We start from the raw sequence: 72,089 nt of genomic DNA, 5'->3' as shown, positions 1-72,089 counted from the left end.
TTGTAGTTGGGAAGGGGAGGGTAACGTCTCCTGGCTAGCAACAAAGATGTACACACTGAAATGTAAACTACTGTTCCTACTAATACCTGACTTTGGATATGGCTGATGCGAAAGGTAAATACAGGCTGGTTACCTGGAATGTGAGAGGGTTAGGGGCGATACAGAAGAGACATAGGGTTCATGCCTTTCTGATTCGACTGCAAGCACACATAGTGTTCCTGCAGGAGTCACACCTGACACAGGCTGAAGCGCACACACTACGGAAAAAGTGGAGAGGCACCATCTATTCCACTACATACTCTGCCTTCTCCAGAGGAGCCACGATCTGGGTGAGATATGGTACCCCTTTTGTGGAATTGGAAAGAAGGGTAGACGAACAGGGGCGGTACGTATTGATCAAGGGCACACTAGATGGTATAATGGTGGTGTTGGGCAGTATATACGCCCCGAACTTCGACCAGGACAGGTTTCTAACAACCGTCGGTCGGGCCTTGGCAGACTGGGTAGACGTTCCCTGGATTTTGGGGGATGACTGGAACATGGTATTGGACGTGGAACTGGACAGATCACACCCTCCCCTACAAGCGACAGGGGTGCATAAACTGACTGACTCCTTTAGGTCATAGATACAGGGGTGGGGAATGGCAGACGTATGGCGCGCGCTGCACCCAGAACACAAAGAATACTCATACTACTCCCCACTACATAACCTGCATACCAGACTAGACAGATTCATATGCACCACCCCTACATTGACTAAGTGCATATCCTCAGACTACCTTGCAAAAACCTTTTCAGACCATAGACCGCAAACACTAGACCTGTATTGGGGTAGGGTGCCCTCACCTGTCCCAACCTGGCGGCTCAACCCCTCCCTGCTTGACGACGGCCCGTTCCGCTCACACCTTGATGACACATTATCCAATTACTTCAGGGAAAATTGGGACTCTACGTCCTCGAACTTAGTGGTGTGGGATGCTATGAAGGCCGTGATACGAGGGGCTGCGATTGGTAGACTGGTAGGAGCCAGACAAGAAATTCACGGGAAACTCTGTGACGTAGAGAATCACCTGAAGGAGCTTGAGACTGAGGTGGGACGGGACCCAGAGCGCAAAGGCAACCTACAGCTATGTAACATAGAACATGCAGAATTGCTAGAGACCTTACGGGTCATTGATTATGGGGAGTACTTGAGGCGACAGCAGGCGGAAGTGGATAGATCCGGCACGTTGCTTGCCAGGCTGATCCGAGATGCCCCAGACACCCCAGTCATTACATGCGTCCGGGATGCAACAGGCAGAGAAGTCCACACGCAACTAGAAATCAACAACGTGTTCAAGTCCCATCTGGAGGGACTTTATGCTCCCCCCCCTGAAACGGATAGTGATGAAGTAACTGACTTCTTGGCAGATCTGCCGATCCCGACCCTGGCCCCAGAGACCCAGACGGCCCTAGCCGGACCCGTAACACAACAGGAAATAAAAATAGCTATCCGCTCACTTAATCGGGGAAAGCCTCCGGGCATGGACGGACTGCCTGGGGAGTTTTACCACGTCTACTCCGAGACACTGACACCCGTGCTGGAGAAAATTTATAAAACAGCTTATGAAATCGGCCACCTGCCAGTCATGACTATGCAGGCATTGGTAATATCCATTCCGAAGCCCGGCAGGGACACCCTGGATGTGGGCAACTATAGACCCCTCTCCATGCTCTCCTCGGGGTATGAAATCCTCAGTAAAATCATCGCTTTGCGTATACAGGCCCATCTCCCTGGCCTGATTCATACTGATCAATGTGGCTTCCTCCCGGAGAGAAGCACTTCCCAGAATACGCAGAGACTCCACGCTCTCATGTCGGCCACCCCACAAGACCTGCCACACGCTGGCTGCATAGCCCTAGATCTCAGGCAGGCGTTTGACTCCCTGGCATGGGATTTTATGTTTGAAGCTCTGCGTCATTTCGGATTCCCGGATGCCCTGATCAAATGGATTCGCCTGCTATATACGAACCCGACGGCTAGGGCACGCACGGGCAGATATACCTCAGATAGCTATGTTGTCCACAGGGGCACCCGACAGGGATGCCCGCTGTCGCCACTGTTGTTTGTGCTTACACTAGAACCCCTGGCGATTGCACTCCGATATAGGGCGGCGGAGTCGGGAATAGTAATTGGGGATAGCCATAACCTGCTCTCTATATACGCCGACGATATCCTGGTGTTCCTCCGTAGTTTGCAGGATGACCACTCACAACTAGCGGCCATCTTTGACCGACTCGAGAAAATATCTGGCCTGGCCATAAACCCGAGAAAATCACTGGGTTTCTATTTTCAGAACGGGCAGAGACCCACCCAAATACAGTTCGGAACTCACGAGATCCAGGTAGCACCGACCACGTTTAAATACCTTGGTATTAACGTATTTCGCAGCCCGGAAGACCAGATTGATGGTAATATACGGAAAGCAGGCAATGGCCTTAGAGGCAGCGTGAACTTTTGGACATCCCTGCCCCTCTCTGTAATGGTCCGAGGGGCGGTATCAAAAATAGTTCTACACCCTAGGATTCTGTATCATTTCGTAAATTTACCAGTATTAATCCCGAGACGCATTTTTGCCACACTAAATACACTATTAATAAACCTTATATGGGGGTCAGGAAGGCGGCGGATGAGCCTTAAGAAATTACAACTAAACACCAGACAGGGAGGCCTGGGGGTACCTGACCTACAAAGCTACTACTACGCAAGCCAACTTCAATGGCTGTCACGGTGGGTGGCGGGCAGGAACCTACACGAGATTGCTCTCACGGCAGACCAATTGGAACGTGGAGTTCTTCACTCCCTTTTATTGCCTACGGCTAAGATCCCCAGAGACTGCCACCCCCTATTGCATGTAGCCTTGAAATGCTGGCAAAAGGCGCTGTCGTATACGGCGGGAACCACTCCTTACGCAGACAACATCCCCCTCCTGGGACTCCCGACGCCACATGGGACCCTGACGCGACGCAGACTACAACCTTGGTTGGCGGCCGGGGTTGATAGAGTGGGAGACCTGTTTGGGGACAAAATTCTACTTGATCATGCCTCTTTCGCACAATACACGGGTGCCCCACAACGTTTATATCTCCTGCACGCCTCGGTGACCCAATATGTCAGACGCACCTGGGCCCCACAAAGCACTAAGCCTGAACAGCATGAATTAGTTCATCTCCTTCATTACATGGGGACGGGCGGACATCTAGTGAAGTGGCTATACGTAGGTATCAGGGAACATGCAGCTTTGCCCCTCGTCGCACTTAGGGAAACTTGGGCTACAGACACAGGGGAGACCATCTCAGACGGGGATTGGAAGATTATCCTGGGTCATCACAGGAGGGTGTCCAGAAATGTTAAATTCAAATTTATACAAGCCATGGTTCTACATAGGGCGTATCTCACCCCCCAAAGGCTCCATAGGATGTTCCCTGCCACCCCCACACTTGCCCTAGATGTCAGGAAGATGAGGCACACATTCTCAATATGCTGTGGACATGCCCGAGAATCCGCAACTACTGGGAGACGATTAGACATATATTGTACACTATAACGGCCCTGCAGATCCCTGCGGGGGCACTACCCTGCCTGATAGGACACAGGAAGAGGCCTAAGAATTGTAAGGCGCAACTGAAATTTCAGGATTTAGCCCTCTTGTTAGCCATCAGAGTGATCACCATGAGATGGAAATCGCCCAGACCCCCGAACGCAGAAACATGGCGATCAGATCTGCTGAAATGGGGAAAGGCGGAAGCTGCCGCGCTGCGCAGGGAAGAGGAGAAGGGCCTACGCAGGTATCCAGTTGCGCAGGAATGGGCACGAATGCTGTTAGACCTAGACGATGTATACCTAGAAATGTCGCACTGAGGTACCTGTGGATTGTATGCCAGATGTACGGATTGCCTACAAACATGGGTGATTAGACTACTGTAAGGGTTAACTAGGTCTGAGGACAGTATTTCTCTGGAGAAGCTATAAGCCAATATATCCAAACTTACAGTGAGTGCGGAGGATGCAGCTGGAAGACGGGGTGGGAGAGGGAGGGAGTTCGGGGATCGTTCACATACAGGCGTTATTGCGAATTGTACACTAATGGTAACTGATGTAACAGAAAATTACTTGAAAATTATGAGATAAGATGAGAACTACGTGCATGATAGATAATATGCCACAGTTACGTTACAGAAAACGGAAAAGACTGGTATACTGTAAATGGAATAATTGTACCATGTAATATCTGATACAGTCACGAATAAACAGTTTTAAAAAAAAAAAAAAAAAATTGTGATCACTGCAGATGAGGAAGCCACAGAATAGAATCATGGTGGGTGCAGTGCGAAATAGTGACTTGTGTATTTTTAGTGTTGAATTCCCAGCATATAATATAATGCACTGTGAATATGTCAACCATTATTTTAAACCTTATACACAGTATAAGATAGACTGCCACACAATGAGCAAAGTGATTTAGGTTTGACATGAAGTACTTTCAGCATATATATTGGGTGATGCATGGACTGTACCTAGTGTAAAAAAAATGATAACTGTCCATAAAAAGCATATACTCCATAGCTCAACTAAAACACTCCTACAATACCTCTAAAAAAGAAAAATCTTTGACACCATGAAGATTCAAGTGGCTGTAGTGACAAGCATGGCTTAGAAACAACAATTCTAACGTGATACCACATAACACATCTTCTCATAATGAATAAACAACGTAAAAGTTATATACCTTAATAATAAATAACGTAAAAAGATAAACATGAAGTTATAAAACAAAAGAATAGAAAGCAAAAGTTTGTATGGTCAGCACAGCTTATAGTCATTTAGATATGAAGGCAGTTTGATCAGCCTACCTGACTATGTGTAAATGCAACCACCATTGTCTTCAAAATTGATAACTCACCATCCTGCACCTTACGCCTAAAGTCTACTTGATCTGTCATTGTTCAATGAGTATGCTTCATAATTCTTCTTCTTATTACTAGAAGAACAACTCACTTTATCAGCATTTCCATGTTCATTGATAGTACATATGATATTGTTAACCAATTATTTGATTGTCATTTATATTATCTTATATTATATTATAACAGTCACGTTCGTACATTTGCAGTACAGAATGCACACAGCTCTACGTTAGTGAATAACATTGTTTGTAAAAAATACAAAACATCCCTGAATACATCAAATGGTTTTTATAGTCACAATTTAGCTCCTGGTAGCTGTGATTTGACCGCATTTACCGCGATCGCCAAACAGAAGTGCTTTACACGTTTGCCATGGGCTATAAGAACAGTCCCGGGGCCTTTGCTGCGCAGGTTGTGTCTCTATTACACAACATTGACCCTGATGCATTCTCATACGTCAATGATATTTATTTGATGGATAACGAATTGATCCCGCATCTAGTGCAAATGGATCGCATAATTCTCTCTTTTGCTGACTTGGGATACAAATTAAATTTTGTCAAGTCTCACATCGCTGTTTGGTGGTTCTCTTTATGGGCTATGAGCTCAATAATGTAGGTCGGGGTTGGCCCCCCACTTTCTGGAGAAGTGTGCAGAATTGCAACCTCCGTCAACATTGAAAAAATTAGTCTTTGCTGGGATTTTTGAATTTCGGGAGGACTTATATTCCTGAATACGCCCAGCGTATCAAACTACTTTATGCATTGATACAACCCTCTTTTTCGTCTGCCGGCTGGCTTCTGGAACGTACCTCGATTCTTCGGTCTTTGCAGTCTGATCTGCTTGTGACCAACTTCTTGTTAACACTTGATAATTCTACGAACTTGGTCATACAAATTGTGCCAGGGATGGTAGGTTTCGCTTATTTGACATTCAATTAAGGTGACACAGTACCAATTGCATACAAATCGCATCTGTACAGAGCAGCGGAAATGCGGTTTTCCACAGTTGAAACATTTTTGACAGCAGTCCAGATGGTGATTCTGAAAGAACGCTCTCTGGTGCAGGGTAAACACATTCTGGTCTCGGACTCTGGAAGCAGTGACTAAGGCGAGTGTACCAAATTCTAGAGCTTTGCAGGCCCGTTGGATTTAATGGGCGAGTTCTTTGACAGATGTCACTTTTCTTTTTGATCCCTCATTGCAGACACAGGAGTTTTTACAATACGAACATGTTCATCCTCCACCATTGACACTACTTCCTTTGGATCAGTACAGACGTATCATCTACACCGACGGGTCTGCACAACCGGACGTCGGGTCAAAGAATGATTGTTCAGTGGCTTGCGCTATTGTGGCTGGCTCAATTCTAAATGTTGAATTTAATTCTTCTGTAGTCCATACGCAGGCACTTGGAGACTGTACAGCACAATTGGCAGAGCTGCTTGCATTGATTTTAGCTCTAGAATTTGCGGATCCAGATGTGAACACTCTTGTTGTGTGCGATTCTTACTACTGTAGGCATGCTTTCAAAGACAATTTATTCTTTTGGTCTCAGAATAATTATCGAGACTCTAAAGGTAGTGCAATAAAGCATAAGATGCTTTGGGTCAGGGCGGCGGAACTTAGGGAACGTTTGCAGCTCACACAGATTATTCATACTCTTGGCCATCAGCGTGTGGGAATACATGCTGTTGCTAATTCTTTGGCTGATGAGGCAGCCAAATCTGCAGTAGCCACATGTTCAGTTGCAGCAGTTACTAGGTCCATAATTTAAATTGAAAATGATATTCTTGCAGCAATAGCTGCTACGGGAGTGGGACAGACTTCCCACAAGGTTTACCTTCCAAGTATTCTTATCATTTGTTACCTGAGCAAGTCCCATCTGCTACGATCCCATGGGTTAGAGATCGGCTGATTCCCAACGTGGACCAAAGACTTCCATTGTTCATAGCCGCACATGAATGCATGGCTACTGCACATGCCAGAGTTTCTGTGACTGTTTCTATTTTACAGCAACGTAATTGGTGGCATGGTTTATATAAACAAAACCGTAATTATGTGCTGTCTTGTGACATTTGTCAACAGATTAAACCATCTACGGTTGCACGCCCACCACATACACAGCCTTACATTTTAAATCAACTGTTTAATTGTATTTATCTTGATCACTGCAGTCCTTTGACTTCCAACATTGCATATAAACATATTTTGGTTGCAGTGGATTCATGCTCTAGATTCTTTGGGTTTGGCCAAACGTAGCGCTGACGCTCAAAATGTCATTCGAGATTCGCATGTCTTTGTCAGGACGTTTGCCTGTGGCACCTTCCATTCTGATCAAGGTCCAGCATTTGCCTCTAAGGTGTACAAGGACACAATTAGGACTTAGGGGGTGCTGGTGCAGTTTTCGTCTCCATACAGGCCTGAGGGCAATTCTATAGTGGAATGAATGAACCGTGACTTAAAGCAATCTTTGACAGCTAGAGTCTTAGGTACTGGCAGGGGTTGGCTGACTCATTTGGATGGGGTTAAACGTGCACTAAATAATCTCCCAAGAAGATCTCTGGGTGGGCGGACCTCATAAAAAATGCTCTTTGGCATTAAAATGTTTGTGCCAGACCTTGATGGGCTAGAGCTTGTGGCAAATGCTGCAACCTTTGACGTAGATAACCATTCTACTATGTTGCAGGAACTACAAATTACCCATGACAAACTGGATAAAGATCATTCACCCTCGTCCACTGATGCGGCAATGCTGATTCCTGTCACAGGCTGGCTTCCTAAAGTTTGTGATCAGGTATGAGAAAAGCTGGAGAACAAAAAAGAATTTGGTCCCTCTTATCATGCGCCTGTCCCTGTTCTTGGATTGAAGGGTACCCGCATAGTGATTTTGCCTCCTTTGCCTAGTCGCAAGAAAAACATATTTATATATTCAATAGACAATGTCAATCTACACCATATGGCCAATACTGAATTGTGTGACTCCCAGCATTCCAAGCCAAGCTGTTTTGCTGAATCTGATGGCTCCAGCTTCTTTAACTAGTATCCGCATTGTGGGGGGGGGGGCTGGAAACTTCTATCGACTTCTCGCCTGTTGTCCCTTCAACTTACTCCATGGCAGACGTCAAGTATGATTCTCCCCCTATTGAAATCCTCGTTGACGTACCTGACTGTAACATACATCCTTTAACTGATGCTGCACAGCCTCCGATGTTGCGCTTGGAAGCTAGCGGTTATTACATGGGTCATACAAGTTTCTCATATGATTCATCATCTTCGTCCTTATCTATGACCACACAACCAATACAAACCAGCCTGTTCATCACCTTGTTCAAAAAGACTTACCTGGTCTCTCCATTGACATACAACTGGCTGGTGCTCATCCTTATCTTCCTTTTCATGTGGATTGGGTTTGTGACAGTGTTCTTTTTGTCATCAAAGTTCACTATTTGCCAGACACGCTGCTGTAAAGTCGGTCGATGGAATTCTGTCACCTCACACATCATCCCATATCATGAAATGTGATCAAGCCCGTGTGAACATTTTGGCCTTTCTTGTTGCTGATGGCATCGTTTGGGATAGAGTTGCATTCAATATACTTGGTCCGACAGAGGTCCTGAACATTTCATATGTGTTCCGGGTTTCACTAGGAGATGTGGTATCTCAGACCATACACAAAGACGACTGGAATGTTCAGGCAGTACATTCTTTGTTTTCCGATTTAAATTATTATGCTGCTTTTAATGCTGAAGATTTATATTTGAATTTGGCCAATTATGCGGATTTGTTCTGTTACCAGCATTATGGCCATCATTTCCTGCATAAAACAAACATGTTAAGACCTAGTTTTAATTATACCCAGTGGGAACATTGTCCGGCTCCTTTAAAGGGGAGTTCTAATACTCTACGGAGTAAGTTCACCTACTTTTCAGATTACAATACATCTAATCCCAAGTCCTATTACATTAAGTTAAAATTGCCTTCTCAATCTAAATATATGTTGACCCACACTAAATTGATTTATTTTAATGTCTTTAGGACGGATTTGGCCTTACATGGTTACGAACACTGGAAAAATACCATTGATCTAAAATCCATTTGGTATACAAAAAAGTGGCAGGTCCAAAGTACTGAAGCTCTGCATCATGCATGTCTGATTCTGAGTCAAATTTTATTTTTAAATGACACGGTGCAGCAGACTACTTGTTTTGGCTTGGCTAAAGCCAAAAATGTGACTGTTCTTTCCATTCCTTCACTGGCTGAATACGATATGTGATGTAAACACACCAATCATACGATTGATGTAATGCTTGCCCTGCTCAAAAATGGCAGTATAAATGTTTCTGACGCAGACCCTTTGGGTTGGTTGTTGTGGCCAACAAGTTCATATGTATGTCAACTGTGTTTTTTCAATACAACCACAGATTTTACACAAAGTAGACCTGATCCACGTTTTCCACATTCTCATTCTGTTAACACGTATTCGGTGGGTAAATTGTGTCGGCAATGGTTGGGACACTCAACTTTGTCGTCAGTAAAACATCTGTCCCTCTTGTCGAGTGAAATCAATTTGGCTGATTTTATTTTAGGTCTTAAATCAGCTAAATCAAATCGATTTATTTATGAAGCATATAATGAGTTATGGAAACTATCGCAGATGGAATCTGTGGTACGTCTACACCAAATTGACCACAGTAATTTGGAAAACGTTCTTGCAGTAGTCGACAATAGAATTAATACATGTCTTCCCATATTTACACCTTGGATAATATTGTCCCATCTGTTATTGATATTGTTCACAATGATGTATCTGTGTTGTACCATGGTCAGAAACAATTAGGCTCTGTAATGCAATTTGCATGGACGTTACAAACGCTTAAAATGTGAAAAGTTCCATGGGATTATTTACATGCTCCTGCACTGTTTTTACCGTTTAATTTGACTGATAGACAAAGGTTTATGTCTATGAAAGATGCAACTTACACCATGTTACATATAGAACAATTAGAACAGTTACCTTTTTCGGTAGCTGAGACTGATTCAGCTGTGTGGCTAATACATGGAGTTATTTCATTATCCTTCTCGGTTGGCTGTTTTGAGCCCCTGGGAAGTGCTTTGTTCATGAATTGTGGTCTTTACCTTTCACCTACCGATGTCAACGCGCGGACAAGGAGGTCTTTCTAACAGGGGAGGATTGCGATTCCACGGTAGGACATTCCCTAGTTTGCGAACATGTTAAATTGCACGGCTCTTGTATAACGTGTCAGGCCTAATCTGGCTTGTTTTTAAAGGGTACGCCTGTTCCAGCAATTTTCCCGCCCTCATGTTGCTTTCAAATGACAGTTATCTTATTTTGAATCACCACGACCCAGGATGCTTGTTTCCGGTCCAAGGAGGACCTGGCTTGGCAGTTCGGTCTGGACTCTTCCCATGAGGCACAGGGTCAAGACTGATTTGCATAAACTGGGGTGGCATGGTGAGCGAAAGAACAATGGATTTTACCCAGATCTCTTGACTGGAGGTGAATGTCTGATTTATTCAGCATTCCTTCCATCATTTGTTTGCGTAGCACTTTTCACCCTAAGTGAGATGGGTATGCCCAGACCTGGGTCCCTTGCTCACTGTGTCACTAAATTCAACCACGAAAAAAAGAACAAGATAACCCTACTCATTAAGGAACCAGGGTGATTAAGTATTTTAAGAAAGACAACGGTTCCTGTGGAATTGTATACTTAATAGTGATTTGAAAGGCAATGTGAAATCACATTAGCCAGGGGTTATAAGTAATGTCAGAGAGAAAGAAACACACCAACACTGACTATTTAGTTCAATAGTTGTATTAAGTGATCAATTGTAGAAAAATACTCAAATATATACACATAAAACAGGATTTTCACAGTTGTGGAGGGTGTCCCAAGTGAAATATGAACCTAAACAATATATGTGATGTTGTGTAACAATATTTAGAAGGTTTCCAAGACATTTGTTTTAGGAAAGCAACCAATTCTCATTTTTTTACAAATATATAGCCCCTAAACAATCATAGAGTACAATTTCAACGTTTCGCTTTCTTTATTGTCGACGGCGTTTCAACCCTATTCTGTGTGTAGGGTCTCTTCAGGACCTATAATATTAGGGACATCTGAACGTGGAATTGCTGAGCTATTAGTGGGGTGTGTGCAACCCGTGCTGTAGTGAAAGGAAAAGTACTAACTAGGAAACCCAGCCGGGTTCCCTAGTGAGGGTGTGGGCCTAGCAATCCAATTTTTAAAGTAGCGCAATGGCTACTCTCTGTGCTTCGTCAATTTTGTAAGACATCAGCAGTTGCTGGTTTTCTTCATTGGATCGGTCCTGCTGTTCTACTTTAAACTAAGGAAACAAATCCTAACTGATGCAGAGTAATTTTGCCAGGGAGCACCCGCATTCGTATAAAGAAAATCAGCAACTGCTGATGTCTTACAAAATTGGCGAAGCACAGGGAGCAGCCATTGCGCTACTTTACTCCTGGGAAAACCCGTCTTGACAGTTCGGCCTGGACACTTCCCATGAGGCACAGGGTCAAGACTGATTTGCATATGGTTTCAAATTTTGGATACTAACAGGCTATAGAGCGCTCCACAATGATTATCGGGGTATTTTTACTAGAGAATATCAAAGAGTGGTGCATCTAGAGGGAGGGTGTGTATCCACCACCCACAACTCCTGCTGACACAGAAACAAAATTGTATACTACCCCCTGAGCACACAAATATTAATGTTCTATTTTTTTCCTTTTTTATCTTGCAAACAAGTCTGTGGCAAGAGTCACTATATGTATGTCTGAATAAGCAAAGTCCACTCCTTCTGCAGTTATAATTTCTTCAAATCTCCAAAATGTATTCCAATCTGGCTTCTCTGTATAGATGGTACATCAGCCAACACGTGTTTCGTCGTGCATTAATACATCACATTGACTTCCTCAGGGCTGCAACCAAATAAACATAGCCCAGAATTATAATATGTACTCTGTATAACATATAAAGAAGGGAAAATATAGTACCCTTCACCCCCAATGTCGTGCTCATTCCATTAAGTGTGTAGGCACATCCCGTGAGAAAAAAAGAAAATTAGTACCTCTATTAGGATTCCAAAGTTGCACTCCAGATTCTGTGAATACCTTATAGCCCAGTACAGGTAAACATGGAGATTTAGTTAATAAGGAATATTCACCTCAAAGTTCCTCAATTTATCCAAGACAATAACTTCCACGTATTGCTACCAGTACTTCAATCTAAATAACAAAATGAGTGCAAACAAAGTCACCAAACTCTACGTATACACTCTAAATCTCACATTATCCTTACCAGTTCCTCCCAGGTGTCGTCACCACTCAAAAATTCGTTCCCCACCCCAATATATACATTTCTCTGATATGTCTCATATTGAATATATTCGCCAATAACTCATTGATGTACAATTCTATATTCAGTATATCTTCATAAATACCCTTGCTATTACCTGACTGCAATAGTATGTATACACTACACCAGTAACTGTTTAAGTACTGGGTTCGATAGAACTCACCCTTTATATCAAGTTTCATAGGCTCAATGATCCTGTTTACTCAAAATCTGGCGCCTCTTAGGTCCTTCCTACAGAGACAAAAAATATTGTATGTTCCCCTATACTCTGTATTCACCTATAGTACACAATGCACTTCATCTACTTGCTCACCTCATCTCTAAACTCCTTATGGGCTTGTTCTTCCTTAATTGCGATTAGTCCAAAATGTATAATTCTAAGGAAATACATAACATCATATTCCTTGTATAATTACTCATTGCTTAGAGCGATACGTGCTACAACTCACCCACAACAAATATCTTCAACTTAGGCCGGAGGACTATATTCTCCCCGTATCTCTGTAATGACAGACGAGTAGAATCACCACCTTTCCAATTTTATCGTACATCACATAATATCTCCATCGGTTTACTATCTTACCCGATCCGTACTAGTGTATCATTTCGTCCTCCGCCAACCTTGCCTTCTCCCAATAAAGCGATGCGTGCTACAACTCACTCACAACGTGTATGATCAACATAGACTGGAGGACTATATTCTCCCCGTATCTCTGTAATGACAGGGGAGTAGAATCACCACCTTTCCAACTTATCGTACATCACATAATATTTCTATCGGCTTTCTGTCTTACCCGATCCTTAATAGTGTATCGTCTCGTCCTCCGCTAGACTTGACTTCTCCTAATAGATAGCATAAGGGGGACACTTTAGAGTCAAAATTTACATTTGGGGACTATTATTCTAAATTCGGAGACAAAGCTACATCTGCACATTAACATACCTATTGACCAGCAGCAACTATCCTCACTGTTCCACGGCGTCCTGGGTCAGCGCCATATTGAAATGTCTTTTTATCTCACTCTAAGACTGGGCGAAATCTTGTAGTATGTTAGTACTTCCGTAAATATCACAAGTACTCCCTTTATATTAAATACTACATACCCATGTACATCTATTGTTTGGTAAACTAGGTACTTCCTCGTATCCGAAAAATCGCAATTGTAACCTCATTTCGATAATCTTTCACTCTCCCAATTATTTATTCACATTCCAAAATACAATCGCTATTTTAAGACATGTCCGTAACCTCTCCCCAAAATATTCACAATGATTATGTTTTTGCCTCTAAAACGTGATATCCACATCATCGGTCGCCATTATCGAACGTATCACGGGATGTGCCTACACACTTAATGGAATGAGCTCGACATTGGGTGTGAAGGGTACTATATTTTCCCTTCCTTATATGTTATACAGAGTACATATTATAATTCTGGGCTATGTTTATTTGGTTGCAGCCCTGAGGAAGTCAATGTGATGTATTAATGCACGACAAAAAAAGTGTTGGCTGATGTACCATCTATACAGAGAAGCCAGATTGGAATAAATCATGGAGATTTGAAGAAATTATAACTGCAGAAGGAGTGATTTGCATATGGCTTGGTCTAAACTGGGGTGGCATGGAGAACAAAATAACAATGGATTTAACCCAGATCTCTGGACTGGGGGTAAATGTATGATTTATTCAGCATTCCGTCCAACATTTGTTTGCGTAGTGGCTTACGGGCCGGCATCCCGTTTATAGTAACGGTTTTGCAACTTGTTACTTGTTGCAGCAATATCCTTTTTCCACCCCTGCATGGGATTGTAGATAGTTTGATTTGGCCTACTATTCCAACTTTTAAAACAGATTTCAATAAACTAAGCAGACTCAAAGCGCTATTGGTTCAACAAGAAGCGGCTCTCACATCAGCACGAGAGACCTTCGAATTGCAGGTGGCGACAGCTGCAAGTGAGATACACTTCACCTTAAGTGGGTTTGTTATGCCCAGATGTGGGTCCCTTGCTCACTGAGCCACTGGGTTAAAGCTAGCCTGACTGATGAAAGGTAATACCCAGAACCCGGTCCCAGGATGCTTGTTTCCGGTCCAGGGAGGACCTGACTTGGCAGTTCGGTCTGGACTCTTCCCATGAGGCACAGGGTCAAGACTGATTTGCATATGGCTGGGTCTAAACTGGGGTGGCATTGTGAGCAAAAGAACAATGGATTTAACCCAGATCTCTTGACTGGGATTGAATGTATGATTTATTTAGCATTCCGTCCATCATTTGTTTGCGTAGTGGCTTCCGTTTATAGTAACGGTTTTGCAACTTGTTACTTGCTGCAGCAAGATCCTTTTTCCACCCCTGCATGGGATTGTAGATAGTTCGCTTTGGCCTACCATTCCAACTTTTAAAACAGATTTCAATAAACTAAGCAGAGTCAAAGTGCTATTGGTTCAACAAGATGCGTCTCTCACATCAGCACGAGAGACCTTCGAATTGCAGGTGGCGAGAGCTGCAAGTGAGATACACTTATGACTAAACACCAATCTACCACTTCATTTTGGAGAATTAATACACGAAATATTTAATGCGTCTGACACAAGGCCTTGCTCATTTTTTTAGGCTTGTGGGATCCAGCCTTGTGTCTTCTTTTCAGATGATTTTTGAAGTGCACGTTCAGAGGATTCACACTGATCCTCTTGCTGGCGTGTGGCGTGCTGGTACTATGCTCCTGTTACGCAATGGCTGCCCATCTTGTGGTACTGCACAGACTCTGCCAATTGCAACTGTACCTTGACCGAATGCAACACCTTTTTGGATGTTTGCCATTGGTGACGCTTGGTGTGAGTTATGGACTTACTTTTCACTTCGCCTATCTCACTGGTGTGCAACCGGTGTTCTATTGCCGACAGTGCCCTTTCTGTTGGGCCTTGGATTTATGCCTCACCAATGCATCCGACACTGACCCGGATTATGATCTGTTAATGGGTCCATTACCGGCCCATGACCAGGCCTGTTCTGGCAACGGCCGCTTGATGCTGTACTTGGAGTGTTGGCAGAATGGAATACCTGTGAGGGTGCACAACACCTCTTGCAACGGAGTTTCATCTAGTATCACGCAAGTTGCCCGGATATGATCTTGGAAGCATCGGATCATGGGGAGCACGTGTGTTCCTTCAATCTGCTGAACTGGATAGCATCCCTCTTTGCTATGAATGACAGGGATGACCTTTTAGAACAAATTGCATTCCTCGGTTCATGTAATCTGAGGAATTTTCCAGACTCGCCTTAAAACATTTTTGACTTGATTTCTTGCCTTTTCACAATGGGCTTTTTTTTAAGCACTTGTTGACTGTGCTGAGCTTTGCAGTCTGTTTTTCTATATACTACGACCTGGTGAGGGTGTCACATGGCCAATAGGGACACTGTCGGCATCGCTAAGTCAGCATTAGCCCAGCAACCATGATTCTGCTTTTGCGCACATTACTACATGGCTTTATTTTTGCAAGACTCTGTTTATGCCTTTCACATGAGAACTGCCTGCTTTGTTCGTTCTCTGCCTGTTCCTGGAATTTGGTCTGAACGCTGAGCAAGGTCGATAAACAAGGCCCCTTGTTAATCTGTTCTGGTCAGTCCCTAGCAGCTAAACAAAACATGCTAACACAGCTGCTGCTGAAACGCATGCTTTGATATTATGGGGATGCATGTTTAGGTAACACACACTTGGAGAGGCAGCTTTCCAGGGAGAAGAGCCATGCAGTTCCTATGAAGTAGATATACCATCTAAGCAATTGCACACTAATGCTGAGCTCCTACCGCCTTCCTCCTGCGTGACATATGGTCTCCCCCCCAAAAGTACCTCTTGGAACAAACGGACACGGATGACGCAGAGGCAGTACCACGACTAGACGGAGCCCACACACGGGATGGGTTTTGACCTCTAAAGCACCTAACTGTGTCTGGAATGTAGAGCTCACAATGGTCGCATAAGTGGGGCTATGGACAGTTCACACACAGAGCTAAATGTATTTCGAAGCTAAATGAGCGGTTAACTTGTATTGTCGAACTGCTAAGTGGTAATGTTTTGCTTTTTAAGTTTTGCATTTTATGCTCAAAACTAAATAAAGAAATTTTTAAAAAAGATATACCATCTAGGCACTAAGGTATGGGGCATGCTGACAAAGCCCAGAGATCTTCTATTATATAATAAAGCTTCTTCTCACCAAGGGAAGTGTGGGTAGGCCTAGGCCTTATAGTGCTTTATCGACTGTCTTTATATTATGACATCTCCCTTTATGATATATGGCCTTACTGCAATGCTAACTGTAGTGGTATTATGCATTTTGCTGCTGGTTGTGGCTCGTGTACTGCCTTTTAGAGCACAATAGTTAAAATAAACATTTGAAACTATAATTGTGTGGACATGTACGAGTGAGCTAGCGAAAAGATGGGTCTTGTTACCGCGATTCCTGAGAGATCCGAATGTTGTATTCTAGCGTGTCTAATCATTTGCTTCTTCACGAGTGCGTAGAAGAGCGAGTGAGACACTATAGCTAGTCGGTCATGGGAAGGCTTAGCCCCTATACACGAGGTCCCATATTCCTGTGCATAGTACTGTGTGTGTGCAGAATCCCTGCAACAGTACCAAAATACCTCTAAATACATGTAAAATATCCACAGAAGTTACAATACATGCACTTCCTTTACATTCATCAAATTTCTTTTCAACCGTCAAAGGCTATCTTGACAATCGTCTCATACATTTAGTCTGCCAGTAATGTCTTCAATTTCAAATGTATATTCTTGTAATTTAGAAATCAAACGGACACAATGCGCAGATCCCATTCTGAGCCATGTTCACCAATCGCATATATAAGGGGTTTATTATCAGTGTTCAGAATAAAATGAGTGCCTAAAATATAAGCCTTGTTTTTTCTACTGACCAACACCATGCAACTGCCTCCTTTTCTACAGTGCTTTTTTTTTTTTAATCATTTAACATTATGGAAGCAAATGCAATGGTTTGTTCAGTTTGTTTCTTCCCCACTTGCATTTTGACATGATGCTGCACCCGCATCAACAGTTACTGTACTTTCATGGCCTTGAAAAAATATCTTTAGTTCAATTGACTTGCCTCCAATATTGACATTACAAAATATAGCACGTCTTTATTTGCAAATTACACTAACAGGTGTTATTTTTTCTCCTTCATTTGAACTTGCTAATACTTAGCATGACTCCAAGGATCTTTCAATTTCTTTAGCAATATTTTTTTCTAGCATGGAATTCCTTTAACATAAGTTCTCTTGAACCTTCTTCAAATAAAGAATATACACCTCATGTACAAAAATTGCTCTTGTTTAGGCTTCACTTCAGGAAGACGATCAAACCCTTTCTTTCAGCTCTTAAAGTATTGAATAATAGTGCACATTTTTGGTCAATGTGTATGGCATCTATGGTCATAAAGAAACTCAAATGGCTGAAACAATTGCTTCCATCTTACTGGAGGTTTATCCAGGTGGCTTACAAATGGCACTGGAGCAGATATGCCATGTGAGGATGCTGTGCTGTTTTCATAGAATAGGTAAAACTCCAAGAAAAAAAATCTATTACTCAGTAGCTGTCACCACCGAGTAGTTACCGTTAAGACAAAGTTACCACAGGAAATAGATGGTTTAGTTTGCTAATAACTTTGAAAGCATTTGCAAATCTTTCACAAAACTTTCCAAACAAAAAGTTCATCCACCTCAGATCATTCCTTAAACGTTTTGAGAGTGATCCGTCAAGCTGAGACCCAGGTGCCTAGTGTGAAGAGGGGTGTTTGGGGTATTACCCCTCCCAATCAACGCATTTTCTAATAAATAGTTGGGTACATGTGCTTTCAGTCGGCTATTGTGGGATGTCAGATTTCAGCAGGATGTTTTACATACACAGACAAACGCACTCTCGCCGTCTCTATTTTGAAAGTCCACAAACTATTTATTTTATAAAATATTCTTTTTTCTCTTAGTACTCACACCAATCCATATTTCTCTCCCTCTCCACTGCCCCTTAGGCACATCTCATGCACCCTGCTTATCGTGTAATGTACCTAAACATTATATTCCAACCCGATTGTCAGAAAATCTGAAGTTCACACCCCCCAATTTTACTGACCAAGCTATGCCCCTGCTGGGAACTAGAAAAAAGGGTAGTTCCAAAATGTAATTCCCCAGGTATTTTAAATAAGGATTTTTGAACAGTGCTACAGCCAAAACAGCTATAGAGTTACTCCAAAATGTGGCAGAAAGCTAGACCTTAGTGTACTTCTGTGGAGTAAAAATTAAGGTTAAAAATACTTGTATATCCCGACCTTTGTTTCAAAATTCAAGCCATTTCACTGGCTGATGGGGCTGTCTCGGAGCGAGTGCTATGATTGGCTGGCTATGACATCAACATTTGTGTTGCAGTGACCACTACAGGACTCCTGAACCTGGTCCCCAGCCCTGAATAAAGTTTAAAGAATGTACAGAAGTGAATTTAGGAAAAATAAATAATGACAATTTAAAAATCTATTTTGAGAAGATTAAAAAAAATGATTTTTGAACTTAAATCACCGAGTGGTACTGCACAACAGAGCCGGCTGCTGAGCTAGGGTTCAAAAATCCACAGCTAGGCACATTGCAACAACAAAAAAAGGACAGTTTTCACTAGAAAAATGTGATGTGTCCATGTTGCGTTTTGGGCTATTTCCTGTCACGAGCACTAGGCCTACCCACATAAGTGATGTACCATTTTTATTGGGAGACTGAGAAATGCCTGGTGGGTGGAAGTTTGTGGCTCCCTGCAGATTCCAGAACTTTCCCTCAAAGAAATGAGGAAAATGAGTGTTTTACATAGTTTGATGTTTGCAAGGGATTCTGAGTAACAGAACCAGCTGAGGCACACAAGACACTCCATCCTGGATTTTCCTGGGCGTCTAGTTTTCAAAAATGTATAGGTTTACTAAGTTTCCCTAGGTGCCGGCAGCACTAGAGCACAAAATACAGCTAGACATTGTAAAAAAGGGTCAGTTTTCACAAGAAGAATGTGAATGTCCATGTTGCGTTTCAGGCTGTTTCCTGCCACAGGCACTAGGCCTACCCACACAAATGAGGTACAATTTTTACCAGGAGACTTAAGGGAACACAGAACTGTAGACAACTGTTATTACCTATTGAATGTCTATGCATTTCTGCCTTCCAAATGTAAGACAGTGATAAAAAGGTCACTTTGAAAAATGTCTTATAATTCAGTCTAGTATGGGTACCCACAATTTCAGAGAAGTGCAAATAACTACTGCTTAAAAACTATTCTGTTCCCATATTGGAAAAACATGTGTCCTAGATACCTATTTTCCCTTTACATTTTAACAAATAAATTGCCATATACTCAGTACACAATGAAAACCCATTGCAAAGCTCACCTATTGGCTCTGGGTTCCTCAGGTCCTTGATAAACCTACAAGTCCTATATATCACCGCAACCAGAAGGGTCTAGCAGACTTAACTGTATACAGAGTTAAAAAATCTGCCATAGTTTGAAGTTACAAGTGAAAAGGTTAGCACAAACTGCTGTTTCTTTCAACTCCATGTTTTATATTTTTTTAGTTTCTATAGGAAACCCTTGAAGGATCTACACAAATGCACCCTTGCTAAATGCAGAATTGTGTCTACTTTTAGGAAATGTATAGTTTTTCCAGGATCCATTATTGCTCACACCTATTTATACCACTAACTGGAAGGAGAGAAAGCACAAAATAGGCTATGTCCCAGTAAAATGCCAAAACTCTAGAAAATGTTGGTTTTCTGACAAGTTTGCCTGTCGCTGGGAAGATGGTGATTTACGCACCACAAACCCTTTGGTACCCTTTGTTGGGGGGGGGGGGGGCAGACACCCATGCAGCACTGTTCCCACCCAAATAAATATTGCTCAATTTTGGCTAATTTCTGGGTACCCTCCACGGGAATCCACAAACTCTGTGTACCTTTAAAATCCTCAGGCTGTTGGAAGAAAAGGATGCAAACTTGGTGTGGATACTTTCTGGACAAAGAGTTCCAGGAACCTAAGCACGAACTGCCCCAAATAGCCTAAAAAAAAAAATTAAAAAAAAAGACTTTGCACTGGGGCCTAGCAGGGACAGGGTTAGGATGCCAGAAAAGGCCTCTTGTACCTTGTGTCCCTGCAGTTTGACCTGGCAGTCAACCTTCTGATCCTTGGAGTCCACTTTGTCCTGGAAAGACTAAAGAGCAGGTCCAATGCTCCAGGGATTTACTCCGGTCTCAGACAATAGGTTCGGTCCTCTTATCTTCCATAGGTGTAGGAGTGTTTTGAAGTGTAGGCTTGGAGGGCTCACATGTCTAACAGTCACAAGCCAGTGGGTGGGAATGACTCCTAAGGACACCCAACCAATGGGGTAAGAGTGTCCAGTGTTATCCCTACACAGTTTGGGCATTTGCAAGTTGGCCAAAGTCTTCAGACACTAAACTTTGCACGGAGGGGAGTGTGTGGTACACAGAGTACTATGGTAATCCTAGTATCCTCCCACATCTAACACTAAAATGCAGTTTTAAACAGTCCCTATACCACCAAAAACTCAGAAGTCTGGTAGAACAAAAGCAGAGTTCCCAGCAACCAGATAGTGGATAAACACAAAGTGTTTTGGGGTTCTGTTTCCCTTCTTTGAAGTACACTTCAAATGCAATACAGAAAAAACAGGATCCGATTCAGATGCCAACAGGCCCACATGATGGCAGACAGATGAGAAACCAAGTGAGCAGGCCTGTGTAAGCTACATCTGCTTGAGACAAGGTAGGCCATGGTAATGTTAAGTCATTGGGGACAGCTGCCAGTCCATTCTATTAAGGGCTCATTCCCCCTTTTCTTTTTGGCCATCCTGGGAGCAAGTTAACCGCTCACACACCTATTGACAGGGTACTTGCAGCGGTTGGGGAAGAAAAATGCTGATTTGAGCGTCCAGTGACTTCAGGCGGGGCAAAGGTAACTTTCTAAAATAAAGTGGTTTCACCATTGAATTGTATTTGATAATTAATATAGTTTAAATATTTTTCTAGCTAGTACCATTGCAGATACATTACTATTTAAGTATTAGTCTTTATATCCCAGTGATTTCCTATGGCACAACCAACCAAACTACAGTAAGGGGCTAGTTAGGGTAAGGCCATGTTTAACATTAAACTTTAGCACATCCTTTTCATATACCATGTAGCCTGCCTTATGGGGTATATGGCCTACTTAGGGGTGACTTAGGTTTATTATAAACGGTTATTTTGAAAGGTCAAATTGGCAGTTAAAACCTTCATGCGAGCAGTTCAGTTTATATGGTCACTGTAGTGCAGAGATTCTTAACCTGTGGTCTAGGGCCCCCTGGTGATCTTTGAAGTAGCTTGGCACTTATTGAATAAGGAAATGGACAATAGGACATGTAGAATGGACGATGCCTGCCTGGTTTAGTAGAGGACTCGGTCATAGATGGTGCCGTTGCCTCCAAGTCCCCCATCAAGTTGAAGAGGCACAAAATATGCTAGTTTGTGGCTGAAATTTTAAAACCGGAGTATATCCATTGAGGACAAGGATTTCTGCAATTCCAACTGCAATAGCAGCTATTAACTTGCCTATCCTGATAAGTGTAGAGAAACAGTCATCCTAGGAAGACAGGTCCATAGATTCCGTAGGTTATTTGGAAACACACTAATGGTAGCATATTTAAGAACCAGTCCTTGATTAAGACCAGGAACAATATTTAAGAACCAGTCCTTGATTAAGACCAGGAACAATCTTACCAGCAAGATTTACCCTGAAAACGATGGCAACCTAGTGAAAATGGCACCAGCCTAGATACAAGTCTTAAATTATTCGAGCTTGGCACTGCACCAACTATACATAGTTATAAAAACTAATACAAATTAGTGGTTTCGATATCAACCCCCCTTACACCAGGAAATTGTTCTCGTTTGTTGGTTGGCGCTTTGCTTGTAATTCTGGGTTTTCAGTTAATCGCCAAAGTGATTTGCTTTGGCAGGTATGGTTTGTCAGGCTATGGCAGGGAAGAATAGGATAGTGGGCCACAGGAGCTTCTGCCTGAACCCCTAAACATGGTATGCCATTGGTTGGGTTTGCATGTGGTGGCTCAAGTTGCTGTAGCCCTCTCAATATGCATCAGCCAGGACAGGATGATCTGCTCATCTTCAGGACCAGAGTGTACCAAGTTTTTACTCGCTTTAATAGCCAGACAAAAACAGGGAGTGGTTTCCTGGGTTAATGTCTGGGGTAGATTAGCATCAGGTGAAGCAGAAGGCCATTTCTTTTCTTCTGATAGCCACAGCCAGATAATCCTTGGTGGCGAAAAACAAACATGTAATGCTTTTTTTATTAAAACGCAATTAAGTTGGCCAAAGTGTCCGATGACTATACTCCAATGGACCCCTATACCTTCAGGCAGTCTGATTATGGGTCAGTGGCAGAGCTAACACTGTCAGAAAACAGTTTCCCAGACTCTGAATCAAGTGGACAGACCAAGGATTTGGAAGACAATCTTTGGTCACGTTTGTAGCTGAACATTCTGCCCAACAAACTAAATCTGGCTCATTGTGTCCCCCAATGATTATTAGTTTAGTGAGGTGTTGCTCAACATTAAAGTGGCTTAAGACTTAACTCACCTTCTGCAGGCCTTCTTGTACTTTATTATTCAATTATGGTCCATCTCGGCATCCCACACTCATTCCCTTTAACTTCAGGTTTGCTCCAGTTTCTTACTTTACTGTTTATACAGCACACCCACTAGGTGTGGCTCGCGAAGCCCAGGCACCCAAACACCTGCATATCCAAGCACGGTCGAACAATTCATTTCACATGCATTTGCATGCATGAGGTGGCACATGCTAATCTCAAAGTTACATGGGTGAGACTGGAGGACTTGTGAAGTTCAATCAGCCCTCCATCAGTTACGATTAGCTATGCACACAGTCATTCTATCAGAACATTAGGTGTGCCATCCACTTGCAACCCAAATACTTTCATTTTCACCCAGAAGGATACATGAAAGATTCGAGACAGTATGCTGCTTGAAGTGTTTATTACTATAAATACACAATACATGGTGACACAGTATGAAGTGGTCTAGAACTAATTAGGATTTCTAATACCGTAGCACTTACTACAAAAGCATGTTCACCAGAAATTCATGCGCGATACAAAAAGTGCTCAATAAAGACCAGTAACTGGCAAGATCCGGTGAATTACCTTCAAGGTAAATACAATTATGGTCATACCAGTGCTCTGCAAGCTTTTATACATTTACCCTTGCATGTCCAACTTATCCATCACGATTAGATGATCCATGCTGCACAGCTGGCAGATAACTTGGCATAAATAGTATACAGTGAGTGCTGCAGTGCACATGGTACAAACTAATTTTTGCATGCATGTTGGCTGTTAGTCTCCTCCTTCTCCTTTTCCCTCCGTATGATGAGTGCCACCCAACTGGGGATAAAAGGGACCCACCAACCAGTTGAGTGGCATGTTGTTCACAACATAGTCCACCATATTATCCATTGAACCCTTAATTTTGTCCAATTGTCCTCTAGTGGTCGCAAGAGCGTTGTCGGAGATTTCTCTGACAGAGGAGGCCAAGTGGAAGTTCTGGTACAATTCGCCAGCCATTGTACACATGTGGTGAGCCTGTTCCTGGATGTTATGTGGCAGGCCGTGTATACTGGACACTAGAGTGATGCAGGTGGTCTGAAGATGTTTTGTAAGGTTGCGGGCAATCGCCAGGGTACGAGACTCAACATCCTGGGGAAAGAAAAAGATTGTAAGTACTTGAACTGACAAGGCTACACGGTATTAGGTTTACAGACTGTACAAGCTGCGTATACTAGCATCAGTTTGATCACAGGAATCCAGTCACAGCAGCTTCATGAGGGATGCCACTGAAGTCTTGCAGGGTTCTGCACAGATTCAGTTCAATGCACACGGCTGTAGCAAGCATCGACAAATTTAAGGTATAAATAGCACTACATTTCCCGCACAACAAGTTCTTAAACATTAAGGCAGTAATCTGGAAAAATCTGTAGATCAGACAAGTGCAGATTTACCTCTGTGCCATTACACTCCTCGCCAACATTTTGGCCTGTGCTTTTGCTCCATTCCAACCAAGACTGGTAAAGCTTTTCTTGGGCATCATGCAGCTTCTGGTTGGCATTATCCATATTTTTCCGTGCATATTCCATCTAAAGAAGAAAGTGCGTTGATGCCTTGTGTTACAGTTCAGTAGTTAACAGTAAGAAAGTAACTAGAGTGCAGCTTACCACTGCAGTAGCATTAAGAAATCCCCTTACAACACATTTGCATGTCCAGTATGGTCCATTTTGAATGCCATTTGTCTAACAGGTCAGATTAAAAGGAAACGGCAGGCAATGAATGCAGTAAATGTTTAATGCACATTTCATACCCCACTGAGATGGAGCAGAAGTGGTATAAAAAAAATTGTAATAAGGATATGGACTTTCAGCTCAACACTAGACACGTTTAGAGGGATACACGCAGTTGCAATGCTTCTTACCAGGGCAACTGTACGGTGGAGGTGAGAAATGGCTTCCTGGCTCCTGGATTTTGCATCACTCAACCGGGTTATGGCTTGCGGATAGGCACGCTTCCGAACTTTGCTCGACAAGGAACCTATTCGAATATAGTAGTTTGGCTTCTGAGCCCCATCTTCAAAGCCTTGCACACATGCAGCTTCTGCAGCTGCAAACAGAAAACAAACTATTAGTTACTTAAGTTAGGACCACAACCTGCCAACGCGATACACAATAAACCACACTAATGCATACAGGGAAGTGAATGGGAATAATGTCCCGCAAACGCAGTACCGATTACAAGTGGTAAGAAAAGTCATTTACCCAGCTCCTGTGTGTGAAGAAAGTGCTGTACGATTGGGGAACGGAAAGCATGAGCTCCCTAGCCCCTTATAAAAGACTAACTTTAGCTTCCCCACGTTATGTCTCGTGTTAGAAGGGTTATTTGCCTGTTGGATAATTAAGTGGCGACATTTAGACATGAAAATGTGCTGCCAAATGAGCAAGACAAATTTAGTATCCTGCCGTGAAGGATAAGGTACACAGCTTTTGTATTCATTTTTATATTTGGAAATAATCCAAACGAAAACCATTCATACTGCAAAACAAACTCAGTTTTGTGCATTGCACCCCCAACGAATTCTACATTATTTTACAAATGTTCCGATAATGAAAGTCTGGCAGCCATGAAAGGCCTCAAACGTTAACCAAGACAGGCATAGGAGCCCTTTGTTGCAGCACCCCGCCCCCCCCAAACAAAGTAGCACCTGCAAGTTACACGACAGGTCTCTGCAATAACCAAATGAAACCACCACCTCATCCTACTAGGCTAGGAAGATAGACAAATGTAGGTTTATATGGGGAAACGGCCATTACAACGCGGCCGTTTCCACGAATACATTAACCACGCATGCATTACTATTATGAAACTTATAATGCGCTCGGCTTACCCAGGGGCATCCCGGCGCAACAGACCACAAAAAAGGAGAAGACTCAGCTAACACTACCGAGGAAACAGATGAGTCTTAAGCAACTTCCTAAATGATAGGATCTGGGGTTCTGAGCGGATCTTAAGGGGCAGAGAGTTCCAAAGGGAGGCTACCTGCACAGAAAAACGCCTGCCCCCCGACCGGGCTCTTCTTACTCTCGCTGACTGCAAAAGATGTTTTTGCTCAGAGCGCAACAGACGAGAGGGTTTATAGGGACGGGCCATATTTGCAAGAATGGAAGGGCCTTTACCGTGTAAAATTTTATGAGCTGTACAAAGCGCTTTAAATTTCACCCGCTCCTTCACGGGGAGCCAGTGGAGCGCTTTAAGGGCCGGAGCAGCAGACTGCCTTCTAGGGACATCCATAAGGACTCTCGCAGCTGCATTTTGCACCTGTTGGAGGATTTTGAGAGTAGCTTCCGGAGCACCGAGAAACAGCACATTCCCATAATCGAGCCTGGATAGAATTAGGCCACGAATCAACAACTTCCTTGATGGAGCAGGAAGCAGAGGTAACACCTTACGGGCTGATTTCAACAAACCAAAACAGACCCCTGCGGTCTTCTTGGCATGAGTCCGAAAGGACAGATCGTCATCCAACCATATTCCCAAGGATTTGATCTCCTTCTTGGGGGATGGTGGGTCGCCAAGAGACCGGGGCCAGCAACTCGCAATGATGGAAGGATTGGAGTTGCCCAGGAGCATCAGCTCGGTCTTACCTCCATTGAGCTTTAAATCAGAGATGGACATCCACCGATAAACATTGGCGAGGCAGTCATGTAATACCTCCGGGTGCGACGCCAATTGCGTGAGGCCCACCACCAGCTGAGTATCATCAGCATAGCTGATGATCTTCACCCCCGAAGGGGCGACCACTCTTTCAAGTGGAGTCATATAAATATTAAATAAGGTAGGGCTCAGCGATGAGCCCTGCGGGACTCCACATTGAAGAGGGATTGGGGCAGATTGCTCTGACCCTTCCCAGACCTGGTAGAAACGATCCGCAAGAAAGGAACCCAGCCATTTCAAAGCTGTCCCCGAGACACCTGCCTCTGACAGCCGTTGGAGGAGCACCTGATGGTTCACGGTGTCAAAAGCAGCACTCAAGTCCAGGAGGATCACTGCCACTGACCCCCCTGTGTCGAGAGTGCTTCTTGCCTCCTCCACTACTGCCAACAAGGCAGTGTCTGTTCCATGGCCGGGGCGGAAACCAGTCTGGGAATCTCCTAGCAGGTGGTTAGCTTCAAGATGGTGCGAGAGCTGACGATTGACTAGCTTCTCAGCAATTTTTGAAAAACCAGGAAGGAGAGAAATTGGCCTAAAATTGGTCAAATCAGATGGATCCAATCCTGGTTTTTTCAGTATGGCTTTCACCACAGCCTTTTTCCATCTCTGTGGCACTATGCCCTGAGCAAGTGAGAGGTTTATGAGATCAGTCAAAGGAGTTGACAGGATGTTAACCACGGGCTTAAGGTGTTTCATCGGGACTGGATCGCTCGGAGAGCCACTCTTCATCTCCAGCAGGACCTTTGTAACCTCATCTTCCGAGAAGGGGCCAAAGGATATAAACTCAGTCGGGCAGTTTAAAGAACCAATGACTGATTCCTGAATGAGAGGGATAGAGGGTAAGGAGGATAATACTCTCTATTTTAGAGTAAAAAAATTTTGCCAAATCCTCACATTGTTCTTTAGGGTCATCGTGAAGCACTGGGGGGGTGGGTGCTTTCAGAAGTTCTTTAAAGATTTTAAACGACTCGCCGGAGGAGTTACTTGCCCTCGCGATCCTCTCGCTAAAGAAAGCCCTTTTAGCGTCCTTCAGTGCCCTTTTATATTTCCTCAGCTCCTTCCTATAAAAGGCCCGACTTTCCTCAGTCTGCTCTCTCCTCCAAGCACGTTCAAACCTTTTACAGGAAGTTCTGATACACCTGAGTTTGAGGGTGTACCAGGGAGCAGAACCAATTCTTCTCTCCCTGACAGGCCTCCTTTTATTCGGGATCAGCAAATCCAAGGAGTTAGTTAGCCAATTGACTACAAGCTGATCTGTGATGCTGGGGTCATCTACAGGATGGGGACAAGTTCTGGCTAGCTCTTCCGCCCACCTGTCTACCGGAAGCTTCGACCAGAGACGGTCCACAGTATGTTGCCTAAGTGGAGGATCTCTCCGGTTCCCAGGCAGCCAGCTAAACGGAATGAAATGGTGGTCAGTCCAAGGGAGAGCCAACGTCTGGAGGGCCTGCAAGTTCGCCGAATTAGCGAAGACCACATCCAGCTGATGACCTCTATTATGAGTCGCTCCCACATTGACAAGATGTAGGTCAAGTGCACCAAGCGAACTTATAAGATCCCTTGACACCACATCATTGGGGTCGTCAAAATGAAAATTGAAGTCCCCAAGAGTGAGAAAATTGGACGAAGCCGCAGCAAGTGGAATAACAGTTTCCATAAAGGAATCCACGAAGTTCCCTGGGGTAGCGGGAGGCCGGTACACCAAAATGCCAGAGATATAGACAGTCGAAGAGATGCCAAGAGTGAAATGACAACTCTCCGCGTTATTAATGCCGCAATCTGCGGCTTTGCATACCAATGTGTCTCTGTAGATAATGGCCACTCCGCCCCCTCTTCCATCCGGCCTATCAAGGTGAAACATGAGGTATCCCGGGGGAAGAGCATTAACAATGTCGGGGTCGGAACCAGTGGACAGCCACGTCTCCGTAAGAAATAAAGCATCCAAACTATAATCCAAAAGGAGACAATGGATTTCCGTGGAGTGACAGGGAAGTGATCTGCAATTAAGCAGAGCCATCATAAAAGAGTCGGAATCCTTAACCGTATTATGTGGGCGACAGCCAGAACAGGGTTTGAATACAGCACCCTCCGCCCAATAATAGTAGCAACTAGGATGTCTTGGCACGCGTAATGCGAGAAGCGAGTCCCGTGAGTACCTGTAAGAAGGGATCCGTGTGTTCGGAGAGTTGAGCAGAGTGGTATGCCCAAGGCCCGTCTGGGCCCGGACGGGCACAGACGGGCTTGACTCTGGCGACAATCCGGTGATGACGCTGCGTGATGACGCTGCGCGTCAGCATGGCTGCCTTTATGTTCGCCGAGCGCGTGCACACTGGAGCACTAACCGCGCCGCCTACACTGTCCCCCCCTCCCAATATGGCCACCAGTCAAGACAGTGGACAGGGACCCGCTAAAACGCGGTGAGTATTACAAAATTATAGTGGGGGTGAGGTGACAGCAGTGTGGGTCTGCGAGTGGCCCAATTTAAAAACGAGGGAAAACGAGAAACAAAAAAATCAAAGTAAATGAAAAAACGGGATATTTAAAACGCAATAGATGCTTCAGCGCATGCGTGGTTAACACGATAGCCTTTACCACGCATACCTTTACTACGAGGTGTGTAGTAAAGGCATATGTGGTAAAGGTTCAAAATAAACATGGGGGGCTTGGGGTCTTCCCCCAAATAAAAACCTCACCTGAAATAGTTGTCGTTTAAGAGGAAACGGAAAGAAACTTCCGTTTCTTCTTAAGGACGTACGACGTTCACCACGCATGAATTAGAGGAAAAAGTTATGCGTTGATAAACCATTCCGTTGTAACGCATGCGTGGTAAAGGCATGCGTTGCAACGGAATTCGTTGTAAGAACATATAACCGTTTATATGTAGTTCAGAAGACACCAACGTGGTCCTAAACCGCAAGACTCCAAAGACGCATGTAAACAAAATATCTATGTGCACACATGAACCGGCACTTTGTAAACACAATGCAGCTTATGTACAGCTCAACAAAATCCCACCACAAAAGATCTTGGCTTAGTGCTACTGTTTCAAAGCAATAGTGCGCCTAGTGGTGTAATGTAGACACTTTTGAGGGGGAAGAAAAGACGGGTATGGGTTACACATTCCAAAGACTATTTTGCAGAGGAAGCCAACACAGCTGGTTATGCTGCTGGGTGGCACCATAGGAGCTTCAGATTAAGGAAACTCCATGCAGCACACTAAACTGAACACTGGGATTTCTACAGGATAGGGATGAAGGTGGACTGATAGAAATCCATGGATTGGTCTGCCAAGGAACGAGTCTGAAGGGGTCAAGAATATTTACATTCTTTGGCTCGAGGCACTTTGTGGCTTTTCATGGGCAGAAAAGTCTCAAAAGACAAACTAGGGGATCTGAGAACAAGCTTGAATAATCTAGGCTTTAAGAGCCAGTAGAATCTTGTCTGCCAGTTGCCAAAAATTGTTCAGGCCAGTACAAGAATAGGATGTGGACTTATGGTGGGAAAGAGCAAGTTGAAGTCTAAGATTAGGCCTAGTAGGGAGTGTATAAACTGAGCATAATGGGAAGACCAGTGGACATTGTGTGCCAACTGAAGGTTTGTCAGAAATTGGCTGCGGATAAAATGACACTTCAAACCCCGACCAGCTGTGGCAACGCAAGGACTAGGCAAGGGCACCCTGAGAGCTAAGAGATAAACATGTGATGGCAAAGTGAGCAGCAGCCAGCATCAAGGTCCCATAGCCATCAGTTTCCCTGCACAGTAGGCCCTTAGAGAGTCCCTTCGCTACTACAAACTGGACAGAACACAAGATGTTTAAGATACCAGCAATAAAAAACAAACTTCAAATATAGAAAGCCATACGGCAGACTAATTAAACGAGTCCTCAGATGCACTCACCCAACTCTTCCTCGGTCAGTGGGAGATACTGGTCTATTAGAGTCTCTGATTTGGAAAGTGCCGAGTCCACACCATTATTCACAATTTGCACCACATGGCTGCCCAGCACTGTGTTAATACTGCCATGTACAACAGACTTCGTCAATTCAACACTCTCATGAACAGCTCCTTTGGTCTTGTCGACCACACCAGTGATTGTATGAGCCACAGTATCTTTGGCACCCGTTACTGTAATGGATAAGGCTTCTTTGGCACCAACCATCATATCGGAGGCTTTAGACACAAGCTAATGAAAAGAGAACATAAATCTTTATATTTCATTCACTGTATAGTTTAAGCGTAAAATAAATTGCCCGATAAGGCAAATGTTCAATTACAGAAGTATTTACAATAAGGACCAAGAAAAGCTGCACAGCGTGAAGTTTAGAATTAGTAGCAGCAAATTACAGGAATAACAAACTACAGAACCAAATAAAGGGTATGCACAGTCAGTATTGCTAACCATAGATAAAAAAAATCATGCATCTATTATTGAAACTATTACCTTGTCTGACGGCTGATACAATATTGGGAGCTTCTCTTCTATCTTATCAAGACCCATACATGCATAGTCATTCGCAACTGAAACTGAAAAAAAATTGAATATTAAGTCTCATACAGTTTAAACCATTCTGTTTGTAGAGTTTCAATGAGCAATTTACATGCAGCGGCCAGCCTCTACTCAAAATTACTAAGATTGAGGGTGCGACGTGACTAATTGCATGTCTAGGTAGACAGTTTTGATCTCACGGCCATAAGCTTTCGATTTAGAGTAACCATACTATCACTCAAATTTCTGAGGGATAGATTCACTTTTCTTTGTATATACACACACAACAGTATACAAACAAATACCAAACAGTTGTAAACATAGGTAGATGCAGTGCAGTTTACAGTTGCATGATAAGTTTTCTGGCAACATATTGCAGTGGTCATATGGTATGTGACAGCCAAGACCAGTTATCAATAAGACCCAGCCCATAATCGTGCCTCCAGGTACCCAATACTTCATAGCATTATCAGAGTAGCCTCGGCTATTCTAGGTACCTCCCTGGCCATATAAATATCCAACCCCTTTCTCCACCCTTTTAGGGTAGACCTCCTGAGGCAACCACCCCCTCCCAATGCACTGCAATATCCCCCTTACTCTACCACCAGTCCCTAATGCTAAACAGGAGCTTGGCCCAGGGACAGTCACATGTTGTACACCTAAGAGGACATTCAGGCTCAAGTGGGTTACCAAACACCAGGGTTTTTTTGCAATTAGTGTGCCACTTTGTCCCAGTGTGGCTGGATTACTGGGCAAACACATTGTGTGTGGGGGGGGGGGGTGGAGGGGGAGAAGAGCGAGTACATCTCACGCAGTCCAGAGACGTCGCTCTTCCCATCGCATGTAGTCGCACCCCGTCATTAAAAACCCTGTGTTGTATTCTGAGCTGTATTAGCCTCAACCTAGATTTAATTGTTACTGACTGTTGGTGCATTAAGGCTGTCTCTTAATCAGTGTAACCCATCTCGACCATGCCCCGCACCATTGGAGATTCACCAGGGTATGCATCATGTTTAGGGTTTTGTAGGTGGGAGGTATTCCCCCCCTCCAGAGCACCTCCAAAAGCAGCCTACCCCACAAAGGAACATAGTCAGGAATCTGAACTCCCCTTCTCCGCCTGCCATTTGTGCCTCACTTGAGCAACCGATACCCTCTGGAGCGATGACAGACTCGAGCCCCCACACCCCCTCCCTTTCCAGGAGGCCCCAACCTTAAGGATTTTTATTGAATCCCAGGCTTAAAGAAGGCTAAAGGTGTAGATACCGCACTGAAAGTGGTTACTTACATTACTACTTTCAAGGGATGCATTCACAAATTGGAACAGTATGCCGAGTAAAACAGTAGTTTAAGAACTGCAGTCCATCTTCCCACCCAAATCACGCATGGTTAATTTAAAACACCGAGTGAACATTTTTTAAGCCTTGAGCAACAGCATTGCATTTAACATGTTCACGGGGGCGGGGGAAATCGAGCCAATAATCCGCCTTTAGCTTCACTTACTCTGAGGCTCCATCTTTTGAAGTATTGGTTTGGCGCTGGTTATAGCCACGTTAGTGACTGTCAGTACTCCGATTTCTGCCACTTCACAGAGAGACCTCAGGTAGGGATGGTTCTCCTTTGTGTTTGCGTAGACCGAGGACACCATGCCATAGGTGGAGCTAATAAGGGGGAGGCTGATCACGCGTGACACCACATTCTGTTTAAGAAACAAACATTGTAAGTAAACTGGAAAAAAAGTCACTGGTTTTACTAAACAAAAAAAAATAAAGCAAAGTCACAAAAAACAGCCATTACCTGATGCTCAACTGCTACCGAAGCCATTGTGGTATCGCAAATCCTATTGAACGGATAGAGGATTAGTAAAGTAAGGAGAAAGTCACGGTAGCAACTAAGCTACTCCATTAACACCACTAATACACATTAGCAAAGGAACGAGAGAAACCAGGCAACTCCCGAAAGAAAAATCATGTATTTGGGGGACACTGCAAAACATTGTTAACTAGAAAAGGAATGAGCCCCGTCTAATCCCAGACTAATATAGCAGAGTAAGAAGGGATTGTGGAGTGGCGTGGAAGAGATAAACACCATGCCCAGCTTTGTGACAGACTTCGAGCGAAATCAAAAGCCATGAATGCATACCGTTTAAACAAATAAGTCACGTTTTCAACATGCGACAGTAAAACTGGGATTTCGGAGTTTGTCGCATTCTTTTTACCCATTTCTACATGTGCCAACTAGCCGTAGTGTTGGTCCACTCCCCTCCCTCAATCTCAAAAGGAACATAAACGCTCCAGGGCGGAACATACGCTTAGACTATCTGCTTAAAACCGACGACCACTGAAAATCAAAGCTAGAAATCGGGGGTTTAATAGGGATGAAAAATATACGGGGGGTTGTCGATCTCAAAGGAGCGCGCGGCCGATGTAATTAAAGGTGCGAGTTAAAAACACGTAAACTGAAAATCTATGAGGAGCATTATATGCCACCTGACCCGACTGGTATTTTGCCGCTTCTGTCACTGTATCTAGATATATAACACCACAAGTAACAGCAAGCCAGGGATATTGGCTTCGTCAATTGTGTTAGTTGCTTAAGATACATAAGCAACAACTATGGCTTTGTTTAGAATATTGAAAATACTTAGTTTATGAAATGAGATTGATCTATATATAACGAGTCTATGAAGTTAGATCAAAGGCAGTGAAGGGTGGCACGGCAGTTACCATCTTTTTTCCAAGGGTGAAGGCGAAAACGGAGAACTCGATAGGTACCAGTCCCAGCACCCGCTTTTTAGACCCGTTAGTGCTCAGCACCTGCTGGACCCGGCCCACTTAAAGCCCTTCAAGGAATCCCTGTGGAGTCGTGTGATATGTGGGAACGCAGGAAGTGCAGAGGGGGACTCCGACTACCCGCTTAAAGTTTACAAGTGAAGCCTCTAAGCGCTACAGAGGAAAATGGTATAGCGTGTATATTAAAAAATAAATAAATCACCACTCCTTTCAGAGGCGACGAAGTCCTTAGGTATAATACCTAACGGTGATAAATACCTCCTACATCCCTGCCATTGTAGACGTTGAAATATCAATCTCCACAATCACCTCACCTTGCTGTAGAGTGGTGAGGCTGGGCCTACCACGTGTATGTATATGCACTGAATAACTACACCAACACTTGCTTGCACTCAGCCGGAAAGACCCCGAGCGGTCTTCCGCTTGTTTATTTATACCGAGGGGCGAGCCCGCCCCAAGGTTGCGTGTGCGTGCGTGCGTGTAAGGATACAATGTATGTGAGAGCCCGGATGGCTCTCTACATCCCTCCTTTATTTTAGTCTCTTTCTGCAGGCACATTCATAGTCTCTTACTCATGGAGACGAACAAGCAAAGTCCAACAACCGTTGACTCGGCCTAGGATTGGGCCGCAGGTTGTAGCGACGATCCTGGGTCCGAGGTAGTTCGACAACCCCAGCCGGGGTTGTCCTCGGACCCTCGCTCGCATCCTCGACCCTTGGCTGACTCCGCCCGGCCGCAGGGCCTGGTGACACTGGCCTTGGTGGGGTGGCCATTCGCGGCAGAGTAGGAGTTGGATCAGAACAATTATCAAAGTCCATGTTTTCTTGGTCTCCATGTTCCATTCCCTCGGTCCGTTGACGCACATTGACATTGTCCAGTACCTTCTTGAAACATGAGGCATTCCTCGTCACGGTTTGGCCATTCCTCCTAGCTGTAATCATAGTCCCTTGCACTCGCTCCACTGTCCACACTTCTGGCTCAAAAGGAGTCCGAAACTTCCACCCAGGATGGCGATCCTTGACAACGACAGTGTCCCCCTGCCGGAGGGCTGGTTCTTTGGCATGCCGATGTGCGCTTGCTTTGATGTTGGTGGCCTGTCGCCGGGCCTGTATGGCCTCAGCGTCCCTTTCTCCCGGCACCCACGTGTTGACAGTGGGAATGCCATCCCTTGGAGCTCGCTTGAACAGAACATGAGAGGGAGCACACTTTGTCGTTGAGTGGGGTGTCTGCCGATAGGCTCCAAGGAAGTCGTCCAGGGCGGCCTCCGGGTCTTCGCCATTATCCACCGCAATCCGCAGCGCTCTGTTTAATGTCCGCATCAACCTCTCGACTTCCCCGTTGGCTTGAGGCCACAGGGGTGTGATTTTCCGATGTTTGATCCGGAGAGCCTCCAAGTAAGCCTGAAACTCTCTCCCTTGAAAGGGGGGCCCATTATCGGACTTGATTTCTTCAGGAAGCCCCATCGTAGCAAACACTCGGTTTAGGACTTTCTTGACCTGCGGGAACGCAGTGGATGCGATGACTTCCACAACTGGGAATTTGGAAAAAGAGTCTACCAGCACTAGCATGTGCCGCCCGTCTGGAAAACTGCCAAAGTCTATGCTGAGTTGAGCCCACGGGGCCTGGGGCGCTTCTTCCGTGAGCACGGGCGCTGGGGCAGGGTCTCCGCCCGTGATCGTGCATGCGTGGCAGGCCTGTATCATGGCTTCCACCTGGCTGTCCATCGCGGGAAACCACACCTTGCTCCTCAGGCGGGCCTTGGTCTTTGCCATCCCTTGGTGTCCCACGTGAGCCAGGCTCAGGGCTCGTTGCTGGAGGCTTTCGGGCATGACGATGAGGTGCCCACGCAGCACCACCCCCTCATCTCCGACGCTAAGTTCACTCCGTATCTGCCACAGCTGCTGCCTGGCATGACGCACCTCCGGCCGGAGGCACGAAGCGCCATCAAGGAAATGGGCCCAACGATTTCCTTCGAGTGCCTCCCTAACCTTCGCCAGGGTCTCGTCCGTCGCAGTGGCGTCGCTAATTTCCTGGAGCGACATGTTCTCGGGGCACGCCGCTAGGGTGACCATGTGCACTATCTCCTCCACTTCATCTCCTTCAGCATCGAGGGCCGGTGGGGGTGTGACATCCGGATGACGCGACAAGTAGTCGGCAGGGTTGTGTGCTCCTGGCCTGAACACCACCTTGAACCGGTAACCCTGCAGCTGGACAGCCCACCTCTCGATGCGTGGGGGAGCAAGCCGGGATGTCCCCGCAAAGAGGGGCAACAGGGGTTTATGGTCTGTGACCACCGTGAAGTCCTGTCCACAGAGATAGAGGTGAAAGTGCTGGCATGCCCACTTGATGGCCAGCGCCTCCCTTTCAATTTGGGCATACCTGGTCTCCGTGTCGGACAGGGCCTTGCTGGCATAGGCGACAGGCTTCCACTCTTCCGGCCCATACTCCTGCAGCAGCACGGCTCCCAATCCCACTGGGCTGGCATCGACTATCAACTCGGTCCGTCTCCGTGGCTGGAAGTAGGCCATGACGGTATTGTCAAGCAGACTGGCCTTGACGGCCTGGAACGCCTTGTGTGCAGCAGCAGTCCAGTCCCATTTCTGATCAGCACGGGTGAGGGCACGGAGAGGCTCCGCTAAGTCGGCCAGGTTCGGGATAAACCGGCCACAGTACGTGGCCATGCCCAGAAAACTGCGGACTTCTGTTTGACTTCGAGGCGTGCTGGCCGCTTTGATGGCTTCGGCCTTCTTAGGGTCGACTTTAAGGCCTTCCCTCGTAAAGATATATCCAAAGAAGTCCACTGACTCCTGATAGAAGGCACATTTAGCGCGGTGGAGGGTGAGGCCGCTATCGGCGAGTCTCTGCAGAGTCGCCCTCAAGTTGGCGTGATGCTCCTCTAGGGTCGTTGAGTAAACTAGGATGTCATCACTCAGGTTGATCACCCCTTTTAGTCCGGAGAGCACCTCGCGAATGGCGTTCTGGAAGACCTCGGCGGCCGACGAGACGCCAAAACTGAGCCGAGTGTAGCGACGCAGCCCCACGTGCGTCGAAAACGTGGTGATGTACCTGCTAGCCGGCTCTAGCTCCAGCTGGTGATATCCGGAGTTGAGGTCTAATTTGGAAAACCATTTCGCCCCGTTGAGGTCAGCTATAATATCGTCCATAGTGGGGGTGATGTGTCGTTCGCGCTTGACAGCGGTGTTGGGGAGCCTCATGTCCACGCACAGACGTATGGCTCCCGGCTGCTTCGGTTTTGGGGCAACCACCAGGGGCGAGACCCAGGGTGTCGGGCCCGACACTTTCTCGATCACTCCCAACTCCTCAAGCTTGCGAAGCTCTTCCTCAACTTGGGGCCTGAGGTTAAACGGTACTCGCCGGTGTCTGAGAGCGACAGGTTTCACCGTCGCATCAATGTGTAGCTTAAACTTTTTACCCTTGAGCTTGCCGAGGCCTTTGAACAGTTCTGGGAAGTCCTTTAACATGAAGTCAGCGTGAGCCTGGTGTACTTGGTTGGCGAAAAACACCAGTCCCAGATCCTCTGCTGTGTGGCAGCTCAGGAGGGTGCCTTTCTTGCCCTCGGTGATGTGGAACCTGGTCACAGTCGAATATTCTCCGTTGACTACTGTGGTTTGAATCACTCCACGAAGAGGCATGGGCTCTGTCCCGCCATAGGTGTAGATGCGTGCCGCGGACGGTGCTAGCGTCGGCTTTGGGGACATGCGCTCATACTGGTCCGAGTCCATGACGTTCACGGACGCCCCGGTGTCTATCAGCGCGTTGACACTCGTCCCGTCCACTGAGACGGAACACATTGGAGGCGGTCGCCTTTTCGTGGATGCCCTGCTCACGTAGGAGATGACATACACCTCATCGTCTTCGTCGTCCTCATATCTGGGCCGGCGGTCTTGAGCCTCCGTGTCGGGAGGGGGTCTCTCCTGGTCAAGAGACAGCTGTCGGACTCGTTGGGTCACTGTTCTGGCGCGCGGGCCTGCTGCCCGGAACTTCCCTCCCCGGCAGACAGCAGCGAAGTGATTCATGCGCCCACACTTGAGGCACGTCTTGCCTTTGGCACCACACGTGGCCGTGGAAGGATGGTCCACACCACAGTACCCGCACTGGCTGTCCCTTGGCGGGCCACCCCGCAGCCTTGCTGGCGGGAATCTTCTTTGGATCACCTCCACTCGCTCTTCCTTGATGGCCGGGGCCCTTGCCCCAGACGGGGCGATCACCGGGGTGCGCAGCGCGACCTCCATCTCCTCCGCCCGGGCATCCGACAACTCGTGCGACCTTGCCAGGATGAGGATCTCGTCTAAGGTGATCCCCGGCTGTCGGAGGATCAGCTTTCTCAGCAACTTAGATTTGCAGCCGACGATGATCTGGTCCCTGATTTCGTCGCGAGGGTTGATGAAGGGACACGTGCTCGCGAGCCGTCGGAGTCGAGTGTAGTACATGTCGACTGACTCGGAGTCCAGCTGCCATGCGCGCTTGAATTTGAATTTTTCAAAATCATTGTTCAACTGAGGGTCAAAGTGCGCGTTGAGGGCCGCGACTGCGGCGTCATAGTTGTCCTCGGCTCCAGTGTTCGGGAGCGATTCAAACAAGTCATAGATCTCTTGACCCCCATAGAGAATGAGGAGCGACCTCTTCACCGTACCGTCGGTTTCTCTTGTGCCCCTGAAGTACAGATTGAGGCGTCCGACCCATGCTCTCCAGCGGACGGCCGCCGTTGCCGGGTCTGCTGATTCGCTGAATGGCGGTATGGGTGCTACGCCGGCGTGCTGATGCGCATGGGGCGCGGGTGCGTGAGGACCTGCAGGGGCGCCTGCTCCGGCCTGTGCTTGAGCCTGTGGTTGAGCGGCGGGCGCAGCTGGCTGCTGCTGGGGGGGCTGGCCAGCCCCGTCTTGGACCGCTCCTGGAGCGCCGTTGTTCATGGCGAGGCGTCACTCTGGCTTTGCTGGTGCTTTCCGGGATGGCGGCGGCGTGAGGCGCAGGGCAGGGGCGCAGGCCACGCAGCGTTTCGAGGCGCCTTAGGGCGTGACGCGGGAAGAGTCAGCAGTGGCGATGGATAGGACCCCAGGGACCAGCTGTGGCGGCAAGGACAATGATGCACGGCCTTGTGGGAGCCAATGTGAATGGAGATGCCTTGTTGCATGTGCCAATGCTTGTTGCCTCTTTCCTTATTTGATTTGATTTTTTTTTTTGAGCGAGTTGACACCTACAAATGTTCCCATTAATTGACTCACAGTCCGTGAGAACGTCCCTTCGCCCCACGAGGGCAGGAGCACAGCAGGAGGGGCCTGGCGTCGTGCCTAGCGCGCGCCTCTGCAAGGGCGCCTCATGCGCGGCAGCTCCGAAGAGCGAGGGCGGGCCCAGGGCGGGTCGTCACGTGGCGCTCGCCGGGCCTGCAGTCAGCAGGCGCGCCTCCTCCGCGGTGGCAGGCGGAGTGCGGAAGGCAGGGGCCGCGCAAGCGGGGCAGATGAGCACTCACCCGCAGGACCTTCACCCAGCCGCACGTCAGCTTCCGCCGGTCCCGAGTCCCGCCAGCCGAAGGCGCACCCTCACGGGAGACGCGTGGGCGGGTCTCAGGCGCACGGGGCCAGAGCAGCACAGCGGCAGGCACCGCCGCGCGAGGCAGACACACGCGGGTCCAGGTACACCGGCCTCGTCGCCAATGTAGAGTGGTGAGGCTGGGCCTACCACGTGTATGTATATGCACTGAATAACTACACCAACACTTGCTTGCACTCAGCCGGAAAGACCCCGAGCGGTCTTCCGCTTGTTTATTTATACCGAGGGGCGAGCCCGCCCCAAGGTTGCGTGTGCGTGCGTGCGTGTAAGGATACAATGTATGTGAGAGCCCGGATGGCTCTCTACACTTGCTTACTACCACCGCTTCAAGACGAAAACGCTCTGCTACCAAGTTTGATGCGCGACCGTTATTTATGCTCCTGCGCTTCTCGCGAGACTGCTGCTCAGCCCACTCTGTGACAGCACAGGAGCGTCATAAAGGCTGGAGTGCAACCGCTCGTTACACGCAGCCTCCGGGAATTCCCACCTGCGGAAGCCCCGCCCTCCTTCTAGCTGTTCAGTACGTTGTTGCGCTTAACTGCATGCAAAAAGCTAGGTTGAGCGGGTCGTCCGGTGGTTATATGTTAGTACTGACCCCTCTCGTCTAATTTTCACAAGTATGTCAGGCTGTCACTCAGCCACAAAGAACGTGGTCAATGGACTTATGATGCAATTTCCAAGTAGCTAGACTTACTCATAACCTGTCATAGTTGAAAGGTTCATGTGACGTGCCCAGGGTCGCACTGGGAACGCAAAGCAGCCGTGGCACATTAAGTCAGACGGGTTTGGGGGCGGCGAGGGCTTCTCCCCATAACAACATTTAGGCAAAAATGGCGCATTCTACAACACGTATTTAATTATATATACAATTGTATTAGCTTTTAAAGCATAGTAAAGGATGACCTTACTGGTCACCAGAATTCAACAATCTTTTTTGGGGCCCTTCAATGATTCCCCCACTTGTCACCTTCCCACAGTGCCCCTCATCTCTCCATACCCCTGCGTGACATGAATTTAATTTGTTTTAAAACTACGGTGACCAGATTTTGAGAAGTAAAAACCGGGACAGTGCAGACATAAAAGTAGAACTTGCGATTAGCCTTACCTTTATGTCTGGCCGTCCCCCACTTTTTCTTACTTTCATGTCTGGCCTGTCCCGATTCTTGAATAATTCTTATGGGGTAACCCAGTATCCCTAAGAATATGGGGCAGTACAATGATAATTTCAACAACGGTTCTTTCAGGTATGCATACAATTGCTTTAAATCATACGTATATCTTCAACAGTACTCAAAACATAACTTCATTACTTATTATGCTATTTGGATTATCATTAAAGTGCAAAACCAAACAAAGGAAAGGGTCAGAATGATTTAATTGTTCAATTATTTTTCATCATTTCATCATTTTGTCACTGACTGACACCTTCAGTATATGCATAAAACTTTTTACAAAATGCAAGGTACAGCGCAACAATTCAGAACAGTGTATCAAGTGACATATAATAATAATATTGTGACAATGTGACCAATAAGTGATAATCTATTTACATGTGATTGGAAAAATATTAAAGGCAAGGGGGAAGTTAGAAAAGGCCGACTCCTGTTTTATTGAAACTCAAACCCAGCGCAATACATTGGCCAATTGTGATTGGGCATGGTAAACTGGTCCTTTTAGTGAATCTGTCGACGTTTCGACCCTATGGACACCTTATTTGCGGGTCTCTAGTGGGTCTTCTTCAGGACGGGGAAAGGAAAGGAATATTGCGCCAGTTCTTCATGGAAAAGACATCCCGATATTCTACTTGGTAAGGGTGTCTTCTACGGTCTTCAATCTATTCTGGATATCCTGTTGTTTTAATCAGGCTTGTTGGTGGCTATTTTCCACAATCGTTTTCTCTTCTTTTTACACCAATCAAAGGTTAAAGAAGTATCTCGATATGTTTATAGTAGTGGGACATAGTTGCTGGTTGCTTTGACTTCGCCACCTAGCACTCAAAGTGAAGTTTCCACAGGGGTCCTATGTCATTCCTCAATGAGGGATTCTCTGAATGGTATCCACTCGGCTCTGCGGTGTCTAATAGATTCTTGGGGGGGGGATGGGGGGACAGGAGTGGGTGTCTGCATTTTTTTTTAGCTCCACTTCAAAAAGATATATACAATCCTTAAGTCATTTTTCTGTTACTTTCACGAAGTGCAGGGGGAAATCGGCTGCATGCTTACAGCAGAGGGGAGAAAAAGTGGGGAGAAGGGCAGGGGGTCTCAGGGTAGTGTCGTAATTTGGCAGTGACTAGGTTAGCATTTAGCCCAGCTACACGAACTTTAGTGTTTAACTTCACCAAACTTGCGGGGGCCATTTTGTATTTCTTGGCTTCCATTTTGTATGAACATGCGGCCTCGTGGTCAGCATGCCCTTTTGTCCTTTCTCTGTACCAATGACCATTTACCTTGCCCAGCAACAGGCTATTTTTAGCACTGGTCACGCTCACGCATGCGTACTCTAACGTTTAGACTAATAAGCGGTCACCTCTTAGGTATGTCCTCCAAAACTGACCAGTGGTACTAAACTCCTCCCACATGTTGGCTGTGTTCCAAAAATGCCCTTATATGTACCTAAACTGTGAAAAGAGTATACCGCCTACCTTTTATTACTGTTAAACTTGTATAAAAGAGGTCGCGCACCGATGTTCGGTGTGATACTTCTTGCATTACCGAAGGGTGCTGTAGGAATGTACCACCACCCCATGGGGTCTTAAAAAACTTGTCTTTTGCATTTTCCAGTTTCCGTGCCAACTTCTATTCTATGGTGTTCGAGAGTTTTTTGCAGAGTATGTAGACCTGACGAAACCCAATACCATAAATTGGCGACCACAAAGGGACTCATCGGCGACTCGGATGCCCGAAGGAGAGGTCGGGACGATGGATTGGAAACTCGCCATGGACGCGTACGCTGCCACTGAGTGACCCGAGTCTTGGCATCCACGGTGTTTTCTTCCTTTCCTTCCGACTCGACCTTCCAGGTGGCGCCGGTCCTCGACTGAGATCCTGATCGGTTGGGTTGTCGTGCAGTGCCCGTTTGGCTGATTAGATTAAGGAACTTGGCAGTTGGAACCTGGACGTTTGAGAATATTTGGTAAGCTTGGGATTGGTAAGGTAGTCTACTGACACTTACTGTGGTTTTTTGGATTTGTTTGAGTTAGCTAACATTTGGATCTATGATTTGAGTTATATGTGGAGTGCACCTCACATAGACAGGCATGTAGAGATATTTCTCTGACTTTGTATTTGTTTGAACGGCACATCGTGTGTAAAACATATTAAGTGCCATTTTTGTAATATCGCGTTTTTGTGATATTTTGACATGCCTGTTCTAAGCACACTTCGAGGAATGTGCTGTCTTGGAAATGGTACCAGTTATCGATTAAATGAATCTCAGCCGGCTCCCCCAGAGGGGACACCTAATCGTGAAATTACATAAAATTTGGCCTTCCCCCCATTATGTATAGTACATTATGGCATAAATATACGAAAACTGATCGTGAATTGCAATGGCCACTACATGGGTCGTTTGATTTGCGAAAGGTTCAATATGTGGAGCAGTGTTTGTTTCAGCGCAGGTCTAGACAGGATATGTTTGATTGTGTGCGTATGTGGGAGAAAGCGGTGCGTGAACGAATGAAGCGTGAACAAGCCTTGGCGGACAAGGAGCAGCGAAAGGCTGCTCGTGACAAAGCTTTACAGTTGCAGGAGAAAGAATTTCAGGAACAGAAAGAGAGGGAGACTCGAGAACGTAATTTGCAAGTTAATGGTCAGTTTCCTATTTGACGTCCTCTTTATCCTGTCCTTACTAATGAATCAGATGATTTTTCATTACTAGATCGTTGCCCGCCTCCGTATGTTCTGCCTACGGCCCCAGATGAGGAATCGGGTGAGGATGATCAAAGGGATGATCGTACCAGGCTAACTGCTGATCGAGCCGTGGAATTACGCGGGTTTGCTCGTAAACTTAATGCTGATTCTATAAATGTTTCAGAGATCGAGGGCCATATGTGTAAGTGGTCCGATAGAGAACGATTGTATTTTTTGGATCATTTAGGAGAAGAAGTTGTGGGACGGTTTAGACGTTATTCATCTGAGTTGGAACCTAAGGATATATCAGTTGGTCGTGATAATTTACGTAAAGGTCTTTTTGTTCTTGCAGATCCGGATGAGTTTTTCCAGCGTTTGGTTCAGCTACGGGATGAGGCGTTACGACTACGGGCAGCGAAAAAGGCCTCGGGTTCGCCTACGTCTGGATCGACGGAAGTATCCAAAGAGTGCCCTATCTTTGGAACAGATAAGAATGCTGCAGTTCATGTTATGCCTATGCGAGAAGCTGCACCTTTGTATGTCCCTCCTAAAGGGCAAGGCACAGATGATGATAAAACGTCTGTGAATGCGAAGGGTTATTTTATATATAATTGGGTTTATACGCCCTGGAATAGAACAGATGTTATGACGCTTAAGAATGCTTTGCCTGACCCTCGCAAAAACCCAGCAGCTTTCTATGAAGGAGTGGAAGGAGCTATTTCTTCGTGTATTATGACATTAGTTGATATTGATCTTTTCTTTGGGTTAATATTGTCCCCTGATATGTGGAGAGCTATTCGTAAGTTTGATGATCGAGCACTTTTGGGTGCAGATTGGAAGGAGTTAGCTCAAGCTGATTTGGATAGGGAACCCGCATGTAAGCCGTGTCAAGTGATTTTAGATCTCCCGGCGGCTATTTTGAATAAACTAAAAACGCTTGTCCCCCTAAGAAAATTGATTGGACGATGTTGGCTTCCTGTAAATAGAAACAGGATGAATTGGTCTCTGACTTTTTTTCACGTTTCGAAGAAGCATTTCATGATTACAGTGGCCAATTATTAACAGAGGACACGGGCAGGCATTGGTTCGTTGATAAGTATGTGGCTAATCTTCTACCGGAAATTGCAAAACGTTTAAAAACTAGTGAAAGTTCATGGACCACGGCAACCCCTGCTTCTTTATTGACTATGGCTCAGTATTATGAAAGGCAGGAATTGGAGGCTAAAGAAAGTAGTGATAAGAAGGCGAAGGATTTAAAGACGAAGGTGATGTTGGCTCAGGTTTATGCTACGCAGTCGAGAGGGAACGATAGGGGTAGACGAGGATCGTATGGTGCGTCTTCCGCTCGTACTGATATTTCCGAGGATCAGTGTGCATACTGTAAACAGTTTGGACATTGGGCTTCGGACTGTCCAGTGCTTCGAGAACAGCGTAATCAGCATGGTCGAGGAAGTGGAAGGTCACGGAATAGTTATTCAGGACCGAGGGGTGGAGCGAATGATCATGGTAGGTATGAAACGAGGGGTTGTGGTCAGGCTGATCATAATACTTTTGATCGACGGAATCAGTATCAGATAGCTGAGGGAGAGTCTATTGAGTTTCAGGATAATACTTATGCATAGGATTGCGTAGGATGGGGTGTGGAATCGGTTGAAGTACCAGTCGATCAAAGGGGTCCATATATATCAGCACATGTTTTGGGTTCTACTGATCAGTTTCTGGTCGATACAGGAGCTACTCGTAGCGCTCTGTCCAAACACTTGGTTCCAAGGGCTCCCCTGTCTGGCGAAACGATTACATCAGTAGGGTTCGATGGAACACCTTCTCTTAGCCCATTGTCTCAACCCCTTACATTTCACATTGATAAATTTACTACCCCATGTCCGTTTTTGTTATCTCCAAACATGCCAGATAATATTGTGGGACTTGATATGCTTAAACATTTTCGAGCAACCATACGCTGTGCCCCTGAAGGGGTACGGGTTATTTTGAATGAGAACTACCCAGAGGTTGAGAGATCGTGCCTCATGCAGGAGGCCGATGCGTTAGCTTCTCTTCCAAGCACTTTATGGGCCACTTCCGATACCGATGTGGGTCAAATGATTATTTCTCCCGTACGTATTACTGTAAAGGAGGGAGTGTCTTTGCCTCGCGTACCACAGTACAAGATTTCTAGAGAAGGTGAAGTGGCCTTGACGCATATTGTAAATGACTTGATTATGGCAGGGGTGGTGGAGGAAGTCCCCTATAATGTTTGTAACAGCCCGATTTTTCCGATCCTAAAGAAAGACACAGACACTAAGATCTATCGTTTCATTATTGATTTGAGGGAAATGAATAAGATAGTCGTACCCCAGTATCCGGTGGTGTCTGACATTACCACCTTACTTACCTTGATTCCACCTACATCCACTACATTTACTGTTATCGATTTGAAGAATGCTTTCTTCTCGATTCCCATTCATCCTGATAGCTTATATTTGTTCGGCTTCACATTAAATAACAAATCATGTAGATTTTGTCGGGTTACTCAAGGCTACACAGAAAGCCCTAGCATTTATAGCCAGGCTTTAAAAAGACAGCTTGATTCTTTCGACTTACAGTCTGGGGTGGCTCTTATTCAATATGTTGATGACATTTTACTTGCAGCAGACACGCAGGAACAATGTGAGGAGAGTACTCTCTCCCTACTTTCTTTTCTTGCCAAAAATAATCACAAGGTCTCGAGGAAGCAGTTGCAATATTGTAGACCAAAGTTGACCTACCTCGGTCATATTTTGTCTAAGGAGGGGCGTGCATTGACATCAGACCGAATTCAAGCAATTTTAAATACTCCAGTCCCTTGCCCTGAGAAAGATGTTCGTGCTTTCATAGGTTTGACGTCCTTTTGTAGACAGTGGATACTAGGATTTTCGCACATTATAAAACCTTTGTTAGCGTTGTTGTCCAAAACTACACCAACTCCCCTTGAATGGACAGATGAATGTCAGAATGCTTTTGACCAATTGAGACAAGCCCTTTGTTCTGCACCAGTATTAGGTACACCAGATTATACAAAGATCTTTACACTATATGTACACGAGAAGGATGGGTGCGCATTGTCAGTCTTAGTGCAGACACACGGAGATAAACAGAGACCTTGTGCGTACTTCTCAGCAGTACTCGACCCTGTGGCTCGAGGATTGCCTGGATGTTTTCGAGCAGTTGCAGCAACAGCTGTGGCCATACGACAGAGTGAGGGGATAGTTTTGTCACACAAATTGTTGGTGTTAGTTCCCCATGCGGTAGATGCTTTATTGAACCAAACGAAAACACAGCATCTAACTAGCGCTCGTTTAACAGGATACGAGCTAACGCTGTTGGCGCCACATATTACACTGAAGAGGTGCGCCACTTTGAACCCTGCTACTTTATTGCCATATCCTGTTGCTGAGACCCAGAAGGAAGAACATCATGATTGTGTTTTTCTGACCGAAGAACAAACAAAGGGTCGTATCGATTTACAGGATACGCCACTTCCAGATGTAGATGGGGAACTGTGGGTTGATGGATCGTGTTTAAAGCTGCCAGATGGTACGACTTCCGCAGCCTATGCGATCACGACACTTAAGACAGTGGTAGAAACAGCACGAATACCATACAAATCGGCCCAAGCAGCTGAAATGGTAGCTTTAACGAAAGTATGCGAGCTAAGTGCTGAATTATGTGTGAATATCTACACTGATAGTCGTTACGCTTTTGGGGTAGTGCACGATTTCGGCCTACTCTGGAAGGAACGAGGGTTCCTGACCACGCATGGAGTACATATCATGCATGGAGAATTAGTACGTGATCTCCTGAATGCACTATTATGTCCAAAGAAAGTGGCGATAGTCAAATGTAGTGCACACAAGAAGGTGACAGACAAAATAGGACAAGGAAACGCTTTTGCAGATCGCATAGCGAGAGAGACTGCCATGTTACAAAATGTCTCTCCTATGTATGTGGTGAAATCACAGGCTGAGCGATGGCATGATGCTAGAGAGGAAATATTAGACATACAAAAATCAGCATCTGAAGCAGAACTTGCAACCTGGGCAACAGAGGGAGTGTTGGATGATGAGGGTTGTTGGCGTAGCAAAGATATGGAGAGATGGAAATTACCTGCCGCTTATTTGCAAGAAATGGTTCGAATGACACATGGGCTGGCACATGTTGGAGCTCTTGCAATTACTAAATTGCTCACACGAGTTTGGGAGCATCCTGAGATTGCCAGCACGGCTAAGAGAGTAGTGCAGACCTGTCTGATATGCTTACAGTACAATCCTGCTAAAGGGACTTATACTCCTAAAGGAGGGTTTGTTCCACCTACTGCACCATTCAAAGTACTACAAATGGATTACATTCAGCTTGAGCATTGTAATAACCTAGTGGTGGTGTGTGCTTTCAGTAAATGGATTGAAGCCTACCCCACGAAGGATAATACAGCATTGACAACAGCTAAGGTGTTACTCAAGGAGTACTTCCCACGCTATGGTGTTTGTAAATTTTTGTGGAATGACAATGGTCCTCATTTTGTTGGAAAAATAGTGGAGTATGTCCTGAAAGGACTGGGAATTAAGCAGAAATTTCATGCTGTATTCCACCCGCAGTCAGCAGGTTTGGTAGAGAGGTATAATGCAACTCTGAAGCTGAAGGTAGCAAAGATCGTGGCATACACGTCTTTGAAATGGCCGGATGCTTTGCCTTTGGCATTACTGTCTATTAGATCAGTGCCACATTCCCGATCTGGCCTCACACCCTATGAAGTGGTGTTTGGAAGGCCTATGAATATATGGGGAGTCCCTAAGCCTCGCTTAGTACATGATGTGCCTTGTATAATGATGAACGATTATTTGGCACAATTAACAAATTATTTACTTTCTATTCACAACATGTTCGAGAAGCGCTCCCCGACAATTCCATTGGAGAGGCTCACGATCTCCGTCCAGGGGATCATGTCATCATCCGCGTGTTCGAGAGAACCAGCAGTTTGGAGCCGAGGTGGCGTGGCCCTGAACAAGTATTGCTGGCAACTCGGACAGCTGTGCGAGTCACGAATAAGAAGCGGTGGGTTCATTCCACTCACTGCCGTCGTGTCTCTCCGGATCTGGTGAATCCTGCGGTGCTGTCTGATTATCGAGACATCTTGGATGCAGAGAAGAGCCCAGCTGTTACGCCTCACGAATCGGAGGGAGCCTTCCCGGACCACACTGTTTCTGGTGGAGCGAAATACAACCTACGGCCAAGAAAAGCAATTGTTTTGTGCGAGACTGGTTGAGTTACCGTTCTGAGGTTTGCGAAAACAGAAGCCGAGAATATCAAGGGGGGGGATCAGTTCTGTCCAGTGTAGCGACACCCATCTGGAATCTCGGAGAAGAAACCAGCGGCTACCTCAGATCTCAGCACTCATTTTTATTTGAAACTTTTGTTCTTTGAACTATGGCACCTACTACGATGAGAAACAGATAGGGACCCATCTCGACGTCTGCTGTTTGGAACTGCCGGTGCTCAGCATAGCCAGGACCCGGCCCACTTAAAGCCCTGTATGACAAGACCTCTACTGTGGTATTGGGTTTCGTCAGGTCCCTATCGGCCTCCCCATTTTTACCATCACCCTCCAGGTGAGAAAAAAAATCTTAACTCTGCAGGAGAAACACCCTTCACTGCCTTTGGGATAACTTCGAAGAGACTTGTTAAAGTTCTTTCCTAGTCTCATCATTTCAGAATTGAAGGATTGTCATATTATATTCAACGAAGTTATAGTTGTTGCTTACGCAACTAACAACCATTGACAGAGCCAATAGTTTTGGCTTGCTGTAGGTGTAATGTTACTTGTCGTATTATATATCTGGATGCAATGACAAAAGCAGCAAAATACCAGTCGGGCGGCAAACTATGCTAAGCACAGATTTTTTTGCTAACATGTTTTAAGCCACACCCTAATTACATTAGCCACGCCCCTTTGAGAGACCCCCCCCCCGGGTTTTTTCATCCTATTTAAAGCCCTGCTGTCATAGCTAGTTATGAAAATCCCTGCCCACCTCCCCTCTGCTGGGATCATGCAGCCGACTCCCCCCTGCACTGCCTGAAAGGAGCAGAGAAATCACTTAATGATAGTATACCTTTCCACTGTCCTTCGTATGCTGCCTTGACCTTTGTCCCAAAAACCAGGACATGTATTTAAAATTAAAGACAGCATCGGGACACCAAGACAGTCCTCAGAAAACCGGAACGGTCTTTGGAAATCCGAGACATCTGGCCACCCTATCTAAAGCACCTCGCATATCAGTGTAGGGTGTTGTTGGAGCACTTTACATCACACACAATTACAGAGTAAATGAATCATGTTGTGTAAATCAGTGTATAGAAAATATTACAGAAGAGGACTAAATGTGTAGGATTCATGTCATCCATGCTCGTTGACATTTTCAAAGAAATGTTTGGTCTGGAAGCACAATCTCAGGATTCATAATGTAACCCAGTGGTTAGGTTGGATTTATGAATAGGAATTTGTTTCTACCCAAACAAACCCTTTTTAGCAACATTAGGATAATGAAAGACTTGGAAAAACATAACTTTCTAACCCGAGGTTAGAATGAGGTTGCATGCAGCTCTTTGATGACACTTCATAGTTCGTTGTGCTAGATTTTGATGTTACTTATAAACTGCACAGTAACACAATGTTCTCTGTGACAAAGCAGTAAACCAGTAAGCTATTCACAAATAATTGTGTTCTGAGATATGCATGGTACACGTCCTTTGCATTGGGCATATTAACCCTCTGCAGTATCTTAGATGAGTCAAAAAACCCACTTAAAAAAATCTGATCTCTTTCCAACAGGTACATTAATCACCAGAGTTATGTTGTCACTTTTATTGTTGCCTAAAAACTACTGGATATAAAAGGAACTCTGCAGCGAGTGCTATAAAACTTCTGCACTGCTACAAAACTGTCCCCACACCCTTACAGCCTCTCAGGGAATTGCCCGATGCCTGGTATGGCCTATCCAGCTTTGGAAGTGACAATGCTGGCCTGGCTTGAATGATCCACTGTAATGAGATGGAATGAATTACAGTTTTTGGATAGTCAGAGCAGAAAAGTTATTTTAGTATTGCAAAATAAACGGTCAACTTAATTCTTGAAAATTAGAACTTAAGGCTTGGCCAGTGCCAAATACAGTTGCCACCTTTTCAAGAGAAAAGTTTCCGCCACCTGCTCACGGTTTATGGTTTTGCAAAGACTCAGGCATGATTCTTAGATGCAAATATATATGGAATTGTCTGCGTTCATTAGGTTGAAGCCTACCACACAGCATAGCTGTCTGGATTGTTGAAGACATCTTGGGGATATTTGGAAAGCTTTCCTGGGGATGCATTCTTCCCATTGATTACCAATGGCTATGTGGTATGTAACTTATATTATCTTGCTTTCTATATTTGTTTTAGGCTGTAGAGCTTGAGTTGGTCCCTTTGATGGAGCAAGGATTCGCACGTACAGAGACTTGCTCGAACTCATGAACCTCGAATAATCCTAATAGTATTAATCAACTTGTTTGTCTTATTAATTTTCCCTTTTATTCTGACATTGGGGTGTCCTAGAGAAGCTTGCTTATGTGTTTACTAATCCTAATACACTTGCTATTAAGATGGCTGCTGCTACGCAGGAATTTCTTCTTCGCCTGCGTCGGTCACACCCATGTGACGTACTCGCAGTTCTGGTGAGAGATCTTTTGCACTTGCGCAGTAAATCGAAGATGGCTGCTTTGTGGTCTCACATGTCTGAAGCTTGCATCGCTACTTTTGCTAAGCTGTTCGTTCTGCATTAATCCCAATGCTATAGTTATTATAGAGTAGTATAGGGATTCATGGTATACAGTGCATTCAATTTTTCTGTGTTTTAAAACTCCATGTTGAACTGCCTTTCTGCGCATGACAGTCTTCTGCCAGAGGATGAACTCTGACATTGAATGCGCGCCTACCCAGAGGTCTCAGCCAAGATGTGCCTGGGAAGAGGCACCTTCACCCAGTAGAAGCTGAATTGTACTAAATGTAATACATTGTAATAATTGTTAAATTCACCATTGTTATGTGTAGGGAACATGTCATGGTAACCCGAAATGCAGTGGGCGGGTATAAAAGATTCAATGAGGGGCTTGAGAAAGTCAAATCCTAGGAGGTGTGATGACCTGTCCTTTCTTTTGTCCAATCGGAATTGGGGATCCTTACACTTGCAACATTTGGGGGGTGGAACACTGACCCGATAACAGTATAACTAGCCTAGGTTTAGCTAGAGAAATTGTCCGACTTGCCCGAATAGCTGACCTGTCACTGACCCAACGCACTCAATAGCTGATCGTGAAACAGAGGTGCTGCGGAGCACTCCGTCAGGCAGACTCACAGACCCATTCGCGGTTTTGAGAACCTTAAGTGCTGGCGAAGCTCTTTGCTGGGGAATTCAAGAACCCAATCGGGGTTTTGACTGATAGCTGCAGAGAGGGTGTAGTGCAGGCATTGCAACTGAACTGCGGGTGCTGGTCTCAACTTTGGTGGTCCTGTCCTGATCCTAATCTGGTTTTCCTGTCCTGGGTTTCCATTCTGCACCTACTGGCGACTGTCTTCCTTGGGTTTCCTACTGACCCGTGGCCAGGGTTGGTCTCCACACTGTTCTAGGTAAATATCTTTTCTTGCTTTTTGAAACTGCTGAAAGTCTTATTTGCACCTTGTTCCTTTTCTTACCCTCCCTGTGCTGACCAATAATAAAGTTTTACACTTTTGCTGAATCATTAGCGTGTTCCACTTTTTACCTTCCCTATAGCTACATGGTATCTTCAAATTCCATCAGTACAAATTAAAGTTCTCTTGCCTTACCCACCTTCGAGGGGTATACAAACTGACATAGTATGTTCCTCATTTTCCCCGTCCTTTAGACTCCATACCAAGTCTGATTTCTGAAATATTTACTAGCATGTTCCCTGTTCTTACCTTCCCTTTAGACTTCTAAATGGTTGGCCGTATTCTATTTTTACACAGATATACACTTATGATCTTGGTTATTGATAGGAAGTTCTGAAAACCTTTATCTAGTCTTCTGAGTCGGTGGTTATTATAAAGAGTGCAAATATCATGAATGTTATTGTATTTTGGTGACGGTGTGTAAGCTACATCTGCTTGTGACAAGGTAGGCCATGGTCATTTTAAGTCATTGGTGGCAGCTGCCAGTCCATTCTGTTAAGGGCTCATTCCACTTTTCTTTTTAGCCATCCTGGGAGCAAGTTCACCGCTCACACACCTATTGACATGGTACTTGCAGTGGTTGCGGGAAGAAAAATGCTGATTTTAGCGTCCCGTTGACTTCAGGCAGGGCAAAGGTAACTTTCTAAAATGTGGTTTCACCATTGATTTGCATAGTTTAACTATTTTTCTAGCTAGTACCATTGCAGATACATTACTATTCAAGTATTAGTCTTTAATATCCCGGTTATTTCCTATGGCACAACCAACCCAACTACAGTGAGGGGGTTAGTTAGGGTAAGGTCATGATTAACATTAAACTTTAACACATCCTTTTCATATACCATGTAGCCTGCCTTATATGGCCTACTTAGGGGGTGACTTCGGTTTATGTAAAAAAAAAAACACTTATTTTGAAAGGTCAAATTGGCAGTTAAAACCTTCATGCGAGAAGTTCGGTTTACATGGTAACTGTAGAGCAGAGATTCTTAACCTGTGGTCTAGGGCCCCCTGGGGATCTTTGAAGTAGCTTGGCACTTATTTAAGGAAATGGACAATAGGACAAGTATAATTGACGATCCCTGCCTGGTTTAGTAGAGGACTCAGTCATAGATGGTGCTGTTGCCTCCAGGTCACCCATCAAGTTGATGAGATACAAAGTATGCCAGTTTGTGACTGAAATTTTAAAACAGGAGTGTAACCATGGAGGACAAGGATTTCTGCAATAGCAGCTATTAACTTGCCTATCCCAATTGTTTTTTTATAGACTCATCCTAGGAAGAGGTGTCCATAGATTCTGTGGGTTATTTGAAAACACACTAATGGCAGCAGATTTAAGAACCAGTCCTTGATTAAGACCAGGCACAATCTTACCAGAAAGATTTTTTCCTCTGATAACGATGGCAACCTAGTGAAAATGGCACCAGCCTAGATAAAAGTCAAATTATTCAATCTTGGCACTGCACCAACTATACATTGTGATTGAATCCACTAACATCTGTATTAGTTTTTATATCAACCCACCCCCCTTACACCAGGAAGGTGTTGTACTCTCATTTGTTAGTTGGCACTTGGCTTCTAATTCTGGGTTTTCTTCACTTCGCCAAAGTGATTTGCTTTGGCGGGTATGGTTTGTCAGGCTATAGCAGGGAAGAATAGGATAGTGGGCCACAGGAGCTTATGCCTGAACCCCTAAACATAGTATGCCATTAGTTGGGTCTGCATGTGGTGGCTCAAGCTGCTGTAGCCCTCAATATGTATCAGCCAGGACGGGATGATCTGCTTATCTTCAGGGCCAGAGTGTACCAAAGTAAGGGAAAACTTAGGGAGTTGTCTCCTGGGTTAATGTCTGGGGTAGATGAGCATCAGGTGAAGCAGAAGGCCATTTTTTCTTCTGATAGCCCCTGGTGGTGGCTAACAAATATGCAATGCTTTTTTTATTAAACTCAATTCCCTCCAAGTTGGCCAAAGTGTCTGATGACTGTACTCCAATGGACCCCTACACCTTCAGGCAGTAGGATTATGGTTCAGTGGCAGCGCTAACACTGTCAGAAAACAGTCCAGACTCTGAGTCAAGTGGGCAGACCAAGGATTTGGAAGACAAAATCTTTGGTCACGTTTGTAGCTGAACATTCTGCCCAACAAACTAAATCTGGCCCATTGTGTCCCCCAACGATATTAGTTTAGTGAGGTGTTACTCGACATTAAAATGTCTCAAGACTAAACTCACCTTCTGCAGGCCTTCTTGTACTTTATTATTCAATTATGATCCATCTCGGCATCCCACACTCCTTCCCTTTTACTTCAGATTTGCCTCAATTTCTTACTTCGCTGTTTATATGGCTCACCCACTAGGTGAGCTTAGAGTTGAAAGTGTGGCACACGAAGCCCAGGCACCCAAACACCTGCATATCCAAGCATGGTCGAACAATTATTTTCATATGCATTTGCAACCATGAGTTGGCACATGCTAAACTCAAAGTTAAATGGGTGAGACTGGAGGGCTTGTGAAGTTCAATCAGCCCTCCATCAGTTACGATTAGGTATGCACAGTCATTCTATCAGAACATTAGGTGAGCCATCCACTTGCAACCCAAAGACTTTAATTTTCACCCAGAAGGATACATGAAAGATTCGAGACAGTATGCTGCTAGAAGTGTTTATTACACAATAAATGGTGACAGTATGAAGTGGTCTAGAACCAATTCGTATTTCGAATACCGTAGTACTTACTACAAAAGCATGTTCACAAGAAATTCATGTGCGATACAAAAGTGCTCAATAAAGACCAGTAACTGGCAAGATCCGGTGAATTACCTTCAAGGTAAATACAATTATGGTCATACCAGTGCTCCGCAAGCTTTTACACGTTTACCCTTGCATGTCCAACTTATCCATCACGATTAGATGATCCATGCTGCACAGCTGGCAGATAACTTGGCATAAATAGTATACAGTGAGTGCTGCAGTACACATGGTACAAACTAATTTTTGCATGCATGTTGGCTGTTATTCTCCTCCTTCACCTTTTCCCTCCGTATGATGAGTGCCACCCAACTGGGGATAAAAGGGACCCACCAACCAGTTGAGTGGCGTGTTGTTCACAACATAGTCCACCATATTATCCATTGAACCCTTCATTTTGTCCAATTGTCCTCTAGTGGTCGCAAGAACGTTGTCGGAGATTTCTCTGACAGAGGAGGCCAAGTGGAAGTTCTGGTACAATTCGCCAGCCATTGTACTCATGTGGTGAGCCTGTTCCTGGATGTTATGTGGCAGGCCGTGTATACTGGACACTAGAGTGATGCAGGTGGTCTGAAGATGTTTTGTAAGGTTGCGGGCAATCGCCAGGGTACGAGACTCAACATCCTGGGGAAAGAAAAAGATTGTAAGTACTTGAACTGACAAGGCTACACGGTATTAGGTTTACAGACTGTACAAGCTGCGTATACTAGCATCAGTTTGATCACAGGAATCCAGTCACAGCAGCTTCCTGAGTGATGCCACTGAAGTCTTGCAGGGTTCTGCAGAGCTTCAGTTCAATGCACGCGGCAGCAAGCATCCACAAGTTTAAGGTATAATTAGCACCACATTTCCCGCACAACAAGTTCTTAAACATTAAGGCAGTAATCTGGAAAAATCTGTAGATCTGACAAGTGCAGATTTACCTCTGTGCCGTTACACTCCTCGCCAACATTTTGGCCTGTGCTTTTGCTCCATTCCAACCAAGACTGGTAAAGCTTTTCTTGGGCATCATGCAGCTTCTGGTTGGCATTATCCATATTTTTCCGTGCATATTCCATCTAAAGAAGAAAGTGCGTCGATGCCTTGCGTTACAGTTCAGTAGTTAACAGTAAGAAAGTAACTAGAGTGCAACTTACCACTGCAGTAACATTAAGAAATCCCCTTACAACACATTTGCATGTCCAGTATTGTCCATTTTGAATGCTATTTTTGTCTAACAGGTCAGATTAAAAGGAAACGGCAGGCAATGAATGCAGTAAATGTTTAATGCACATTTCATACCCCACTGAGTTGGAGCAGAAGTGGTATAAAAAAAATTTGTAATAAGGATATGGACTTTCAGCTCAACACTAGACACATTTATACATCTAGAGGGATACACGCAGTTGCAATGCTTCTTACCAGGGCAACTGTACGGTGGAGGTGAGAAATGGCTTCCTGGCTCCTGGATTTTGCATCACTCAACCGGGTTATGGCTTGCTGATAGGCACGCTTCCGAACTTTGCTCGACAAGGAACCTATTCGAATATAGTAGTTTGGCTTCTGAGCCCCATCTTCAAAGCCTTGCACACATGCAGCTTCTGCAGCTGCAAACAGAAAACAAACTATTAGTTACTTAAGTTAGGACCACAACCTGCCAACGCGATACACAATAAACCACACTTATGCATTCAGGGAAGTGAAGGGGATAATGTCCCGCAATCACAGTACCCATTACAAGTGGTAAGAAAAGCCATTTACCCAGCTCCTGTGTGTGAAGAAAGTGCTGTACGATTGGGGAACGGAAAGCATGAGCTCCCTAGCCCCTTATAAAAGACTAACTTTAGCTTCCCCACGTTAGGTCTCGTGTTAGAAGGGTTATTTGCCTGTTGGATAATTAAGTGGTGACATTTAGACATGAAAATGTGCTGCCAAATGAGCAAGACAAATTTAGTATCCTGCCGTGGTAAAGGATAAGGTACACAGCTTTTGTATTCGGAAATAACCCAAACGAAAACCATTCAAACTGCAAAACAAACTCAGTTTTGTGCATAGCACCCCTAACGAATTCTACATTATTTTACAAATGTTCTGATAATGAAAGTCTGGCAGCCATGAAAGGCCTCAAACGTTAACCAAGACAGGCATAGGTGACCTTTGTTGCAGCACCCCCCCCCCCCCACGGAATGTAGCACCTGCAAGTTTACACTACAGGTCTCTGCAATAACCAAATGAAACCACCACCTCATCCTATAGGATAGGAAGATGGACAAATGTAGGTTTATATGTAGTTCAGAAGACACCAACGTGGTCCTAAACCGCAAGAGTCCAAAGACTCATGTAAACAAAATATCTATGTGCACACATGAACCGGCACTTTGTAAACACAATGCAGCTTATGTACAGCTCAACAAAATCCCACCACAAAAGATCTTGGCTTAGTGCTACTGTTTCAAAGCAATAGTGCGCCCAGTGGTGTAATGTAGACACTTTTGAGGGGGAATAAAAGACGGGTATGGGTTACACATTCCAAAGACTATTTTGCAGAGGAAGCCAACACAGCTGGTTATGCTGCTGGGTGGCACCATAGGAGCTTCAGATTAAGGAAACTCCATGCAGCACACTAAACTGAACACTGGGATTTCTACAGGATAGGGATGAAGGTGGATTGATAGAAATCCATGGATTGGTCTGCCAAGGAACGAGTCTTAAGGGGGTCAAGAATATTTACATTCTTGGCTTGAGGCACTGTGTGGCTTTTTATGGGCAGAAAAGTCTCAAAAGACAAACTAGGGGTGGACTGATAGAAATCCATGGATTGGTCTGCCAAGGAACGAGTCTTAAGGGGGTCAAGAATATTTACATTCTTTGGCTTGAGGCACTTTGTCTTTTGAGACTTTTCTGCCCATAAAAAGCCACAAACTAGGGGATCTGAGAACAAGCTTGAATAATCTACGCTTTAAGAGCCAGTAGAATCTTGTCTGCCAGTTGCCAAAAATTGTTCAGGCCAGTATAAGAATAGGATGTGGACTTATGGTGGGAAAGAGCAAGTTGAAGTCTAGAAAGGTTAGGCCCAGTAGGGAGTGTATAAACTGAGCATAATGGGAAGACCAGTGGAAATTGTGTGCCAACTGAAGGTTTGTCAGAAATTGGCTGCGGATAAAATGACACTTCAAACCCCGACCAGCTGTGGCAACGCAAGGACTAGGCAAGGGCACCCTGAGAGCTAAGAGATAAACATGTGATGGCAAAGTGAGCAGCAGCCAGCATCAAGGTCCCATAGCCATCAGTTTCCCTGCACAGTAGGCCCTTAGAGAGTCCCTTCGCTACCACGAACTGGACAGAACACAAGATGTTTAAGATACCAGCAATAAAAACAAACTTCAACTATAGAAAGGCATACGGCAGACTAATTAAACGAGTCCTCAGATGCACTCACCCAACTCTTCCTCGGTCAGTGGGAGATACTGGTCTATTAGAGTCTCTGATTTGGTGAGTGCCGAGTCCACACCATCATTCACAATTTGCACCACATGGCTGCCCAGCACTGTGTTAATACTGCCATGTACAACAGACTTCGTCAATTCAACACTCTCATGAACAGCTCCTTTGGTCTTGTCGACCACACCAGTGATTGTATGAGCCACAGTATCTTTGGCACCCGTTACTGTAATGGATAAGGCTTCTTTGGCACCAACCATCATATCGGAGGCTTTGGACACAATCTAATGGAGAGAACATAAATCTTTATATTTCATTCAATGAATAGTTTAAGCATAAAAAAATTGCCTGATTAGGCAAATGTTCAATTACAAAAGTATTTACAATAAGGACTAAGATAAAGGCTGCACAGCGTGAAGTTTAGAATTAGTAGCAGAAATTTACAGGAATAAACTACAGAACCAAATAAAGGGAATTCACAATCAGTATTGCTAACCATACATTAAAAAAAGAATGCATCTGTATTATTGAAACAATTACCTTGTCTGACGGCTGATACAATATTGGGAGCTTCTCTTCTATCTTATCAAGACCCATACATGCATAGTCATTCGCAACTGAAACTGAAATAGAATATTAAGTTTCATACAGTTTAAACCATTCAGTTTGTAGAGTTTCAATGAGCAATTATTTACATGCAGCGGCCAGCTTCTACTCAAAATTACTAAGATTGAGGGTGCGACGTGACTAATTTCATGTCTAGGTAGACAGTTTTGATCTCACGGCCTTAAGAGTTCGATTTAGAGTAACCATACTATCACGCAAATGTCTGAGGGATAGATTCACTTTTCTATGCATATACACAACAGTATACAAACACCAAACAGTTGTAAACATAGGTAGATGCAGTGCAGCAGTTCAGTTTACAGTCGCATGATAAGTTTTCTGGCAACACATTGCAGTGGTCATATGGTATGTAACAGCCAAGACCAGTTATCAATAAGACCCAGCCCATAATCGTGCCTCCAGGTACCCAATACTTCATAGCATTATCAGAGTAGCCTCTTCTATTCTAGGTACCTCCCTGGCCATATAAATATCCAACCCCTTTCTCCACCCTTGTAGGGTAGACCTCCTGAGACAACCACCCCCTCCCAATGCACTGCAATATCCCCCTTACGCTACCACCAGTCCCTAATGCTAAACAGGAGCTTGGCCCAGGGACAGTCACATCATTTTGTACACCTAAAAGGACGTTCTGGCGAGTTATCAAACACCAGGGTGCTTTGCAATTCGTGTGCCACTTTGTCCCAATGTGGCTGGATTACTAGGCAAACACATTGTGTGTGGGGTTGGAAGAAGAGTGAGTCCATTTCACGCAGTCCAAGGACATAGCTCTTCCCATTGCATGTAGTCGTGCCCTGTCATAATAAAGCTCTTCCCATTGCATGTAGTCGTGCCCTGTCATAATAAACCCGGTGTTGTATTTTGAGCTGCATTAGCCTCAACCTAGATTTAATGGTTACTGACTGTTGGTGCATTAAGGCTGTCTCTTAATCAGTGTAAGTCATCTCACCCATGTCCCGCACCCTTGGTGATTCCACAGGGTGTGAATCATGTTTAGGGTTTTGTAGGTGGGAGGTATTCCCACCACGAGCACCTCCAAACGCAACCTACCCCTAAAAGGAACATAGTCAGGAATCTGAACTCACCTTCTCCTTCTGCCATTTGTGCAACTGATACCCTCTGGAGCGATGACAGGCTCGAGCCCCCCACCCCCTTTTCCAGGAGGCCCCAACCTTAGCGATTCTTATTGTATCCCAGGCCTAAAGGAGGCTAAAAGGTGTAGATACCGCACTGAAAGTGGTTACTTGCATCACTACTCAAGGGATGCATTGACAAATTTGAATAGTATGCCGAGTAAAACAGTAGTTTAAGAACTGCAGTCCATATTCCCATCCAAATTACGCATGGTTAATTTAAAACACCGAGTGAAAATTTTATAAACCTCGAGCAACAGCATTGTATTTAACATTTTCACGGGGGCGGGGGAAATCTAGCCGATAACCAGCCTTTAGCTTCACTTACTCTGAGGCTCCATCTTTTGAAATATTGGTTTGGCGCTGGTTATAGCCACGTTAGTGACTGTCAGTACTCCCATTTCTGCCACTTCACAGACAGACCTCAGGTAAGGATGGTTCTCCTTTGTGTTTGCGTAGATCGAGGACACCATGCCATAGGTGGAGCTAATAAGGGGGAGGCTGATCACGCGTGACACCACATTCTGTTTAAGAAACAAACATTGTAAGTCATCTGGAAAAAGTCACTGGTTTTACTAAACCAAAAAAAAAATAAGCAAAGTCGCAAAACAGCCATTACCTGATGCTCAACTGCTACCGAAGCCATTGTGGTATCGCAAATCCTATTGAAAGGATAAAGGATTAGTAAAGTAAGGAGAAAGTCACGGTAGCAACTAAACTAATCAATTAACACCACTAATACACATTGGCAAATGAACGAGAGAAACCAGGCAACTCCCGAAAGAAAAATCATGTGTTCGGGGGACACTGCAAAACATTGTTAACTAGAATAGGAATGAGCCCCGTCTAATCCCAGACTAAGAAGGGATTTTGGCGTGGAAGAGAGAAACACCATAGAAGTAAATACCCAGCTTTGTGACAGACTTCGAGCGAAATCAAAAGACATGAATGCAAATACCGTTTAAACAAATAAGACACGTTTTCAACACGCGACAGTAAAACAGGAATTTCGGAGTTTGTCGCATTCTTTTTACCCATTTCTACATGTGCCAACTAGCCGTAGTGTTGGTCCACTCCCCTCCCTCAATCTCAAAAGGAACATAAACGCTCCAGGGCGTTATACGCTTAGACTATCTGCTTAAAACCGACGACCACTGAAAATCAAAGCTAGAAATCGGGGGTTTAATAGGGATGAAAAATATACGGGGGGTTGTCGATCTCAAAGGAGCGCGCGGCCGATGTAATTAAAGGTGCGAGTTAAAAACACGTAAACTGAAAATCTATGAGGAGCATTATATGCCACCTGACCCGACTGGTATTTTGCCGCTTCTGTCACTGTATCTAGATATATAACACCACAAGTAACAGCAAGCCAGGGATATTGGCTTCGTCAATTGTGTTAGTTGCTTAAGATACATAAGCAACAACTATGGCTTTGTTTAGAATATTGAAAATACTTAGTTTATGAAATGAGATTGATCTATATATAACGAGTCTATGAAGTTAGATCAAAGGCAGTGAAGGGTGGCACGGCAGTTACCATCTTTTTTCCAAGGGTGAAGGCGAAAACGGAGAACTCGATAGGTACCAGTCCCAGCACCCGCTTTTTAGACCCGTTAGTGCTCAGCACCTGCTGGACCCGGCCCACTTAAAGCCCTTCAAGGAATCCCTGTGGAGTCGTGTGATATGTGGGAACGCAGGAAGTGCAGAGGGGGACTCCGACTACCCGCTTAAAGTTTACAAGTGAAGCCTCTAAGCGCTACAGAGGAAAATGGTATAGCGTGTATATTAAAAAATAAATAAATCACCACTCCTTTCAGAGGCGACGAAGTCCTTAGGTATAATACCTAACGGTGATAAATACCTCCTACATCCCTGCCATTGTAGACGTTGAAATATCAATCTCCACAATCACCTCACCTTGCTTACTACCACCGCTTCAAGACGAAAACGCTCTGCTACCAAGTTTGATGCGCGACCGTTATTTATGCTCCTGCGCTTCTCGCGAGACTGCTGCTCAGCCCACTCTGTGACAGCACAGGAGCGTCATAAAGGCTGGAGTGCAACCGCTCGTTACACGCAGCCTCCGGGAATTCCCACCTGCGGAAGCCCCGCCCTCCTTCTAGCTGTTCAGTACGTTGTTGCGCTTAACTGCATGCAAAAAGCTAGGTTGAGCGGGTCGTCCGGTGGTTATATATGTTAGTACTGACCCCTCTCGTCTAATTTTCACAAGTATGTCAGGCTGTCACTCAGCCACAAAGAACGTGATCAATGGACTTATGATGCAATTTCCAAGTAGCTAGCCTTACGCATAACCTGTCATAGTTGAAAGGTTCATGTGACGTGCCCAGGGTCGCACTGGGAACGCAAAGCAGCCGTGGCACATTAAGTCAGACGGGTTTGGGGGCGGCGAGGGCTTCTCCCCATAACAAAATTTAGGCAAAAATGGCGCATTCTACAACACGTATTTAATTATATATACAATTGTATTAGCTTTTAAAGCATAGAAAAGGATGACCTTACTGGTCACCAGAATTCAACAATCTTTTTGGGGCCCTTCAATGATTCCCCCACTTGTCACCTTCCCACAGTGCCCCTCATCTCTTCATACCCCTACGTGACATGAATTTAATTTGTTTTAAAACTACGGTGACCAGATTTTGAGAAGTAAAAACCGGGACAGGGCAGACATAAAAGTAGAACTTGCAATTAGCCTTACCTTTATGTCTGGCCGTCCCCACTTTTTCTTACTTTCATGTCTGGCCTGTCCCGATTCTTGGGGGGGGGGGGGGGGGGGGGGACACAGGAGTGGTTGTCTGCATTTTTTTTAATCTCTGTAGTGTTGCACCCAGCGGGCGCAACCACTAAGGCCCACATACAGTATTGCCATGATGTTGTCCCTCCCCTCAGGCGTACGTTTAATGGTCCAGCCCGACGTAGATACGGAGGGCACGTTCGTAAGTTAATAAAGAGCCCAGGACCCTGGGCGTGGCAGGCAGTATACTGACCACCAAAGTAACGACGTGTGGTCTCTGTTTCTTCAGCCCCTGGGCCTGACCAGAACACGACACTGGCGACGAGGTGGTCTCGCCACCCCATCGCGTGCCGCACTCCGCCCCTCCACACCGAGCAAGCCGGCTCCTGTGGCCCCTGCAGCGTGCCCCGCTCCGTGTACTCAGCGCACCCCGCCAGCGGAGTGTCCCCGGCCGCCCCACCTCGTGCCTCGTCGAGCGGCGGCCCAGCCGCGCCGCTCCAACGCCCTGCCTCGCGGACTCACTGCTGTTTCCTTGGCACCCTGGGCGGGTGACGCCTATCGCCAGAAGCCTGTCTGCGAGCGGCCCCGCCGCCTACATCCAGCGGATTCAGCCTCGTGGCCTCAGGTTCGTCTCCACCACCTCAGCGCCCCAGCCACGCTCCTGCACCCGCCTGCTCCCGGCCCCGGCCCCGGCCTCGCACCAGCCCGCCGGGCCTGCCGCGCACCTCCGGCGTGCATTTCCTCACGCATCCCGCGTGCACCGGTGCCGCCCCTGCCGTTTCCCACGCATCTCGCGTGCGGAGGCCCTGCTATTTACCACGCATCTCGCGTGCAACGCTGCCAAGACCCTCCACTGCTGCCTGAAGTCGTCTGCAAACGCTCCAAGCGTGCTCCTGGACTCTGCTGACATGCCCCCCGCCCTCCCCGATGGCCATGGCCTCCGTGCCACCGCTAGAGCCCTTTGCGGTCACGGGCACGCCTCCGTCCCAAGCGGCTAGGTGGAGGAAATGGGTGGAACGCCTGGAGAACTACTTTGTGGCAGCGGACATCGCAGTCGAGCGGCAGCGAGCAATGCTCTTGCACCTAGGAGGGGAGGCCATACACGACATCTCGAAGGACGTGGTGGAAGGAGGCCCGCCCCGGAACTACACCACGCTACGTGTCGCCATAACGGAATATTTTGAACCATTCGCCAGTGCGGATTATGAAAGATTCCTACTCCGCCAGGCCCGACAACTCCCAGAGGAGTCGGTGGACGTCTTCTATGCGAGACTTAAGAAGCTGGCCAGCACATGCACCCTCCCAGACGCCGATGACGAGATTCGCGCCCAATTCATACAAGGCTGTGCGTCCTCAAAGCTGCGAGAAAGGGTCCTAGAAACTGACAACATGCCCATGCGCGACATCCTCGCGTTAGGGCGATCTAAGGAACTATCAAAAGCCAGAGCCGCGCATATGGAACCAAAACCCGCAGTCGCAGTCAAAGTAGAACCAGTGTGCGCCATCAAAACCGGTGCCGCCGACACTCGCACGAAGCAAACCCGGCGAGGAAGACAAGGCCCATTTCCCTCATCCCACGACCGCGCCTGCGTATGGTGTGGAGGAGCGACACCCCACAACGGAGCATGCCCGGCACAAGGAAAGATCTGCAGCGCCTGTGGGAAGGCCAACCACTTTGCCAGCGTGTGCCTATCCACTCAGAGGAAAAAGCCCAGTGGCCCGCCCCGGAGGGTGAGACAGATAGAACCACTGCCAAACGCTTCCGCCAACAGCGACATGGACGACGACGAAGCAGACGCAACGTCCACGTGCTACGAATGCTCCACACCCTAGCAGCCACGCCATCCACAGAACCTATGTGCACAGTGAACGTACAAGATCAAGCGGTGGCGGCCCTAATTGACACAGGGGCTACAATCAACCTAATGGCAGCTAGTGTATATCGGACAATAGACACTCCACCAGTGCTCCACCCCACGAGAGTGCAGGTATACGCCTACGGCACCAGTCGGCCCCTACGTCTGTGCGGGGTCTTCCGAACGGCGTTGTCACACGACTCCAATCAACTACTCACCAAAGTCTACGTGTCTCAGGAGGGATCTGGATTCCTGCTTGGGTGCAGAACCGCCCAAGACCTGGGACTAATACACTTCGCCCTCACAGTCCAGGCCCACAGCCTCGACCACCAAGTGCTCCAACACACATCGCTGTTCGAAGGGATTGGCTGTTTGAGAGGCCCCGCCATCCACCTCCACATAGATCACTCGGTCGCCCCAGTGGCCCTACGGCACCGACGCATCGCGTTCCATCTACGACCCAAAGTGGAAGCCGAGCTGCGAGTGCTCGAAAGAGCCAGGATCATCGAAAGGGTAAGCGGGCCCACCCCATGGGTATCGCCCATTGTCGTTGCCAAGAAACCGAAGCAACCGGATGCCGTGCGAATCTGCGTGGACATGCGCATTTCAAATCTCGCAATCAAGAGGGAGCGCCATCTGACACCAACAATAGACGACATCATCGGAGAGTTATCAGGCTCAAAGTGGTTTTCAAAGATGGACCTGAGGTCAGGATACCACCAAATCCCATTACACCCGGATTCACGCCCGATAACGACCTTCTCCACTCATGCCGGCCTATGGAGGTACACCAGACTCAATTTTGGGATATCAAGCGCAGCCGAGGTGTTTCAGAACATCATTCAGAACGTCCTCCAAGGGCTAGATGGCGTGCTAAATGTGTTTAGAGAAGAATGGAGGCAGCACCAAGTATGAAGTACAACAGGACCACGTTGTATCAAAAAATATATTTTATTTTTATTTTTCATATTTAGGACAGCCAACGCGTTTCGCTCCCAAACCATGGGAGCTTCGTCAGGGCAAGGATATTGGTAAGTCTTAATGCGACACAAAGACGTTGACAAGAAAGCTGGCCAATGAAGTGGTAGAGATGCTAATATCAAGATTCCGATATTGGAAATAGAGATGTAAACAAACGTCACGGGCCGTTTAGGTTGATAGCATCAGTTGCATCAAGAGTAATATCTAAATTGAGTATTAGTATTTACAGTAGACTGTATGTAGAGCGATGAGCGTATGTGCAGTCCTTGGTAAGCTGCTACCACACGTGCTCCACGCTTCGTTTTGTAGCAATGGCCCGTGACGGATTCGATCGGCGTGCTAAATGTGAGCGACGATATTTTGGTCCATGCAGCGACCCTGGAAGAACACATCCGACGCCTCCAAGCCGTCTTCGCCAGGCTGCAAGAACGGGGTCTGACCCTCCAAAGGGAAAAGTGCGAGTTCTTGCGAAAAGACATCAGTTTCTTCAGATACAAATTCACCGACCAGGGTGTAGGTCCAGACCCTGACAAGGTCAAAGACATCCATGAGGCTCCTGCCCCGACCTCAGTGACCGCCGTCCGCAGTTTTCTTGGGATGGTCACTTACTGCGGCCGCTTCATAAAAGACCTATCAGACCTCACCGGCCCCCTCCGTAACCTCACGAAAGCCACAGCCACCTGGGAGTGGGGGCCCGAACAACAAGAAGCCTTCCAGAAAACTAAAGCGGCACTCTCAGCAGACACGACCCTGGCCTACTTTGACCCTCGGAACGAATCTCAGCTCGTGGTGGATGCCAGCCCAACTGGCCTAGGAGCCGTCCTGACTCAACTGCAACCATGCGGAGAATGGGCTCCCGTTGCGTACGCGAGCAGAACCCTAACAGCGACAGAGCAACGTTACTCACAGATTGAGCGGGAGGCCATTGCCATCTTGTGGGGGTGCCGGCATTTCCACATCTACTTATACGGGCACCCGTTTGTGGTAATCACAGATCACAAACCCCTCGTCCCGCTGTTCCAAGGATCGTCTTCACGACCTCCCCCTCGCATCGAGAAGTGGGTGCTCCAGCTCCAGGAATTCCAGTTCACGGTGGAGTATCGGCCAGGCACCAAAAACCCGGCCGACTACCTGTCGAGGCATGCCCGCCCGGTCACTGAAGCAGAAGCAGCAGAAGCTGACGCCACGGAACAGTACGTCAGGATGATCGTAGAGCGGTCGAGACCTCTGCCGATTTCCCTAGAAGACGTAACACAAGCCACCAAGGACGACGACTTCCTACAAATCGCCATCCAAGCTATCCGATCAGGAAACTGGAAGCCACTCCAGAGCCCAGCGTCATTCCGCACCCTGGAGGCCCAGGCGACGCTAAGAGCACTCCACCAAGTTCGTAGCGAGTTGTCTATTTCCCCGGAAGGATGTCTTTTGAGAGGCCCCCGCCTGGTACTGCCTGACAGTCTCACACAGTAAGCAGTCCTGTTGGCCCATGGAGCACACCAGGGCATCGTGAAATCAAAAAATTGCATCCGGAGCAAACTCTGGTTCCCGGGACTTGACAAGAAAGTGGAAGAGGTCATCCAACGATGTCCTGTGTGCCTAGCAACGGGGCTGCCCAACCCCCCAGCGCCTGTAATCACAGAGGAAGGACCGACAGCTCCGTGGGTGCGCGCCAGCGCAGATTTTGGTGGTCTTCCCGGAGGGAAATACATGTTTGTAGTGGTTGATGACTTCTCAAGGTACCCCGAAATTGAGACCCTGCCTTCCACTGCAGCCTCTGAAGTGATCCCTAAGTTGGAAAAGATCATCGCAACCCATGGCCTCATGGGAGAATTACGCACCGACAATGGACCCCCCTTCAATGGCTGTGAACTAGCTGAGTACCTACAATCACACCGCATCAAACACCGGAAGATAACCCCAAGGTGGCCTCAGGCCAATGGAGAGGTCGAGAGACTGATGAGAACTCTAAATAAGACTATCCAGATTGCAATGACAGAAGGCCAGAACCTAGAACTAGCCCTCTTCCAATTTTTAAGAGAATACCGACTGACCCCTCACTGCACCACAGGGATTCCTCCAAGCCGCCTATGTTTCAATAGGGCAGTCGTAGACACTCTCCCACACCATCCCACGTGGGCGTCAGCTCCAACTCCTTGCAACCGGTCCATGGAGCAGCGAACCAAATCCAACAAGGAAGCTTCACGAAGGAGAAGAGCGGTGGACAGCCCCATTCAAGTTGGCGACCGCGTGCTGGTGAAAGATCGCCATCCCGGAGGGAAGTTCCGCCTCCCTTTCGAGTTAAACCCATGGACTGTCACCAACGTCATTGGCACCATGATCACGGCGATGAAAGGGAGAGAGAAAGTCACCAGGAACGTGTCATTCTTTAAAAGGATCTCGAATGAAGAAGATGATGGATTCCCCGACTTTGCAGAGCAACACACAAGACCGACCCAAGGCCCACGAGAAACAGAGGAAGAGGACGCTCCCGACGGAGAGGAAGTCCCAGAAACAAACTCCGCTACGCCAACCCGAAGCGGGCAAGAGCCGCAGGTGGCCCAAAACCACCCAGGAACTGTTGAGGCCAAAAGCTCCAAAGAACTAGCTCCAATCCCGTCAAGCGAGCGCAGCCAGAGCAAGTACAATCTGCGCCCCTGTCCAAAGCCATCCCAGAAGTACCATGACTTTGTGGCCCGCTGCAGACTGTGAGAGAATTCTAGCTGTAACCCGGCCGTCGCAAAAGTAAGACTGTTCTTTTTGCATTTGCCACTCTCAGAGACTATGATGGAAAATGTTGATATGTTGTGTTATGTTTATTCTGTTTTTCACTTCGGGGTAAAGGAGGAATGTAGTGTTGCACCCAGGGGGCGCAACCACTAAGGCCCACATACAGTATTGCCATGATGTTGTCCCTCCCCTCAGGCGTACGTTTAATGGTCCAGCCCGCCGTAGATACGGAGGGCCCGTTCGTAAGTTAATAAAGAGCCCAGGACCCTGGGCGTGGCAGGCAGTGTACGGACCACCAAAGTAACGACGAGACGTCTCTGTTTCTTCAGCCCCTGGGCCTGACCAGAACACGACAATCTCCACTTCAAAAAGATATATACAATCCTTAAGTCATTTTTCTGTTACTTTCACGAAGTGCAGGGGGAAATCGGCTGCATGCTTACAGCAGAGGGGAGAAAAAGTGGGGAGAAGGGCAGGGGGTCTCAGGGTAGAGGTCTTGTCATACAGGGCTTTAAGTGGGCCGGGTCCTGCCTATGCTGAGCACCGGCAGTTCCAAACAGCAGACGTCGAGATGGGTCCCTATCGGCCTCCCCATTTTTACCATCACCCTCCAGGTGAAAAAAAAATCTTAACTCTGCTGGAGAAACACCCTTCACTGCCTTTGGGATAACTTCGAAGAGACTTGTTAAAGTTCTTTCCTAGTCTCATCATTTCAGAATTGAAGGATTGTCATATTATATTCAACGAAGTTATAGTTGTTGCTTACGCAACTAACAACCTTTGACAGAGCCAATAGTTTTGGCTTGCTGTAGGTATAATGTTACTTGTCGTATTATGTATCTGGATGCAATGACAGAAGCAGCAAAATACCAGTCGGGCGGCAAACTATGCTAAGCACAGATTTTTTTGCTAACATGTTTTAAGCCACGCCCTAATTACATTAGCCATGCCCCTTTGAGAGACCCCCCCCCCGTTTTTTCATCCTACTTAAAGCCCTGCTGTCATAGCTAATGTTATGAAAATCCCTGCCCACCTCCCCTCTGCTGGGATCATGCTGCCGACTCCCCCCTGCACTGCCTGAAAGGAACAGAGAAATCACTTAATGATAGTATACCTTTCAACTGTCCTTCGTATGCTGCCTTGACCTTTGTCCCAAAAACCAGGACATGTATTTAAAATTAAAGACAGCGTCGGGACACCGAGACAGTCCTCAGAAAACCGGAACTGTCTGTGGAAATCCGAGACGTCTGGCCACCCTATCTAAAGCACCTCTCATATCAGTGTAGGGTGTTGTTGGAGCACTTTACATCCCACACAATTGCAGAGTAAATGAATCATGGTGTGTAAATCAGTGTATAGAAAATATTACATAAGATGAAGAGGACTAACAAGGTGTAGGATTCATGTCATCCATGCTGGTTGACATTTTCAAAGAAATGTTTGGTCCGAGAAGCACAATCTCGGGATTCATAATATAACCCAGTGGTTAGGTTGGATTTATTAATAGGAATTTGTTTCTACCCAAACAAACCCTTTTTAGCAACATTAGGATAATGAAAGACTTGAAAAAACATAACTTTCTAACCCGAGGTTAGAATGAGGTTGCATGCAGCTCTTTGATGACACTTCATAGTTCGTTGTGCTAGATTTTGATTGTTACTTATAAACTGCACAGTAACACAATGTTCTCTGTGACAAAGCAGTAACCCACTAAGCTATTCACAAATAATTGTGTTCCGAGATATGCATGGTACACATTCTTTGCATTGGGCATATTAACCCTCTGCAGTATCTTAGATGAGTAAAAAAAAACACTTAAAAAAATCTGATCTCTTTCCAACAGGTACATTAATCACCAGAGTTATGTTGTCACTTTTATTGTTGCCTAAAAACTACTGGATATAAAAGGAACTCTGCAGCGAGTGCTTTAAAAACTTCTGTACTGCTACAAAACTGGCCCCACACCCTTTCAGCCTCTCAGGGAATTGCCCGATGCCCGGTATGGCCTATCCAGCTTTGGAAGTGACAATGCTGGCCTGGCTTGAATGATCCACTGCAATGAGATGGACTGAATTACAGTTTTTGGATAGTCAGAGCAGAAAAGTTATTTTAGTATTGCAAAATAAACGGTCATCTTAATTCTTGAAAATTAGAACTTAAGGCTTGGCCAGTGCCAAATACAGTTGCCACCTTTTCAAGAGAAAAGTTTCCGCCACCTGCTCACGGTTTATGGTTTTGCAAAGACTCAGGCATGATTCTTAGATGCAAATATATATGGAATTGTCTGTGTTCATTAGGTTGAAGCCTACCACACAGCATAGCTGTCTGGATTGTTGAAGACATCTTGGGGATATTTGGAAAGCTTTCCTGGGGATGCATTCTTCCCATTGCTTACCAATGGCTATGTGGTATGTAACTCATATTATCTTGCTTTCTATTTGCTGGCTATATTTGTTTTGGGCTGTAGAGCTTGAGTTTGTCCCTTTGATGGAGCAAGGATTCGCACGTACAGCGACTTGCTCGAACTCATGAACCTCGAATAATCCTAATAGTATTAATCAACTTGTTTGTTTTCTTAATTTTCCCTTTTATTCTGACGTTGGGGTGTCCTAGAGAAGCTTGCTTATGTGTTTACTAATCCTAATACGCTTGCTATTAAGATGGCTGCTGCTACGCGGGAATTTCTTCGTGACGTACTCGCAGTTCTCGCAGTTCTGGTAAGAAATCTTTTGCACTTGCGCAGTAAATCTAAGATGGCTGCTTTGTGTTCTCACATGTCTGAAGCTTGCATCGCTGCTTTTGCTAAGCTGTTCGTTCTGCATTAATCCTAATGCTATAGTTATTATAAAGTAATGGGAGTAGTATAGGGATTCATGGTATACAGTGCATTCAATTTTTCTGTGTTTTAAAACTCCATGTTGAACTGCCTTTCTGCGCATGACAGTCTTCCGCCAGAGGATGAACTCAACCAGAGGTCTCAGCCAAGATGTGCCTGGGAAGAGGCACCTTCACCTAGTAGAAGAAGCTGAATTGTACTAAATGTAATACATTGTAATAATTGTAATAATTGTTAAATTCCCCATTGTTATGTGTAGGGAACATGTCATGGGAACCCGAAATGCAGTGGGCGGGTATGAAAGCTTCAATGAGGGGCTTGAGAAAGTCAAATCCTAGGAGGTGTGATGACCTGTCCTTTCTTTTGTCCAATCGAAATTGGGGATCCTTACACTTGCAACATTTGGGGGTGGAACACTGACCCGATAACAGTATAACTAGCCTAGGTTTAGCTAGAGAAATTGTCCGACTTGCCTGAATAGCTGACCTGTCACTGACCCAACGCACTCAATAGCTGATCGTGAAACAGAGGTGCTGCGGAGCACTCTGTCAGGCAAACTCACAGACCCATTCGCGGTTTTGAGAACCTTAAGTGCTGGCGAAGCACTTTGCTGGGGAATTCGAGAACCCAATCGGGGTTTTGACTGATAACTGCAGAGAGGGTGTAGCGCAGGCGTTGCAACTGAACTGCGGGTGCTGGTCTCAACTTTGGTGGTCCTGTCCTGATCCTAATCTGGTTTTCCTGTCCTGGGTTTCCATTCTGCACCTGCTGGCCTACTGGTGACCGTCTTCCTTGGGTTTCCTACTGTCCTTAACTGACCCGTGGCCAGGGTTGGTCTCCAC

At 45.9% G+C, this 72,089-nt stretch overlaps 2 protein-coding genes across 2 annotated transcripts; both read right to left on the bottom strand.

Annotated features, from left to right (window-relative positions):
- Positions 1–23,430: 23,430 nt before the first annotated feature.
- On the bottom strand, positions 23,431–34,320 carry LOC144818493 (perilipin-2-like). The gene is made up of 7 exons (XM_078675964.1): positions 33,006–34,320; positions 32,712–32,907; positions 31,167–31,249; positions 30,623–30,908; positions 24,936–25,120; positions 24,469–24,603; positions 23,431–24,166 (listed from the first exon to the last, which is right to left on the bottom strand). Exons 1-7 carry the CDS (start codon positions 33,030–33,032, stop codon positions 23,807–23,809), a joined length of 1,272 nt encoding a protein of 423 aa, XP_078532090.1. The 5' UTR covers positions 33,033–34,320; the 3' UTR covers positions 23,431–23,806.
- Positions 34,321–54,812: 20,492 nt separating this feature from the next.
- LOC144818492 (perilipin-2-like) lies at positions 54,813–62,102 on the bottom strand. The gene is made up of 8 exons (XM_078675963.1): positions 62,013–62,102; positions 60,712–60,754; positions 60,421–60,616; positions 58,873–58,955; positions 58,331–58,616; positions 56,314–56,498; positions 55,836–55,970; positions 54,813–55,536 (listed from the first exon to the last, which is right to left on the bottom strand). Exons 2-8 carry the CDS (start codon positions 60,736–60,738, stop codon positions 55,177–55,179), a joined length of 1,272 nt encoding a protein of 423 aa, XP_078532089.1. The 5' UTR covers positions 60,739–60,754; positions 62,013–62,102; the 3' UTR covers positions 54,813–55,176.
- Positions 62,103–72,089: the final 9,987 nt, after the last annotated feature.

The sequence above is a fragment of the Lissotriton helveticus genome, chromosome 2_1 (assembly GCF_964261635.1).
Source record: "Lissotriton helveticus chromosome 2_1, aLisHel1.1, whole genome shotgun sequence".
NCBI classification, from domain to species: Eukaryota; Metazoa; Chordata; class Amphibia; order Caudata; family Salamandridae; genus Lissotriton; species Lissotriton helveticus.
Note: the sequence above shows the minus strand (reverse complement) of the source record. Positions and strands in the feature narration are given on the sequence as shown.

Excerpts from the sequence above, each read along its gene's own strand:
- LOC144818493 (XM_078675964.1), bottom strand. The coding sequence starts at position 33,032 with ATGGCTTCGGTAGCAGTTGAGCATCAG. Across the intron at positions 31,250-32,711 it reads TCAAAAGATGGAGCCTCAGA|TTTCAGTTGCGAATGACTAT; the intron begins GTAAGTGAAGCT and ends ATTTTTTTTCAG. Across the intron at positions 30,909-31,166 it reads TGTATCAGCCGTCAGACAAG|CTTGTGTCTAAAGCCTCCGA; the intron begins GTAATAGTTTCA and ends TCTTTTCATTAG.
- LOC144818492 (XM_078675963.1), bottom strand. The coding sequence starts at position 60,738 with ATGGCTTCGGTAGCAGTTGAGCATCAG. Across the intron at positions 58,617-58,872 it reads TGTATCAGCCGTCAGACAAG|ATTGTGTCCAAAGCCTCCGA; the intron begins GTAATTGTTTCA and ends TCTCTCCATTAG. Across the intron at positions 56,499-58,330 it reads ACTGACCGAGGAAGAGTTGG|CTGCAGAAGCTGCATGTGTG; the intron begins GTGAGTGCATCT and ends TTCTGTTTGCAG.